The sequence below is a fragment of the Nerophis lumbriciformis genome, linkage group LG10 (assembly GCF_033978685.3).
Source record: "Nerophis lumbriciformis linkage group LG10, RoL_Nlum_v2.1, whole genome shotgun sequence".
Lineage (NCBI taxonomy): Eukaryota > Metazoa > Chordata > Actinopteri > Syngnathiformes > Syngnathidae > Nerophis > Nerophis lumbriciformis.
In genome coordinates, this window is record NC_084557.2 from 51,648,201 (window position 1) to 51,710,691 (window position 62,491).

Genomic DNA, 62,491 nt, shown 5'->3' on the forward strand with positions numbered 1-62,491 from the left:
CAAGGGTCTTTGAATGCACCACATTTATGACGTTTTTATAACGTCCATATTTAAATGGCGGACAAAAAAGTGACACTCAAAGATTATATTCAGGAGTTTATTAAATCACCATTTCAATATACAGTACATACAAGTAAACCGACCATTGAGGAACGTTTTTGTTTAAAACTGGTAAGACTGATATTTATATTTACACCATAAATACATCAACTGTATCATGAACAAATAGTTGCGAAGCTTATCGACTATAGTTGTTCACGGACTACAAAGGCGGACGCGCACAATTTTTCAGGACTTATGCAGATCCCAAATACAGATCAGCAGGTACCAGAAGGTAAGAAAAGTTGCTTTTGCATAATATTGTGAAACAAAACACCAGATAATATCTCACCTTATACACACAGCATAATAATACTCCTATGTTGAAGCACAGTACAACCCATCAAGCGGTGTGGCTTCATAGCTTACCAAAGTCCTACTAAAACATTTGATGGATTTTTGAGCGCCGTGTGTAAAGTTCTATATTTTCAATGGAATATATAAAATGTTGGTGTTGACTACTTGAGTCATATTGCAGTCTACACATATCTCTTATGTGTGACTGCCATCTACTGGTCACACTTATCATTTCACCACGTACCAAAATAAAATAGCTTCGAGGTCGTTGAAGAAAATCAAAATGATTCCGTACATTAGGCGCACCGGGTTATAAGGCGCACTGTCGAGTTTTGAGAAAATCAAAGAATTTTAAGTGCGCCTTATAGTCCGAAAAATACGGTAATTATGGTTTTGGCTTTTTAAAGACATCTAGAACATATCTAGATAACACAGTAAATAATTTGTTTTGTAAGATGAGTTATAATAACACATTATCATGATTACGGTATATTATTATTAGTGAATCTCCAAGGGGTTAAGTTTCTCCGTCCTTAACACATTGTGACACCTTTTTCTAACTTTGAACAAGGGTCTTTGAATGCACCACATTTATGACGTTTTTATAACGTCCATATTTAAATGGCGGACAAAAAAGTGACACTCAAAGATTATATTCAGGAGTTTATTAAATCACCATTTCAATATACAGTACATACAAGTAAACCGACCATTGAGGAACGTTTTTGTTTAAAACTGGTAAGACTGATATTTATATTTACACCATAAATACATCAACTGTATCATGAACAAATAGTTGCATTAAAAACGTGCACTTTAAATATGTATAGATGTTGTTTATACAGGAGGATGGTCATTTATTGTTTTATTGAAATACTTGGATATTTACTATACATGACACAGACAAAAAGACAGTATATGGTAATCATAACTTATTTTACTGCCTCATAATGAAGCACTCAAGGTCCATTTTGAACTATTGTTTATAAAGTAACCAAATATGGTTCCTTGCTCCAAAAAGAGCCAGCTTAATAGAAAAAGCAGTCTTTGTGTTAACACTCGACAGCTGAAGGATTTTTAAGACTGCATAATATTAGAGGAAGTCGTCTACATTCTCCAAGACGTCAATAATAATAATCCTACTATGGCAGAAAAGTCAACAAGCTGTCATTTAAAAATGCTAAGTAACATGGCGGCAGATTATGTGGCGGAGGCTCGCACGGACAAATGAAGCATTCCAGACTGTTGGCATGGATAGGTTTATATAGGGTGACAGCTGCAAGTGTGTGTGTGTAGAAGTGTGTGTGTGTCACAACAGACAGGCTTTTAAGAGCTTTCAGGAAGTGCTGCTTCTCTTTCTGGTCCTCGGCCGCCTCTTTAGGATTTCTTCTTCTTGGTCGCTTTCACAATCCCTCTGACATAAAGAAAGGCTGCAGTTAAAACACATTTCTACTCAAAAACAACATCATTTGACTGTCGGAGTGACATCAATTCATGGAGGTCAAGCAAAAAAAAGCTCATCTTTTGGAACAACTGACCCTGGATGTTTGGTAACCGAGGTCGTGGATCGGCTAAGAGCATATTTGTTTTGATTTGAGTTTGGTCCAGAGGTGGGACCAAGTCATTGTTTTGCAAGTCACAAGTAAGTCTCAAGTCTTTGCCCTCAAGTCCGAGTCAAGTCCCGAGTCAAGACAGGCAAGCCCCGAGTCAAGTCCAAAGTCAACACTGGAAAGTCTCAAGTCAAGTCCTAAGTCCTGCATTTTGAGTTTCGAGTCCTTTCAAGTCCTTTTAACCACAGACTAATATATTAACACAGATTGTGTATGCTTTTCAAACGCTGTATTTATTTATTAAAACAAGTGCATTTTAAATTGCAGGAAAGAAAATTGTGCTGACATTGCACTTTATAATAGCACTATTAACCAGTCATTTTAAACATTAACTCATTCCTTTACAGAACAAACACATTGAAAAATAAAGTGCAAATGTACTTATTTGTACAAAAGTGTTAACATTGAAAAAACATGACATATACGTGAACATAACAAAAAAAGTTGTACTTTTTATATGTCAGGGCCCTATGCTGCATTGCATTTGCAAAAGACCAAATTAGCCAAGAGTCTGTCAGTCATTTGTGCACGATGGGGGCGTAGTATGATGCCACCATGGCTGAAAACTCGCTCCACTGGAGCACTGGAGGCAGGCACTGCCAAGACTCTCATGGCCACTCGGAACAGTGAAGGAAGAGTCTTCATGTTCAATGCCCAGAACAAAAGGGGGGAGAGAGTTGTTTTGGGTTGGTGCACTACTTGTAAGTGTATCTTGTGTTTTTTATGTTGATTTAATTAAAAAAAGAAAAAATATATATATATTTCTTGTGCGGCCCGATACCAATCGATCCACGGACCAGTACCGCTGCGTTGACCCTGGATCTCAGGAAACAGAGTGGACCGACACCAGCTGGACTGCTGCTGAGTGGTCCAAAGTCATGTTTTCTGACGAAAACAAATTTTGCATTTCCTTTGGAAATCGAGGTCCCAGAGTCTGGAGGAAGACAGGAGAGGCACAGGATCCACGTTGCCTGAAGTCTAGTGTAAAGTTTCCACCATCAGTGATGGTTTGGGGTGCCATGTCATCTGCTGGTGTCGGTCCACTCTGTTTCCTGAGATCCAGGGTCAACGCAGCCGTCTACCAGCAAGTTTTAGAGCACTTCATGCTTCCTGCTGCTGACCTGCTCTATGGAGATGGAGATTTCAAGTTCCAACAGGACTTGGCGCCTGCACACAGCGCAAAATCTACCCGTGCCTGGTTTACGGACCATGGTATTTCTGTTCTAAATTGGCCCGCCAACTCCCCTGACCTTAGCCCCATAGAAAATCTGTGGGGTATTGTGAAAAGGAAGATGCAGAATGCCAGACCCAAAAACGCAGAAGAGTTGAAGGCCACTATCAGAGCAACCTGGGCTCTCATAACACCTGAGCAGTGCCAGAAACTCATCGACTCCATGCCACGCCGCATTAACGCAGTAATTGAGGCAAAAGGAGCTCCAACCAAGTATTGAGTATTGTACATGCTCATATTTTTCATTTTCATACTTTTCAGTTGGCCAACATTTCTAAAAATCCCTTTTTTGTATTAGCCTTAAGTAATATTCTAATTTTGTGACACACGGAATTTTGGATTTTCATTTGTTGCCACTTCAAATCATCAAAATTAAATGAAATAAACATTTAAATGCATCAGTCTGTGTGCAATGAATAAATATAATGTACAAGTTACACCTTTTGAATGCAATTACTGAAATAAATCAAGTTTTTCAAAATATTCTAATTTACTGGCTTTTACCTGTACATGAAAATATTTGAGCATGCTGTATAGAACTACTATGACCATACACGGCAATTCTTGTAAAAAAAAAAAAATGTCACTCATTTCTTGCTCTTGATTATATTTTAATAGAATCAAAATAGTTTTTTATCAGTAGTTGGGAAGGAGTAGGACAAACCGATAGTAAAATTATATAATTTTAACCAACTATTGGATCATGGAGCGCTAAATTGCGCAACCCAACAGTTGGGTTGGGAATAACCCAACATTGTAGTGGGCATAACTCAGCTTTTGTGTTAAATAAATTAAACCCAATAGTTGGGTTATGAATCAACCAACATTGAGATAGCATAACTCCATTTTGGGTTAAATAATTCAACCCAATAGTTTGGTTGGGAATAAGCCAACATTGAGTTATAATAACTCAACTTTTTGGTTAAATAATTCAACGCAAATGTTGGGTTGAAAAAATTAACCCAAAATGTTGAGTTAAAATAACTCCAACAAGGGGTTTGTCCTTTTCTGAACCAGCAATTGGGTTAAAATTCTGTTATTTTTTAACCCAACATTTTTTAGTGTGTACCATTAATTTTGGGTCATTACAGCAGGGGTGTTCAAACTTTTTGACTTGGGCTAAACAAATAATAAATATTATATAGCCTATACACATTTGTGTAAATATTATATTGATATCATGCATAATAATAATAGAATTGGATATTAAGAGTATGTGAAAAGTTTAAATACTATCTTGTTTATTCCATGACAACCTCCTTAAAGTTTTGTAATCAGTCAAAATGATCAGGCAGCTAAAATGTGCCCAACATGGATAAGTGTAGAGAGTGTTTTGCATTTTTCCCCATCATGCTTTGTAATGGATTTAAATGGGTGTAATTTTCAAATGTTTATGGTGCATGGACATTTGTATAATAACCTCAATGTTCAGTGAGCAGGTTGTGTTGTGTGTATCCATGTGTGTTGACATTTTGTGTTGGTTGGATTTTTTTTTGTTGCACCATGACTGGGGAAGGTTGTCTGCATTGGATCGTAAAAGTAAATGCTGCGCTTTACTCTATTCAGAGTTTAAATAAAGGTCATTGGCCTAAATCAGTGGTTCTCAAACTTTTTTTGTCATCCCCCACTTTGGACAAGGGGGAGTTTTCAAGCCCCACCTGCCCCCATCGCCCCAACAGAGCGCTAATGCCAAGCTTTAACATTTTCAAATTTATTGAACATCAAGTTGTATACATTCGAACTCAATAACATAAAATAACATTAAGTTCAATAATAAATAAAATAACTGTGCAGCTGTGGTATAACTTGCATCAAGTTCAATAATAAATAAAATAACTTCCATCAAGTTCAATAATAAATAAAACAAAAGTGTTATAACTTGCATCAAGTTCAATAATAAATCAAAAACAGTGTTATAACTTGCATCAAGTTCAATAATAAATCAAAAAAACTGTTATAACTTGCATCAAGTTCAATAATAAATCAAAAAAGTGTTATAACTTGCATCACGTTCAATAATAAATCAAAAAAAGTGTTATAACTTGCATCAAGTTCAATAATAAATCAAATGACTTGCATCAAGTTCAATAATAAATCAAAAAAAGTGTTATAACTTGCATCAAGTTCAATAATAAATAAAACAAAAGTGTTATAACTTGCATCAAGTTCAATAATTAAAAAAAGTGTTATAACTTGCATCAAGTTCAATAATAAATAAAACAAAAGTGTTATAACTTGCATCAAGTTCAATAATAAAAAAAAGTGTTATAACTTGCATCAAGTTCAATAATAAATCAAATAAAAGTGTTATAACTTGCATCAAGTTAAATAATAAATCAAATAACTTGCATCAAGTTAAATAATAAATTTAAAAAAGTGTTATAATTTGCATCAAGTTCAATAATAAATCAAATAACTTGCATCAAGTTCAATAATAAATCAAAAAAAGTGTTATAACTTGCATCAAGTTCAATAATAAATAAAACAAAAGTGTTATAACTTGCATCAAGTTCAATAATTAAAAAAAGTGTTATAACTTGCATCAAGTTCAATAATAAATAAAACAAAAGTGTTATAACTTGCATCAAGTTCAATAATAAAAAAAAGTGTTATAACTTGCATCAAGTTCAATAATAAATCAAATAAAAGTGTTATAACTTGCATCAAGTTAAATAATAAATCAAATAACTTGCATCAAGTTAAATAATAAATTAAAAAAAGTGTTATAATTTGCATCAAGTTCAATAATAAATCAAATAACTTGCATCAAGTTCAATAATAAATCAAAAAAAGTGTTATAACTTGCATCAAGTTCAATAATAAATAAAACAAAAGTGTTATAACTTGCATCAAGTTCAATAATAAATCAAAAAAAGTGTTATAACTTGCATCAAGTTCAATAATAAATAAAAAAAAGTGTTATAACTTGCATCAAGTTCAATAATAAATCAAATAACTTGCATCAAGTTCAATAATAAATACAATAAAAGTGCCACTTTGCAATCTTTGCACAAAAAAAAGGAGGAGCTATGCATTTGGCAAGACAGGGCAAGTGACAGCACTTTCCCCCAGGAGAGCCACCTTGCTTCACTATGAAACAGCACGGCTGTATGATCAGCTCCCATTTCCTCACACAGTGCAGAGAACAGTCGCGCTTTCAGTGGTCGTGTTTTGATCAAATTTACCGCGCTCACAACATGTTAAAACCTCATTGAGTTCGGGGCTGAGCTGCCTTGACGCGAGTGCTTCCCGGTGAATGACACAGTGTGTGCCCGTCAGATTTATGTTTCTCTGCAGGCGCTGGCTCTGGCTCGACGACCTTTGAGGTGCGAGTCACAAATGTATATATTTGTCTAATTGTGATCCACACATTAGCCTGCTACCCATCTGCGCGAAATTTTGTTCCGCTTAGCCCCGCCCCCATTAGTTACTGTTGCTATGTCTGTCAAACTTTCGCTCGTACCGAGAAATATAAAGCCTACAGTAAAAATAAGTACCGGTAATTTCCATTTATTTATATAGCGGATTTTACAGACAGAATCACAAAGTGATTTACAGTGTGTATAGAAAATGAAAGCATAGTAAAAAAAATAATCTAAGAATATAATAATTTAAAAAAAAAATTTAAAGTGAAATTTCCTCCCGTTCCTCGTGCCCCACCTGTCATGTCTCTATTCCCCACCAGTGGGGCGCGCCCCACACTTTGAGAAACGCTGGCCTAAATGAATAACATTAGCCACATGTACATAAGCAAAATTGATCATTAATGATAAATCAATGTTCCTGCGTACATGGACCCTGAAAAAAAGATATGATTACGATGTGAGTCTTCATGCATCGCTCCTTAAATCTGAATATTTTATTTTGACATGCGCACCATATACCAGTAATTGGAATGGCGTCTTATTGTTTGTGCTGTGGCGCCATCTTTTGGACAAGTTTGCTCACTGCATGTGCTAAAAAAAAAAGCAGTGACTTCCACTGTAAACAAACACACATTTGTGCAATTCTATCTTGTCTGACGACGTCATTGTTTTCATTTATCAATTGTTTTCTTCTGTTCACTACTTTTGTTTTAGCTTTCTTTTTTGAAATTAAGCTGTTCTGTGCTTTTTATGTTGCAGTATGAATAGTTTGGCGTCTTCTTGTTACGACATTCTGTGTACGTCCCTGAGGCTAGCAGTTAGCACTTGTGAGTGAATAAAACAGCTCGTTCAGACAACACCTGGATGAATCCTTTCATTGTTACATCGACACATGACACTCCATACCATACTTTTGTTTTTGCTAGTCTCGGTTTTAGAGCAACAAAGTCAACAGTATACAACGCAACTTCTGTACATGTTAACTTACACTTACAGATGTAGCGACAAAACTGTAGTTACTGACAGTGGGTTTCTGAAGTGTTCCTGAGCCCATGTGGTGATATTCTTTACACACTGATGTTGCTTTTTGATGCAGTACAGCCTGAGGGATCCAAGGTCACGGGCATTGCTGCTTACATGCAGTGATTTCTCCAGATTCTCTGAAACTTTTGAAGATATTACGGAGCGTAGATGGTGAAATCCCTAAATTCCTTGCAATAGCTGCTTGAGAAATGTTGTTCATAAACTGTTTGACGATTTGTTCACACATTTGTTGACAAAGTGGTGACCCTCGCCCCATCCTTGTTTGTGAATGACTGAGCATTTCATTGAATCTGCTTTTACGCCCGTGTTTGATGAACATTCCTCAACTTTCTCAGTCTTTTTTGCCACTTGTGCCAGCTTTTTTGAAACATGTTGCAGGCATCAAATTCCAAATGAGCTAATATTTGCAAAAAAATAACAAAGTTTACCAGTTCGAACGTTAAGTATCTCGTCTTTGCAGTCTATTCAATTGAATATAAGTTGAAAAGGATTTGTTGTATTCTCTTTTTATTTATCATTTACACAACGTGACAACTTCACTGCTTTTGATGTTTGTATACAGAATGTGAAGTACTGTATGAAGTGCTCCAGAGAGCACTTGAAAATAAAAAATAAATATAAAATCTTTACGGGATTAAAAAACAAAATGTAATGTCATCATGTCTCAATGTAAGAATATATTGATTTTGAAGGACACATGTCAAGTATTAAATCTGTACATATGGAAGTTACAGTTACTACCTAGTTCCAATTTGAAAGAGTCCTGTTGATTCTACTGTACATGTTTTATAACCAATCAGCAGAGGTGTGGACTCGAGTCACATGACTTGGACTCGAGTCAGACTCGAGTCATGAATTTGATGACTTTAGACTCGACTTGACAAAATGTAAAAAGACTTGCAACTCGACTTAGACTTTAACATCAATGACTTGTGACTTCACTTGGACTTGAGCCTTTTGAATTGACATGACTTGACATGACTTGCTACTTTCCCCAAAACCCAAAGATGAAAAAGTTATTCGGGAGCGCTCCGTATTTTTCATTGTGTACTTGTCTATCAGCGTTGCGTGTGTCAGCTGGTGTGCTCTCAGTACAACAGCCAATCAAATTAGATCTACTTTGTTTTCATCACACAGCATTCATCCAATCAAATTGCAGGACAACCAAGGAAGAAGACATGTCCAAACCACACGCCAGTGAACAAAAAATGATACCTAAAATAATTTTGTTTGGGTATAAAAATTACGAGGTGGTCAACACAAAACGGTTTGCAGTATGCAACACATGCGGTTCGAAAATTACTGATGGAGAGGCAACAACTTCCAACTTCGTCCGGCATTTGAAGTTGCACAAAGAACGGTAAGTTTTGAATGTAAGATAACGTTTATTGGCTAAGTAACGTGACTTTTATTTGCTGTGTAGTTAAATCAGTGAGGCTGTAAACTCACTGCTAACGTTATAACGTTATTGCAAACACGGGAATCTGTTGCAGTTCACTACCTTATTCATACTTTTTGTTCAGTGATTTTTTTCAAGCAGGGTTACGTTAGTCAATATATCACACGTAACGTTAGACGGCGGTCAGCAGCACCGCGTATTTTAGCCACCTAAAAAAAGACAAAAATAGTAAAATAAAGGTCAGTTAAAATGTATACTATATTATGAATATGTGTACCGTTTTAGCTAGCTTTCTGACATACTGTTGGTTGTTTACCTCAGTGGTCCCCAACCACCGGGCCGCGGCCCGGTACTGGTCCGTGGATCGATTGGTATCGGGCCGCACAAGAAATATATATATATTTTTTCTTTTTTTAATTAAATCAACATAAAAAACACAAGATACACTTACAAGTAGTGCACCAACCCAAAAAAACTCTCCCCCCCCTTTTGTTCTGGGCATTGAACATGAAGACTCTTCCTTCACTGTTCCGAGTGGCCATGAGAGTCTTGGCAGTGCCTGCCTCCAGTGCTCCAGTGGAGCGAGTTTTCAGCCATGGTGGCATCATACTACGCCCCCATCGTGCACAAATGACTGACAGACTCTTGGCTAATTTGGTCTTTTGCAAATGCAATGCAGCATAGGGCCCTGACATATAAAAAGTACAACTTTTTTGTTATGTTCACGTATATGTCATGTTTTTTCAATGTTAACACTTTTGTACAAATAAGTACATTTGCACTTTATTTTTCAATGTGTTTGTTCTGTAAAGGAATGAGTTAATGTTTAAAATGACTGGTTAATAGTGCTATTATAAAGTGCAATGTCAGCACAATTTTCTTTCCTGCAATTTAAAATGCACTTGTTTTAATAAATAAATACAGCGTTTGAAAAGCATACACAATCTGTGTTAATATATTAGTCTGTGGTTAAAAGGACTTGAAAGGACTCGAAACTCAAAATGCAGGACTTAGGACTTGACTTGAGACTTTCCAGTCTTGACTTTGGACTTGACTCGGGGCTTGCCTGTCTTGACTCGGGACTTGACTCGGACTTGAGGGCAAAGACTTGAGACTTACTTGTGACTTGCAAAACAATGACTTGGTCCCACCTCTGCCAATAAGTTAGTCTCAAAAGTAATCAGGTGCTTGCTGGCAACAACTAAAGTCTGCTCCTACCGTGCTCTGCTCCGGCAGCTTGTGACCCTTCTTCATGATCCGAGTTAGGTGGTTGCACAGAGCCACAATCCTGAATGAGAGCTATACAAATGACCCATTGAAAGGCAAAAAATCAATAATACGCAACATTGATTACTCAATTGTGCTCGGAGACTTTACCTTCCACCTACGCCTGGCATACTGCCTCTTGAAGTTCTCTAAGTTGACCACCGACAACCTCTTGACCATCGCTTGTTTGGAATTGTGAGGCTGTGGAGACACAAGGGAAGGAAGAAGTAATAATGATAATTAAAGCTGCAAGCAGCGTTGTTCGGGCCCGCGTATTTGGCAGGTGCTAGTCCTAAGTGTCCCAATACTTTTGTCTACTTTTAGTCTGAAGTGTCCCAAGACTTTTGTCTAGTGTACCTACCTTGTCTGCATTGTGTGGGCACGTTGGTGCTTCCTGCTTTTAAGCAGCCATCTTAAAAAAACAGCATTGCAGCAGCATCAGCGCAGCGGGTCTTTGAAGGGTCATAAAATAAAAACCGGAGCAGTTAATTAAAAAGCGCTTCTGTTGTTGTAATCACGTTTGAAGGCGAAACGACAAACGCGCTCAGAGGAGTTCGTTTTTGAAGGAAGGTGACTGGTTTTTACAAAAAATTTGTTTTGAAGGGGGAATAGCAAACTTCCTGTTGATTTTTGCTGGGGGTAGTCAATTTATGAAATGTAGGTCTAAGTGAGACCTACGGAGAGGTTTTTGTTTCATGTCTCTCCGACCTTCCCAGTGGGAGTTACAGGCAGTTTTGTAATTTTTTTCTTCCGAGGGGCAGTTTTTTATCAGTTTTATTCAAAAATTGCTGTATAGGGCAATTTTTAAATTTGGGGTTAGGTTTCTTTACTAGATCGCAATTTTTGCCAGTCCTGATGTGTGCGTTGAGTTCGGTGAGTTTTGAAGCGTGTTAAGGGGGTCAAATTACAGCTGAAAGAAGGAAAACGGACTGTTTTTAGTACTTATTTGTCTTGAAGGGGGAATTGCCAACTTCCTGTTGATTTTAGCCCGAAGATGTACAATTGAAAAATGTAGGTCTAAGTCAGACCTACATAAAGGTTTTTGTTTCATGTCTCTCCGACCTTCCTAGTGGGAGTTACAGGCAGCGTAGTTTTTTCTTCCTCCTAGGGGGCGCTAGAGCGCAAATTTGAGTTTTGGGGTTTGGTTTTTTTTTATTAAAAGGCAATTTTCGCAGGTCCTGATGTGTGGGTCAAATATGGTGAGTTTTGAAGCATGTTAAGTGGGTCAAATTAGTGCTCGAAGAGGCGGCGGAAGAAGAAAGAAAGAAAGAAAGAAAGAATAATAATAAAACCTTACAATAACAATAGGTCCTTATGTCCCATTGCATAAGGACTCCCTGTGGGAGTCCTTTTGCAATGGGCCATGGCGGGCCCTAATAAAACCTTACAATAACAATAGGTCCTTATGTCCCATTGCATAAGGACTCCCTGTGGGAGTCCTTTTGCAATGGGCCATTGCGGGCCCTAATAATTGCCCAAGTGGACACATTTTAAGCATAAAAAAACTCAATTCAAAGTTGTATGAAAAGAGTGAATGATTTAATAAAGAAAGGTGCACATTGTGTGGATGTGCTTGCTGTTGATGTTGCAAGCATCATTCAATCTTTCTGAGAAAAAATAACCAAGAAAATGTGAAATTCAAGTAAATACAAAAATAATTAAATAAATATATTGTCAATAAAAGTGTTCTTGAAGAGTAAAGCAACAAATTAAAGTAACATAATAAAATGGAATGAAAAATAAATTTAAAAAATGTGTCGTTCCAATACATTCCATTAAAAAGCTTCCTTTATGGCCTCATTTTCACAACACAGTGAAGGCAAATAAGTTATTGCCTCCATTTGCCAAAAGCTATCAAATTCCAGCCAACATTAATCGAGCTCGCTTGAACATCAAGTTCCAAGAAGTATTTATGACAATCCAATATTTATCCGCCGGGGCTGGACTCCTATAATCCCTTCATTAATCAATGTTCCTGTTGTGTGGGAAGTTAGGGGAAGGGTGTGTTTCTGTGCCCTAGTACACAAAGATCCATGGAGGCATGTTTGGATGTGGTTGGAGAAGAAGAAGCTGTGACCTCTCACTCCAACATATTGCTCAACGTCCTCCCAGAAGTTTGTGTTACAGCTGCAAAGCAGATTTGCTTTCATTTTCACTTAGGTGTGGTCAGCATGTAGACACATACTGAATATTGCCATCATTCAAGGGACGTGCTTCCAAAATATTCATATTAAGTTGACTTTGTGAGGGTCTGCAGCTCCTCCAGTGTTGCTGCTCCTTGCACATGCAGAGTCCGTCACCTCCTGCAGCCACTGCAGCTCCGAGGTCAGCTCCTGCCTGAGCGTGTCCAGGTGACTCTGCCTCTGCTGGTACTTCCCGCTGATGCTGTCCAGGGTGGTGCCCACGCCCGTCAAGTCTTCCTGCAGCAGCCTCCTGGTGATCTCCATTTTGTGAAACTCACAGCGGATTTGGGAGAGTTGCTCTCTGGCGCTTTCCTTCTCCTTTTCGAACCAGGCTTCTTTGTCATTGAAGATGGCCAGCAATGCCTCCAGCTCCCCCTGCAAGGTGTGCTGGGCCCCCGCCACCTGCGCCACCCCCATCTCCATGGACCCAATGTCCTCCAGCGCCTGGGAGAAACGCTGAAAGTTGGCGTAGGTGTTGTTCTGGCACATGCTGGAGTGGGACTCCATGGTGTACTCCTTCAGACGCTTGGTCTTAAGCTGCTCAGCTTCCAGGATGGCCATGTCTGGCGGGCGGCCACAGGTCTTCTGACACAAGGATGGAGGAACACTGAGTCAGAGGCTGCAGAAGTGGCTCTGTAGGGTTAGTGTTTGTGACCCTATGGCAGGGGTAAGAGCATCCACAGGACATTACCGCTGCGTGAGATGCTTCCTGGTGTCATGCTGGTGTCCACACGGTGCACATCAAAAACAACAATCGCATGCAAACATTAAACATCACCACTGGAGCTTGGCATCAAGATCACAGCTGGTGATGTTCAGCCACTAACTGTGGCAATGTGTCGGGGTCACCGCTTGTCAGAGGTGGGTAGAGTAGCCAGAAATTGTACTCAAGTAAGAGTACTGTTACTTTAGAGATTTATTACTCAAGTAAAAGTAAGGAGTAGTCACCCAAATATTTACTTGAGTAAAAGTAAAAAGTATGTTGTGAAAAAACTACTCAAGTACCGTATTTTCCGCACTATAAGGCGCACCTAAAAACCACAAATTTTCTCAAAAGCTGACAGTGCGCCTTATAACCCGGTGCGCTTTATATATGGATAAATATTAAGATTCATTTTCATAAAGTTTAGGTCTCGCAACTACGGTAAACAGCCGCCATCTTTTTTCCCCGTAGAAGAAGCGCGCGGTGCATGCTGGGATATGTGACGTTTCATTTCCATTTGTGTGTTTATGTAAAGACCCCAAAATGGCTCCTATTAAGTGTGTTGTCTGTCTAATTATAAATAATGCAGACGAGGCGTGTTAACGGAGTTCTCAACGTTTACTCACAGCGTGCTAACTGCCAGCATACAACGCTTCTCAGGGCTACCGCGCATGCTCGTAACTATCGTTGCATGCTGGGTAGTGTAGTTGTTATATTTGCTAGCTCATAACATCACATTAAGAGACACGCTTACGCGCTTAATTCAATACTCGCCGTCATTCCGGGTGGATTGACAAAAGACCTCCAGCCGCTAGATATTGGTGTCAACAGGGCATTCGAAGCTAGACTGCTAACTGCGTGGGAACAATGGATGACAGAAGGCGAACACACCTTCACTAAGACGAGGAGGCAGCGCCAGACGACGCCAACATCTGCCAGTGGATCGTAAATTTGCCCAACTTTTCACTTCGGACACCGAAGACGAAGGATTTACGAATGAAGAATAACTTCAGAAAGTGAGCGCTATGTTTATTTTGTGTGTTGTGACATTAACGTCCGAGCAACATTATGTTGCTATTGCTCTGCACTATTTTGAATTTTACTATGTTTGTGATTGCACATTTGCGTACATTTTGGGAGTGAACAGAGTTGTTAGAACGCTGGTTTTTAATATATTATTAAAGTTTGACTGACCTATCTGACTGTTTTTTTGACATTCCCTTTAGCGCAGCGTAGGCGCGGCTTATAGTCCGGGGCGGCTTATTGGTGGACAAAGTTATGAAATATGCCATTCATTGAAGGTGCGGCTAATAATCCGGTGCGCCTTATAGTGCGGAAAATACGGTACTGAGTAACTGATGAGTAACATACACACACATATCATATATATATATATATATATATATATATATATATATACATATATACACATACATTGATATATACAGTATATCATTTATATTTATTTATTTTGCCGTTTTTGTTTACATGTTAAAGGTGTTTTAATGAATATACATGCATGTTTAACACATATAGATTCCTTTCTTTCATGAAGACAAGAATATAAGTTGGTGTATTACCTGATTCTGATGACTTGCATTGATTGTAATCAGACAGTAGTGATGATAGCGTCCACGTTTTCAAATGCAGGAGAAAAAAAGTTCCTCCTTTCTGTCTAATACCACATGAAAGTGGTTGGTTTTTGGCATCTTATTTGTCCAGCTTCCATATTCGTTTTCACACACTTTACAAGAAATACATTGGCGGCAAACTCCGTAGCTTGCTAGCTTGTTTGCGCTGGCTTTCGGAGACTCTTGTTTTGAAAGCGCAGGCGCGATGGAGCGGCACTTTTATTGTGAAGACAGGAACTGTGCAGTCAGTCTTTAGGCTTGTGACGGGATGTACGTTTGAAATAAAAAAGTGTCTTTTTTCCTTCACACTTTTGATTGATTGATTGAAACTTGTATTAGTAGATTGCACAGTACAGTATATATTCCGTACAATTGACCACTAAATGGTAACACCCCAATAAGTTTTTCAACTTGTTTAAGTCAGGTCATGTGACCGCCTGGCTCTGTTTGATTGGTCCAACGTCACCAGTGACTGCATCTGATTGGTGGAACGGAGTCAAACGTCACTAGTGACTGCATTTTATTGGTGGAACGGAGTGAAACGTCACCAGTAAGGCAGGCACTTTGAAGGTCTGTCTGACAGACCAAAACAAACAAAGCGTGCATTATCAGATGGATAAAAATCAGTAGCGAGTAGCGAGCTGAATGTAGATAAAAGTAGCGGAGTAAAAGTAGCGTTTCTTCTCTATAAATATACTCAAGTAAAAGTAAAAGTAAGTTGCATTAAAACTACTCTTAGAAGTACAATTTATCCCAAAAGTTACTCAAGTAGATGTAACGGAGTAAATGTAGCGCGTTACTACCCACCTCTGCCGCTTGTTATCTTTAATTATCTAGTCCCAGAGGTGGGTAGTAACGCGCTACATTTACATCTACTTGAGCAACTTTTGGGATAAATTATACTTCTAAGAGTAGTTTTAATGCAACATACTTTTACTTTTACTTGAGTATATTTATAGAGAAGAAACGCTACTTTTACTCCGCTCCATTTATCTACATTCAGCTCGCTACTCGCTACTGATTTTTATCCATCTGTTAATGCACGCTTTGTTTGTTTTGGTCTGTCAGACAGACCTTCAAAGTAGGATCCATCGCATGCCTGCGTTTCACCAATCAAATACACTCACTGGTGACGTTTCACCAATCATACAGAGCCAGGCGGTCACATGATTAACAAGCTTAAGCTTACATGAACTCAACGTCAAATTTGAGGAAGCACATGGCGGTAAGTAACCTTAGTAGATATTTTGGCTGTCACCGTAGGCTGATGTTAGCTTCCCTGCTATGAATCACTGTCAAATGTACATCGTGTGGCGACATTTATTAATGTACTGCAGCTTCATAGACACACACACACACACACACACACACACACACACACACACACACACACACACACACACTCCCACACATACACACACGCATGCATAGAAACACCAGTCAGTGTGTTCCCAGGTGCAGCCCACACCTATCAGTTTATGGTTTGCGTAAAGGCTAACTTGTTATTTTCCTTTGTAATCTCTGCCTACTGAGCCTATGGTGCTGTTAAGTTATTGTGGCTCAATTTGCCTTCATTTTTTTTATGTTAATGTATTATTATTTAATATATATTATTGTTTTAGTTGCTTAAGAGATATTCCTGGCTCTGAATTTGCTCATGGCTATTTTTATGTTTTTGTGCATTATTTGTTGCCGTCATCATTAAACGAACAGGTTACTCATCAGTTACTCAGTACTTGAGTAGTTTTTTCACAACATACTTTTTACTTTTACTCAAGTAAATATTTGGGTGACTACTCCTTACTTTTACTTGAGTAATAAATCTCTAAAGTAACAGTACTCTTACTTGAGTACCATTTCTGGCTACTCTACCCACCTCTGTCCTCATGTTCCTTCTAAAATCAAGTCTGACACTTGTCTGTATGCCATACCTTTTCTATGAGTTGCAAAGGAAACTGTATCGTAATTTATTTATTTTTGCAGAGCTGGATTAAAGTGAGCTGGGGCTACAATGTATAGAGCCAGTACTAATTTGTACTACTCTGATGCTGACAATTTTGGAACGTATTTCATAGTTCTGGACCTAAAAATGATGTCTATAGGTAAAATAGACACAGTAGTTATGTTTGTTTTCAAGTGAGTTTCGGCACATTTTGGAACGCCCACTTTTAGCTCCAAAATGTGGGCGGGGCCTGCATAAGAGACGCATCCTCGCTCATCCATGCAGAATGGACACTGGCCGAGAGTTAGTGGGCGGCCGAGGGTGGAGTCGCCTCTCTTATTTGCTTTGTTGGGTCTGCTCCTGTCACTGGCCATGCTCCCCCCACCCCAGCAGATGATGGCGTGCAACAATGCAGAGGGCACCACAGTGTGTATGTTTTTTGTCTTTGTTGTTGTTGTTTTACTTTTGTAGCTGTATGTAGAAGTGGCTCTGCTCTTTTAATGTCTTTAATGTCCTTTGTGTTCTTTCATGTTTGATGTTTCCCTCTTACACACATGATCATGTGTGCTATTGATATGAGGTTTTTTTTTCCTTGGCCTCAGTCTGGACCCCCTCTCCAGGGGCCCAGGCTTAGGTTGAATATTTTTTTTCTCTTTTGTCTGCTCTTTAATGGGATTGTGCTGAAAATCTTGATTTCCCCTCCAGGATTAATAAAGTATTTCTGATTCTGATCATCTTGCTGACGTCACCTACAGAAGAGTGGAGGCAATTTCATCTTACGTAGTATGTGTTTTGGTAGCATCTTCATCCCGAATCATGACATTTTCATGCTGCATTTGAAGGAATGATCAAATATGTCTGCAAGACGCATTGTTGCAGGTTGTAGCAATACAAGTAAGGAAGGGGTCAGCCTGCATACATTTCCAACTGATGGGAATATGAGGAAAGTATGGACCTCTCCATTCAAATTGACCCGTGCAAAATGGGACAAAATAAGTGAGGGGAGTGTAATTTTTCAACAATCATTTTAGTAATTTCAAGAAAAAGGGTTTTGGATGGGGTTTAAGAGACTCGAGCCAAATGCAAATCTGAAAATCAGGAGCACCATTGAGGTGAGAAAGACTAAACCAGAACCTGTTGAAAACTGAGAAAGAAGATTAGGCCTGGCGCTCAAAGATGGAAGAAAAGGAAGATGAGCTGCTGGTATTCTATTTTGCATCCTCTTCTACTGATGTTTTCCTCAAGATGCTTAAAGAAATGATGAGAGAGCATGAGGAAACACTAGGCCCTGGCAATAAACCAATATCAATGTATATCGCGATAGACATTAAAGTTAAAGTCCCAACGATCGTCGCACACACACTAGGTGTGATGCCTTGAATATTTTTTTTTATTTATTCAAACAATTAATTCAATTTAAGGAAATCATTTCAAACAGAATGCCAAGAAGAGCGCTTTCTTTGGGATCTCATTCGATTGTGTTGGCGAGCATAAATGTCCCATTCAATCTGTTGTTTCTGATGCGTCATCTATGTTGCTGCTTCTTGATCTTAGCGCTGCTTTCGATACCGTCGATCATAATATTTTATTAGAGCGTATCAAAACACGTATTGGTATGTCAGACTTAGCCTTGTCGTGGTTTAACTCTTATCTTACTGACAGGATGCAATGCGTCTCCCATAACAATGTGACCTCGGACTATGTTAAGGTAACGTGCGGAGTCCCCCAAGGTTCGGTTCTTGGCCCTGCACTCTTTAGTACTTACATGCTGCCGCTAGGCGACATCATACGCAAATACGGTGTTAGCTTTCATTGCTATGCTGATGACAGCCAACTCTACATGCCCCTAAAGTTGACCAACACGCCGGATTGTAGTCAGCTGGAGGCGTGTCTTAATGAAATTAAACAATGGATGTCCGCTAACTTCTTGCAACTCAACACTAAGAAAACGGAAATGCTGATTATCGGTCCTGCTAAACACCGACATTTATTTGATAATACCACCTTAACATTTGACAACCAAACAATTACACAAAGCGACTCAGTAAAGAATCTGGGTATTATCTTCCACCCAACTCTCTCCTTTGAGTCACACATTAAGAGTGTTACTAAAACGGCCTTCTTTCATCTCCGTAATATCGCTAAAATTCGTTCCATTTTATCCACTAGCGACGCTGAGATCATTATTCATGCGTTCGTTACGTCTCGTCTCGACTACTGTAACGTATTATTTTGGGGTCTCCCTATGTCTAGCATTAAAAGATTACAGTTGGTACAAAATGCGGCTGCTAGACTTTTGACAAGAACAAGAAAGTTTGATCATATTACGCCTATACTGGCTCACCTGCACTGGCTTCCTGTGCACTTAAGATGTGACTTTAAGGTTTTACTACTTACGTATAAAATACTACACGGTCTAGCTCCAGCCTATCTTACCGATTGTATTGTACCATATGTCCCGGCAAGAAATCTGCGTTCAAAGAACTCCGGCTTATTAGTGATTCCCAGAGCCCAAAAAAAGTCTGCGGGCTGTAGAGCGTTTTCTATTCGGGCTCCAGCACTATGGAATGCCCTCCCGGTAACAATTAGAGATGCTACCTCAGTAGAAACATTTAAGTCCCATCTCAAAACTCATTTGTATACTCTAGCCTTTGAATAGCCCCCCTTTTTTTAGACCAGTTGATCTGCCGTTTCTTTTCTTTTCTCCTCTGCTCCCCCCTATCCCTTGTGGAGGGGAAGACACACAGATCCGGTGGCCATGGATGGGGTGCTGGCTGTCCGGGGTCGGGACCCGGGGTGGACCGCTCGCCTGTATATTGGTTGGGAACATCTCTGCGCTGCTGACCCGTCTCCGCTCGGGATGGTTTCCTGCTGACCCCACTGTGGACTGGACTCTTACTGTTATGCTGGATCCACTATGGACTGGACTCTCACAATATTATGTTAGACCCACTCGACATCCATTGCATTCGGTCTCCCTAGAGGGGGGGGGGGGGGGGGGGGGGTTACCCACATATGCGGTCCTCTCCAAGGTTTCTCATAGTCATTCACATCGACGTCCCACTGGGGTGAGTTTTTCCTTGCCCTTATGTGGGCTATACCGAGGATGTCGTTGTGGCTTGTGCAGCCCTTTGAGACACTTGTGATTTAGGGCTATATAAATAAACATTGATTGATTGATTGATTGATTGTTATTAACAGATCAACACGCTCTCAAATGGTAAGATACAACTGCACTTCTTACAGTGTAAAAGACACACACACACACACACACGCACACACAGTACCTTAATCCAAGGATGGTTGAGGGCGTCTTGTATGCTCATGCGTTTCCTAAAGTGAAAAATGCAGCTGAGTAAACAGAGAGTGATGCAAACCCCCTCAGGATCGCATCGAGCTTAATGTCGACAGTTTAGCTTTCAATCCCTGGAGGTGCAACACAATGGGAAACACATGTGAAAGGCAACAGCAAGAACAAGATCAAATCAACTTTATTTATAGAGCACGTTTAAAATTTACCACAGGGGTAGCCAAAGTGCTGTACAATGAGCAGGTTAAAAGATAAAACGAGTACCGAGCAAACACAACACAACACAAACAGAACACGATAAAAAATAAATAATTAAAATAGAATTAATAAAAACAGGATCACAGCAGGTGTATTATGGGGCGCCATTGCAGGATGGATATCACTCAGTGTTAAAAGCCATGGAATAAAAGTATGTTTTTAAGAGAGATTTAAAAACAGGAAGAGAGGAGGCTTGTCTAACACTCAGGGGTAGGTCGTTCCAGAGCTTGGGAGCAGCAACGGCGAAAGCTCTGTCACCTCTAAGCTTCAGCCTTGTGTCAGGGACCGTCAACAGCAGCTGATCGGCTGATCTTAAGGATCGGGTGGGGCAGTAAGGCTGAAGGAGGTCGGAGAGATAGGTTGGCGCGAGGTTGTTTAGACATTTAAAAACAAATAAAAGGAGTTTAAAATGTATTCGGTAACGCACAGGGAGCCAGTGAAGGGACGCTAAAATAGGGGTGATGTGCTCACGTCTGCGGGTCTGTGTTAGCAGACGAGCAGCAGAGTTCTGCACGAGCTGCAGGCGGTCGAGGGAGGCCTGGCTAATGCCTACATACAGGGCATTACAATAATCAAGACGAGTCGAGATAAAAGCGTGGATTAATTTCTCAAGATCATGTCTTGATAGAAGCGGTTTCACTTTCGCTATTTGGCGTAATTGATAAAAGCTTTTTTGAACGACGCTGCTGATTTGTTTTTCGAATTTAAAATCTGAGTCAAACTTTACCCCCAGGTTTGTGACAGAGTCGCTGAGATACGGGGTCAGAGTGCCCAGGTCAACGTTGGGGGAGGGAGAGCGACTTGGACCGAACAACATAACTTCTGTTTTATCTTCATTTAGGCTCAGGAAGTTAGCTGAAAGCCAGACTTTGATGTCGTGCAGGCAGTCAATAAGACGTTGAACCGTGTTATTTTGTGCCATGGGAAAATAAATCTGGCAATCATCGGCATAAAAATGAAATGCAATACTGTACTTCCTAAAAATAGAACCAAGGGGGAGAAGGTAAAGCGCAAATAAAATTGGGGCAAGGATTGAGCCCTGGGGGACCCCATGTGGTAAAGGAGCTGTGGACGACATAAAACTGTCTACTTTTACACAAAAACTCCTGTCGGTTAGGTACGACCGGAACCAGTTGAGGGCGGCGCCCTTAATGCCCACACAGTTCTCAAGACGAGTGATTAAGGTGGCGTGGTCGACGGTGTGGAACGCAGCAGACAGATCTAAAAGCACCAGGACAACATATTTACCAGAATCAGTGGACAGGAGGATATCGTTAAAAACTTTTAGAAGCGCTGACTCTGTGCTGTGGAGGGCTTTAAAACCGGACTGGAACAGCTCAGTGATACCATTATCCTCTAAGAAGGGCAACAAGATGCGTCATTGTGCATTGTGACGTTTTGTGAGAGGGCCATTGTTGTAAACGTCGTACCTCGTGTCCTTCACCAGCAGCTGCCTGATGAAGCTCTTGGCCAGCTCGCTCGTGTTGCTGAAGAACTCCTCGTCGAACTGGTAGCTCATGGCGGAGACGTTGCCTAACGTCTCTTGCTTCGTGTCGCCGAGGAAAGGCGACGCGCCGCTCAAGCTGAAACAAAAACGCGTTGACTTGACTATTGTTGATGGGTTTTTTTTGTCTACATTTCAGTTTAGGATTGAACTTACAGTATATACGTGATGACCCCAATGCTCCTAGAAGAAGATTAAAGCATGTTTGTAATATTCACAAAGTGTCCACTATGATATAAAACTCATATACTCATACCACATGTCTGCTTCCAACCCCAAGGTCTCATAGTTAACTATCTCTGGAGCTGGAAAATACACACACACACACACACACACACACACACACACACACACACACACACACACACACACACACACACACATCACAAACTGGTCTTACTTCTCAAAGCAGACATTTAAAAATAATTTAAAAAAAAACTTACCAACAAACTCAGGGGTTCCAAAAATGTCTTTAAAATCTGATCCGTCCTCCATTTTGTGTGCCAGTCCGAAGTCGATGATTTTAATGCGGGGTGAATGAACATTTCTGTCCAGCAGCATTATGTTTTCAGGCTGAAGTCAACAAAGTCAACAATTATTTTCCACCTAAACCCCAGTTTTGCTAATACACATATTATCATCGTAAAATAATATAACAAAATACCTTTTTGAAGGGGCCTTAAGTGTCAGCATTACAAAAAAAAACATTTCAATGTCCGTTATTGTCATATTTATGTAGTAAAGGCTGCACAGTATTTTCAACATTCTTGTGACTGAATTATATTACCTCTTATTGTGACAAATGGAAAATAAAAAATATATATAATGGAGTAAATACAAATATTTTTGTAATTTAAAAAATATTACATTTACTGATCTAATTAATCAAAGTCACTCCAAAAACATTCAATATTCAGGAATCAATACATTGAATAAAATGATAATAAAGACATCTATGACAAATGTTTGTTTATGTCAACTATTTGCCCTAAAATATGCAGTGAGACTATAGAGTGGGTTTTATCCGATTACTTTAACTAATTGATAGATGAGTCAATTACTAAAATAATCGATATCTGCCTGAAGCCCTAGGGTTTATACAAACAACATTTGATGAAATGATCAGTAGGTTTATTTTTGTGATTATATGTGAATTAAATTATATATGATATGTATCCTGTTATTATGCTTAATATTGTCATGGATCAGGTGATCCTGTATTATATTGATGAATAAGAATCCGATGATCTGAGCAATGGGGCAGGTCATTATAAGCTCTTGCTCCTTTTCGGAAACACATGTTTCTTTGTTTTTAATTTTCTTTTATTATTACTGTTAGAATAATTGTTTCTAAATTATCACAAAAACTTTGTGTTACATTGAGGATCAGGTGAGAAGACAAAAGCTGTCTTTGAAACCTACCAAGAGTAAGGCTCATAAAACTCCACTGTGTGTGTGTGTGGGGGGGAGGGGGGGGGTTCCTGTGTTCTTTCATGTATGGTAATCAACAGAAAGATATTGTTCTAACCCAAGGACTTCAAAGAGGAGAGATGGCAGGATCTGCCCAATTTCCAGACAAACTCTTTTTGAACTATTTTTATGGACCTCTTTTTGAACTATTTTACAAACTCTTTTTGAACTGACCTTTTCTGTGAATTGTTTACGACCTTTTCTATGAACTTTTTGCGACATTGTGGTGGCCATGTGGTCGGAGAGGGTCCAAAATAAAAGAAGGAGGCGTGCAATCTTTTGGCAGAGCATGCTGAGATACTGTACAAGGGTACAGTCTACAGACAACACTCCTCAATATTGAGTCCAAATTGAATTCTGTCTTTGTTTAATTCTTTGCCTCTTGTCTTGTTTAATAGCTGTCATCAGTGTTTGAACCTGACAATTACTGTTGTTTTAACCACATGATAAAATTGCATTGAGATGAATTTTTTTGTTTCAATTGTGTAGATGGGTTGTTGTGTTCGAAATAAGTTGGTGAAATATTATTATTTAAATATTTGTTAGTGTTTTAATTTAAAACACAGATAAATCATCAAAATAAGAATTATTTATCATTATTTATCAAATGTATTGTATTTTAGTTGTGGTCATATTATTTGTTCATTACTTTGCTGACTATGCAGGGTTTTAATTACAAAATATGTTTATTCAAAAAAAGGGATAAAATAAATACTATGCACCAAAAAACAATCAATAGGGGGTGGGGGGGGGGGGGGGGGGGGGTGTTCCTGTGTTCTTTCATGTATGGTAATCAACAGAAAGATATTGTTCTAACCCAAGGACTTCAAAGAGGAGAGATGGCAGGATCTGCCCAATTTCCAGACGAACTCTTTTTGAACTATTTTTATGGACCTCTTTTTGAACTATTTTACAAACTCTTTTTGAACTGACCTTTTCTGTGAATTGTTTACGACCTTTTCTATGAACTTTTTGCGACATTGTGGTGGCCATGTGGTCGGAGAGGGTCCAAAATAAAAGAAGGAGGCGTGCAATCTATTTGGCAGAGCATGCTGAGATACTGTGCAAGGGTACAGTCTACAGACAACTCTCCTCAATATTGAGTCCAAATTGAATTCTGTCTTTCTTTAATTCTTTGCCTCTTGTCTTGTTTAATAGATGTCATCAGTGTTTGAACCTGACAATTACTGTTGTTTTAACCACATGATAAAATTGTATTGAGATGAATTCTTTTGTTTCAATTGTGTAGATGGGTTGTTGTGTTCGAAATAAGTTGGTGAAATATTATTATTTAAATATTTGTTAGTGTTTTAATTTAAAACACAGATAAATCATCAAAATAAGAATTATTTATCATTATTTATCAAATGTATTGTATTTTAGTTGTGGTCATATTATTTGTTCATTACTTTGCTGACTATGCAGGGTTTTAATTACAAAATATGTTTATTCAAAAAAGGGATTGTTCCTGTGTTCTTTCATGTATGGTAATCAACAGAAAGATATTGTTCTAACCCAAGGACTTCAAAGAGGAGAGATGGCAGGATCTGCCCAATTTCCAGACGAACTCTTTTTGAACTATTTTTATGGACCTCTTTTTGAACTATTTTACAAACTCTTTTTGAACTGACCTTTTCTGTGAATTGTTTACGACCTTTTCTATGAACTTTTTGCGACATTGTGGTGGCCATGTGGTCGGAGAGGGTCCAAAATAAAAGAAGGAGGCGTGCAATCTTTTGGCAGAGCATGCTGAGATACTGTACAAGGGTACAGTCTACAGACAACACTCCTCAATATTGAGTCCAAATTGAATTTTGTCTTTGTTTAATTCTTTGCCTCTTGTCTTGTTTAATAGATGCACCAAAAAACAATCAATAAGGGTGCATTTAAGTTGAAATGTCTTGCTAAACAAGGAGAAGTGCGAGGCCACAGCCGCAGACTGACAGGACAGTGACTGTGAGAGTGCAACGTTGGTGACATTGCTCCACCAAAGTGATGAGATAACCTTGTGGTGTTTGTAGCTGAGAGATTGGACCTCACAAAACAGGAAGGAAGTGTGGTTCACAATAGCCTCACATTTCTTACATCAGATATATTTCACATGAGTTCCTAATAGACATACAGCATCTTAGCACGTATGTCAATGATTGTTATGTACCTTTAAGTCAAAATGTGCAATCCTTTTGGAGTGAAGGTACTGGACTCCATCCAGGATTTGCTTAATAAACTGAGCGGCCTCCTCTTCACAAAGCGACTCCTTGCGAGCCAGGAAATCGAACAGCTCTCCACCAGAAACGCTGTAACACACACACACACACACTGAGTAACTCATCCTGGAGGCTCTCAAACTTTATCAGTGTGTGTTCTGAAGATTAGGATGCGCTGAAATAGGATGGCAGGGATACTTCTAGCCGTGGTTGGTGTTTGTTTCCAGTCAGTCCAACATTCCTACAGCACCATTCGATGCTCTGCCCGTCATTTTGTGGTGAAAAGCTCCACATACAAAGTGTTCTTTGAGCAGCTGGCGCTCACATTGAAAACATGATTGACTGAAATGACGCACTGGGTGAGGTCACGCTGTTAAGACAAAAGACGTCAAGACGCTTCATTCTTGCTTTGATGAACTGAACTTTTCAGTCCCAGGAAGCCGCTGGACCTGGAGAGGGCCCCACTTTACTGAGGGCTCTATTCCAAATCAGTATTATCGATTCTGGCAGAGATATTTGGGCACAGTTAGGAGGGCAAACAGCAAGCGAGGACACAGGAACTCACTGACAGGACATTTAGGGCTGAAACTGTCAAAGTACAAAACCCAAAAGCAGATAGGTTGGCCATTGTGTAATTGGTAAATAAAAAGAAAATACGATGATTTGCAAATCCTTTTCAACTTATATTCAATTGAATAGACTGCAAAGACAAGATATTTCATGTTCCCACTGAGAAACTTCATTTTTTTTGGGGAAATAATCATTAACTTAGAATTGAATGGCAGCAACACATTGCAAAAAAGTTGTCACAGGGGCATTTTTACCACTGTGTTACATGGCCTTTCCTTTTAACAACACTCAGTAAAGGTTTGGGAACTGAGGAGACACATTTTTGAAGCTTCTCAAGTGGAATTCTTTCCCATTCTTGCTTGATGTACAGCTTAAGTTGTTCAACAGTCCGGGGGTCTCCGTTGTGCTATTTTAGGCTTCATAATGTGCCACATATTTTCAATGGGAGACAGGTCTGGACTACAGGCAGGCCAGTCTAGTACCCACACTCTTTTACTATGAAGCCACGCTGTTGTAACACGTGGCTTGGCATTGTCTTGCTGAAATAAGCAGGGGCGTCCATGAAAAAGACCTAGCTTGGATGGCAACATATGTTGCTCCAAAAGCTGTATGTACCTTTCAGCATTAATGGTGCCTTCACAGATGTCATGGAAGCTGCTTTCTTACCCAATCATGGCACCCACCTGTTCCCAATTAGCCTGTTCACCTGTGGGATGTTCCAAATAAGTCTTTGATGAGCATTCCTCAACTTTATCACTCTTCTTTGCCACTTGTGCCAGCTTTTTTGAAACATGTTGCACTCTTTTACTATGAAGCCTTGTTGATGTCACACGTGGCTTGGCATTGTCTTGCTGAAATAAGCAGGGGCGTCCATGGTAACGTTGCTTGGATGGCAACATATGTTGCTCCAAAACCTCTATGTACCTTTCAGCATTAATGGTGCCTTCACAGATGTGTAAGTTACCCATGTCTTGGCCACTAATACACCCACATGCTGGCTTTTACACTTTGCGCCTAGAACAATCCAGATGGTTCTTTTCCTCTGTGGTCCGGAGGACACGACGTCCACAGTTTCCAAAAACAATTTGAAATGTGGACTCGTCAGACCACAGAACACTTTTCCACTTTGTATCAGTCCATCTTAGATGAGCTCAGGCCCAGCGAAGCCGACGGCGTTTCCGGGTGTTGTTGATAAACGGTTTTCGCCTTGCATAGGAGAGTTTTAACTTGCACTTACAGGATGTAGTGACAACAGGTCTGGGTACCGGTACTTGTTTGTGACGCATTTGCTACCGGGCTGCACACAAAAATTCGATAATTCATAAACGACTACATTTTCTCCGACTTAACTTTTGCCAGTCCCACCAAAAAGCTCGTTCATAGACGGATAATAAAACTCCTGATACAAAATTGCCATTTGTTATATCTTTGTTACATGGGACAATGCACATTAATGAACATCTATCCATCCATCCATTTTCTACCGCTTGTCCCTCTCGCGGGGTGCTGGAGCCTATCCCAGCTGCATTCGGGCGGAACGCAGGGCACACCCCGGACAGTCGGAATTTGGTGTGAAACTTGGCAAAGTGTTAGTTTGAATGTCCAGGATAAGAGGAATGTGTTGATGTTGGAATGCTTGAAAAATGTCCCATTCATTTGTCACACCGCGGTGAGGGATGTCTTGTCTTGGTTTTTTCTGTCTTGTGATGTGCATGTTTTAGTTTGAAAAGTAACTCTCCTCTCGTTTCAGGTCACTTGCCCTTCCTTTTGTGTCATCAGTCTGACGTCATCCCGATTCCCTAATTGTTTCCACCTGTTCCCTATTACCCTCATGTGTCTTATAAGCCCACTCCTTCCTTTGTTCTGTGCCAGATTGTTTCGTTTATTCGTGCTCTCTAGCGTCCATGCCCATGTCCATGCCTTGTCTTGCCTTGCCTCGTCTTGTGCTTATGTTCTTTGATTCTGAATCCCTTCGTTGCTATTTTGAGTTTTCCTTTCTTCCTCCTCAGCAGAGTGATTTTTTGTTATTTAGTTTATTCAGCCGAAGTGGTAAGTTTCAGTTATTTTTCATTCTTTCCTCACATTTTTGAGTGACAATTTTTGTTAATACTTTATTAGATTAGATAGTATAGAATTTTTCATAGTTGTTGTTTCTTCCTCCTGTTGGAGTGTTTTTTGTTTATACATTTTATAGCATATATTAATTATAGTTCGTCTTTGCTTTTGTGTTTTCCTCCGTTCGGAGCGAATTTTGGTTGTTCCTATTTTTTGGAACCTTTTTTGCCGGTTAGTTTTTGGATAAATAGATATTGTAATCCTTGACTTTGGAGGTGAAAAGGAAGCTGTCAAAATAAAAGCCTGTCTAAGTTCCCTACTCTGCATCTGAGTCCTATCCTTTTACCAAGCCGTGACATTATTTCTATGAGAATTTCATGGAAATTTGGGAATCTCGGGAAAAGAGGGAATTTTTTTGAAAATGCTAAAACATTTGAATGTTCTGAATGGGTTTGAATGGTTGGTGTTGGAATTTTTCAAATCGGTCGGGAAATGTGGAAGGAGTAACATTTTTAATTGAGAAATGGTATTTTGGAATTCCTGAAATTTCTGGAGAGCCGGGAATTTTTCAAGTTCAAAAACAACTTTGTTTTTTGTCCTGATTAAGAGGAATGTTTGGACGGAGCTATGAAAAATGTGGAAGGAGTAGTCAACAGAAAAAAAGGGTGAAAAAAAATGGGAATTCCTGGAATCTTTTTGAACTTGGGTGATAGTTTGAATGTCCAGGATGAGTTGAATGTGTTGAAGGATTGTTTGAATCGGTTGAAAAATGTGCCATCTTATGGCATCTTTGCCAAATTACTGCCTTTTTCTATCCATCATCTCTTCTTTGATCTCACTGTGGAACAAATCCAGACAATCAACACTGAGAAGGAAATGAATACAACTCAGTTTTCTCACACATTTCCTTCTTTGATTCAGTACAAATGGATTAAATGGCTGCACGATAACAATTAGTGTTGGTGTGGACTGGTGCATGTAGTGTGGGTGTGGACTGGTGCATGTAGTGTGGGTGTGGACTGGTGCATGTAGTGTGGGTGTGGACTGGTGCATGTAGTGTGGGTGTGGACTGGTGCATGTAGTGTGGGTGTGGACTGCTGCATGTAGTGTTGGTGTGGACTGATGCATGTAGTGTGGGTGTGGACTGGTGCATGTAGTGTGGGTGTGGACTGGTGCATGTAGTGTGGGTGTGGACTGGTGCATGTAGTGTGGGTGTGGACTGGTGCATGTAGTGTGGGTGTGGACTGGTGCATGTAGTGTTGGTGTGGACTGGTGCATGTAGTGTGGGTGTGGACTGGTGCATGTAGTGTGGGTGTGGACTGGTGCATGTAGTGTTGGTGTGGACTGGTGCATGTAGTGTTGGTGTGGACTGGTGCATGTAGTGTTGGGTGTTGGTGTGGACAGGTGCATGTAGTGTTGGTGTGGACTGGTGCATGTAGTGTTGGTGTGGACTGGTGCATGTAGTGTGGGTGTGGACAGGTGCATGTAGTGTGGGTGTGGACTGGTGCATGTAGTGTGGGTGTGGACTGGTGCATGTAGTGTGGGTGTGGACTGGTGCATGTAGTGTGTGTGTGGACTGGTGCATGTAGTGTGTGTGTGGACTGGTGCATGTAGTGTGTGTGTGGACTGGTGCATGTAGTGTTGGGTGTTGGTGTGGACAGGTGCATGTAGTGTTGGTGTGGACTGGTGCATGTAGTGTTGGTGTGGACTGGTGCATGTAGTGTGGGTGTGGACAGGTGCATGTAGTGTGGGTGTGGACTGGTGCATGTAGTGTGGGTGTGGACTGGTGCATGTAGTGTGGGTGTGGACTGGTGCATGTAGTGTTGGTGTGGACTGGTGCATGTAGTGTTGGTGTGGACTGGTGCATGTAGTGTTGGTGTGGACTGGTGCATGTAGTGTTGGTGTGGACTGGTGCATGTAGTGTGGGTGTGGACTGGTGCATGTAGTGTTGGTGTGGACTGGTGCATGTAGTGTTGGTGTGGACTGGTGCATGTAGTGTGGGTGTGGACTGGTGCATGTAGTGTTGGTGTGGACTGGTGCATGTAGTGTGGGTGTGGACTGGTGCATGTAGTGTGGGTGTGGACTGGTGCATGTAGTGTTGGTGTGGACTGGTGCATGTAGTGTTGGTGTGGACTGGTGCATGTAGTGTTGGTGTGGACTGGTGCATGTAGTGTTGGTGTGGACTGGTGCATGTAGTGTGGGTGTGGACTGGTGCATGTAGTGTTGGTGTGGACTGGTGCATGTAGTGTTGGTGTGGACTGGTGCATGTAGTGTGGGTGTGGACTGGTGCATGTAGTGTGGGTGTGGACTGGTGCATGTAGTGTGGGTGTGGACTGGTGCATGTAGTGTGGGTGTGGACAGGTGCATGTAGTGTGGGTGTGGACTGGTGCATGTAGTGTTGGTGTGGACTGGTGCATGTAGTGTTGGTGTGGACTGGTGCATGTAGTGTGGGTGTGGACTGGTGCATGTAGTGTGGGTGTGGACTGGTGCATGTAGTGTTGGTGTGGACTGGTGCATGTAGTGTGGGTGTGGACTGGTGCATGTAGTGTGGGTGTGGACTGGTGCATGTAGTGTTGGTGTGGACTGGTGCATGTAGTGTGGGTGTGGACTGGTGCATGTAGTGTTGGTGTGGACTGGTGCATGTAGTGTGGGTGTGGACTGGTGCATGTAGTGTGGGTGTGGACTGGTGCATGTAGTGTGGGTGTGGACTGGTGCATGTAGTGTTGGTGTGGACTGGTGCATGTAGTGTTGGTGTGGACTGGTGCATGTAGTGTTGGTGTGGACTGGTGCATGTAGTGTTGGTGTGGACTGGTGCATGTAGTGTTGGTGTGGACTGGTGCATGTAGTGTGGGTGTGGACTGGTGCATGTAGTGTTGGTGTGGACTGGTGCATGTAGTGTTGGTGTGGACTGGTGCATGTAGTGTGGGTGTGGACTGGTGCATGTAGTGTTGGTGTGGACTGGTGCATGTAGTGTGGGTGTGGACTGGTGCATGTAGTGTGGGTGTGGACTGGTGCATGTAGTGTTGGTGTGGACTGGTGCATGTAGTGTTGGTGTGGACTGGTGCATGTAGTGTTGGTGTGGACTGGTGCATGTAGTGTTGGTGTGGACTGGTGCATGTAGTGTGGGTGTGGACTGGTGCATGTAGTGTTGGTGTGGACTGGTGCATGTAGTGTTGGTGTGGACTGGTGCATGTAGTGTGGGTGTGGACTGGTGCATGTAGTGTGGGTGTGGACTGGTGCATGTAGTGTGGGTGTGGACTGGTGCATGTAGTGTGGGTGTGGACAGGTGCATGTAGTGTGGGTGTGGACTGGTGCATGTAGTGTTGGTGTGGACTGGTGCATGTAGTGTTGGTGTGGACTGGTGCATGTAGTGTGGGTGTGGACTGGTGCATGTAGTGTGGGTGTGGACTGGTGCATGTAGTGTTGGTGTGGACTGGTGCATGTAGTGTGGGTGTGGACTGGTGCATGTAGTGTGGGTGTGGACTGGTGCATGTAGTGTTGGTGTGGACTGGTGCATGTAGTGTGGGTGTGGACTGGTGCATGTAGTGTTGGTGTGGACTGGTGCATGTAGTGTGGGTGTGGACTGGTGCATGTAGTGTGGGTGTGGACTGGTGCATGTAGTGTGGGTGTGGACTGGTGCATGTAGTGTTGGTGTGGACTGGTGCATGTAGTGTGGGTGTGGACTGGTGCATGTAGTGTTGGTGTGGACTGGTGCATGTAGTGTGGGTGTGGACTGGTGCATGTAGTGTTGGTGTGGACTGGTGCATGTAGTGTGGGTGTGGACTGGTGCATGTAGTGTTGGTGTGGACAGGTGCATGTAGTGTTGGTGTGGACTGGTGCATGTAGTGTGGGTGTGGACTGGTGCATGTAGTGTTGGTGTGGACTGGTGCATGTAGTGTGGGTGTGGACTGGTGCATGTAGTGTTGGTGTGGACTGGTGCATGTAGTGTGTGTGTGGACTGGTGCATGTAGTGTGTGTGTGGACTGGTGCATGTACTGTTGGTGTGGACAGGTGCATGTAGTGTTGGTGTGGACTGGTGCATGTAGTGTGGGTGTGGACTGATGCATGTAGTGTGGGTGTGGACTGGTGCATGTAGTGTGGGTGTGGACTGGTGCATGTAGTGTGGGTGTGGACTGGTGCATGTAGTGTGGGTGTGGACTGGTGCAGGACTCACAGCTCCAGGATGAGCACCACGTCCGTGCGGTTCTCGTAGACGTCGTGAAGCGCTACAACGTTGGCGTGCTGGACCTGCTTCAGGATGTCCACCTCCCTCTCGATCTGCTCCCGCTTCACGCCACGTCTGCTGCCGCGGCTTTGGCGCTTCTTAACGTACTTGGCGGCATATTCCAGGCCCGTGCTCTTCTCTGTGCAACGCTTGACCACTGCAAACTGACCGCTGCAGACAGAACATACAAAAAATGTCGTTGTTTTTTTGTAACACACATGTTTTTATCTGAATGGTGTGATGATGAAACACTTAAGCGTCAACAGGATGAAGCAGACACAAACATCGGGGGGGGAAGTTGTGGGTGAAATATTGCAGTATGATCCATCACTTCCTCTTTGAGAACAATAAGCAGCCTGCGAGGTTCAAGCTGCTGCTCTGCAAACTTCCTGCCGTTTATCAAATAATTCCATTAAGTGGACTGACCATATTGTGAAATGTGAAAAAGAGGACACATATATGCGTGCCAAGGCCAGGACTAGCTTGAAAGTAAGCCAATGATACTCCAACTTGTTTTATAAATAATGTATTTATTTCAATAAAGCATTTTTCTCCTCTGTTGACAGCAGTGTTGGCGCTAGGTTTCAAAACGGGCTCCCAGGGACCCATCAAGTCATACAAATGGGGTCCCACAGTACATTTTTGGGGTCCCACCTTTTTGTAAGCGTTTTGAAAAAAAAAGATAAAACGTATGCATTATCCTGTTATACCTCACATTCTATTTTGTGTTTTACATTATCCTGTTATACCTCACATTCTATTTTGTGTTTTGGAAAAAGGTTGTCATAAACGTTACTTCATTCATTAAAAGAAATAATAAAAAAAAGAAAACACATATGTAAATGTCCATCCATCCATCCATCTTCAACCGCTTATCCGGAATGGGGTGGCGGGGACAAACAGCTCCAGCAGACTTCCCTCTCCAGAGCAACATTAGCGACTTCCTCCTGGGGAATCCCGAAGCGTTCCCAGGCCAGAGAGGAGATGTAATCCTCCCATCTGGTCCTTGGCCTGCCGCGGGGTCTCCTCCCAGTGGGACGTGCAAGGAGGACCTGGTGAGGCATCCGCACCAGATGCCCCAACCACCTAAGCTGGCTCCTTTCCAAGCGAAGGAGCAGTGGCTCTACTCCGAGTCTCTCTTGGGTGACTGAACTTCTCACCCTATCTCTAAGAGAGATGCCAGCCACCCTTCTGAGGAAAATCTTGTATCCGCGATCTTATTCTTTCGGTCATGACCCACACTTCATGACCATAGGACCATGGCTCAGCTCTCGTTTGGTCCCAACAGAGCGGCAGAGAGACTGCAATGCTGCCCCAGCTGCTCCCATTCGCCGGCTGATTTCCTTCTCCATCTTTCCCTCACTCGTGAACAAGACCCCAAGATACTTAAACTCCTCCACCTGGGACAGAGTCTCATCCTCTACCTGGACTGTAAAATCCATCGGTTTCCTGCTAAGAACCATGGCCTCAGATTTGGAGATGCTGATCCCCATCCCAGCCGCTGAACACTCGGCTGCGAACCGATCCAGTGAGAGCTGAAGGTCACGAAGCGAAGGTGCCATCAGGACCACATCATCTGCAAACAGTAGTGACGCAACCTTTAGCCCCCAGAGACGTATACCCTCTCCGCCATGGCCACGACTCTGCCTAGAAATCCTGTCCATGAAAATGACAAACAGGATAGGTGACAGAGCGCAGCCCTGGCGGAGACCAACCCCCACTGGAAACGGATCCGACTTACATCCAAGCACCCGGACACAACTCTGGCTTTGGTTGTACAGAGTTTGGATGGCCCTCAGCAGGGTTCCCCTCACTCCGTACTCCCTCAGCACCTCCCACAAGATCTCCCAGGGGACCCGGTCATACGCCTTCTCCAAATCCACAAAGCACATGCAGACTGGATAGGCATACTCTCAGGCCTTCTCCAGGATTCCCACAAGAGTAAAGAGCTGGTCAGTTGTTCCACGACCAGGACGGAATCCACATTGCTCCTCTTGATTCTGAGGTTGGACTATCGGCTATTTACTATATGTAAATGTATTCAGTTATAAACATTCATTCACTTTCTTCTTTCCTTCATGGATCTAAACTTTACCGCTGCTGCTAGTTTTTTCTATGTTTTTATTGACTAAGTTGTAGGTGTATTTATTTCAGTAAAAAAGGGGAAAAAATGTTTTGTTTGGGTCATGAAATGATGATAATGGTGTGCCAGGGCATACATACATTTTATATTTAAATCTCTGGCCACAGATCTATTCCTCATTTCAAAATGTTTTAATTTTTTTTATGTTGTTTTTTTGTTTGTTGGTTTTCTGTCGTTTTTTGTCAAACAAAACTATGTTTTTTATGGCAAACACACAAAATATGCAAAATCTTCCACCAAAAATATTTTTCTTAGTGTAATATTTGATGTGAAGTAATGGGAACCTTGGATAGGTCAATAATTCATAATAACATTGATTTTGATTCAATATTATGTTTTGAGCAATGACAGTTTGAAAGAAAAAAGAAAAAACAGCAGAGGAGCTCTCGCCTTGCACAGCTGTTTTGTGCTTTGTAGATCTTTATTTGCCACAGATATATACCTTCCTGCTTTGCACACAGTGCATTCTGATTCTGATTGGACCATTAAAACCTTGGATGTTAAATACTGAGGGTCTGATTCGACCAATAAAACCTTGGATGTTAAATTCTGAGGGGTCTGATTGGACCATTAAAACCTTGGATGTTAAATTCTGAGGGGTCTGATTGGACCAATAAAACCTTGGATGTTAAATTCTGAGGGGTCTGATTGGACCATTAAAACCTTGGATGTTAAATTCTGAGGGTCTGATTCGACCAATAAAACCTTGGATGTTAAATTCTGAGGGGTCTGATTGGACCATTAAAACCTTGGATGTTAAATTCTGAGGGTCTGATTGGACCATTAAAACCTTGGATGTTAAATACTGAGGGTCTGATTCGACCAATAAAACCTTGGATGTTAAATTCTGAGGGGTCTGATTGGACCATTAAAACCTTGGATGTTAAATTCTGAGGGTCTGATTCGACCAATAAAACCTTGGATGTTAAATACTGAGGGTCTGATTCGACCAATAAAACCTTGGATGTTAAATTCTGAGGGGTCTGATTGGACCATTAAAACCTTGGATGTTAAATTCTGAGGGTCTGATTCGACCAATAAAACCTTGGATGTTAAATTCTGAGGGTCTGATTGGACCATTAAAACCTTGGATGTTAAATACTGAGGGTCTGATTCGACCAATAAAACCTTGGATGTTAAATTCTGAGGGGTCTGATTGGACCATTAAAACCTTGGATGTTAAATTCTGAGGGTCTGATTCGACCAATAAAACCTTGGATGTTAAATTCTGAGGGGTCTGATTGGACCATTAAAACCTTGGATGTTAAATTCTGAGGGTCTGATTGGACCATTAAAACCTTGGATGTTAAATTCTGAGGGGTCTGATTGGACCATTAAAACCTTGGATGTTAAATTCTGAGGGTCTGATTGGACCAATAAAACCTTGGATGTTAAATTCTGAGGGGTCTGATTGGACCATTAAAACCTTGGATGTTAAATTCTGAGGGGTCTGATTGGACCATTAAAACCTTGGATGTTAAATTCTGAGGGTCTGATTCGACCAATAAAACCTTGGATGTTAAATTCTGAGGGTCTGATTGGACCATTAAAACCTTGGATGTTAAATACTGAGGGTCTGATTCGACCAATAAAACCTTGGATGTTAAATTCTGAGGGTCTGATTGGACCATTAAAACCTTGGATGTTAAATTCTGAGGGTCTGATTCGACCAATAAAACCTTGGATGTTAAATTCTGAGGGGTCTGATTGGACCATTAAAACCTTGGATGTTAAATTCTGAGGGTCTGATTGGACCATTAAAACCTTGGATGTTAAATACTGAGGGTCTGATTCGACCAATAAAACCTTGGATGTTAAATTCTGAGGGGTCTGATTGGACCATTAAAACCTTGGATGTTAAATTCTGAGGGTCTGATTCGACCAATAAAACCTTGGATGTTAAATACTGAGGGTCTGATTCGACCAATAAAACCTTGGATGTTAAATTCTGAGGGGTCTGATTGGACCATTAAAACCTTGGATGTTAAATTCTGAGGGTCTGATTCGACCAATAAAACCTTGGATGTTAAATTCTGAGGGTCTGATTGGACCATTAAAACCTTGGATGTTAAATACTGAGGGTCTGATTCGACCAATAAAACCTTGGATGTTAAATTCTGAGGGGTCTGATTGGACCATTAAAACCTTGGATGTTAAATTCTGAGGGTCTGATTCGACCAATAAAACCTTGGATGTTAAATTCTGAGGGGTCTGATTGGACCATTAAAACCTTGGATGTTAAATTCTGAGGGTCTGATTGGACCATTAAAACCTTGGATGTTAAATTCTGAGGGGTCTGATTGGACCATTAAAACCTTGGATGTTAAATTCTGAGGGTCTGATTGGACCAATAAAACCTTGGATGTTAAATTCTGAGGGGTCTGATTGGACCATTAAAACCTTGGATGTTAAATTCTGAGGGGTCTGATTGGACCATTAAAACCTTGGATGTTAAATTCTGAGGGTCTGATTCGACCAATAAAACCTTGGATGTTAAATTCTGAGGGTCTGATTGGACCATTAAAACCTTGGATGTTAAATACTGAGGGTCTGATTCGACCAATAAAACCTTGGATGTTAAATTCTGAGGGTCTGATTGGACCATTAAAACCTTGGATGTTAAATTCTGAGGGGTCTGATTGGACCATTAAAACCTTGGATGTTAAATTCTGAGGGTCTGATTCGACCAATAAAACCTTGGATGTTAAATTCTGAGGGGTCTGATTGGACCATTAAAACCTTGGATGTTAAATTCTGAGGGTTCTGATTGGACCATTAAAACCTTGGATGTTAAATTCTGAGGGTCTGATTCGACCAATAAAACCTTGGATGTTAAATTCTGAGGGTCTGATTCGACCATTAAAACCTTGGATGTTAAATTCTGCCTCCCTCATTGAGTTCAGTATCTGCTGGGGTCCTGCATGTGTGCTGGCATGAGAAATTGACTGTTTTTCTTGAACTATTACAATAGTATTCTTGTGCGCAGACAAATAGTTTTTAGAGAGTAAGACATTTTGGCTGCCACTTCCGGCTTCTTTAGGGCAGCGGTCGTCGCTTCCTGGTGTGACGTCACATGTCCAAAAACATCCGGCCATGTTCTGACCTCCCACATCTTTTATTACATAAAACTATTTGTCTGCACACAAGAATATTTGACGAGTTGTGTTGGGAGGATTTTTCTACGTGATTGAGGCTCTTTGGGACGCTCTGTGTAGCTTTCCTTTTTTAAAGGAAATGATACTTCCAGAGAGTATGGGGTTTCGGACTGTCTGATTGTGGCGGTCCGCTCCCTGTATGATCAGTGTCAGAGCTTGGTTCGCATTGCCGGCAGTAAGTCGGACACGTTTCCGGTGAGGGTTGGACTCCGCCAAGGCTGCCCTTTGTCACCGATTCTGTTCATAACTTTTATGGACAGAATTTCTAGGCGCAGTCAAGGCGTTGAGGGGATCCGGTTTGGTGGCTGCAGGATTAGGTCTCTGCTTTTTGCAGATGATTTGGTCCTGATGGCTTCATCTGGCCAGGATCTTCAGCTCTCACTGGATCGGTTCGCAGCAGAGTGTGAAGCGACTGGGATGAGAATCAGCACCTCCAAGTCCGAGTCCATGGTTCTCGCCCGGAAAAGGGTGGAGTGCCATCTCCGGGTTGGGGAGGAGATCTTGCCCCAAGTGGAGGAGTTCAAGTACCTCGGAGTCTTGTTCACGAGTGAGGGAAGAGTGGATCGTGAGATCGACAGGCGGATCGGTGCGGCGTCTTCAGTAATGCGGACGCTGTATCGATCCGTTGTGGTGAAGAAGGAGCTGAGCCGGAAGGCAAAGCTCTCAATTTACCGGTCGATCTACGTTCCCATCCTCACCTATGGTCATGAGCTTTGGGTTATGACTGAAAGGACAAGATCACGGGTACAAGCGGCCCAAATGAGTTTCCTCCGCCGGGTGGCGGGGCTCTCCCTTAGAGATAGGGTGAGAAGCTCTGTCATCCGGGGGGAGCTCAAAGTAAAGCTGCTGCTCCTCCACATCGAGAGGAGCCAGATGAGGTGGTTCGGGCATCTGGTCAGGATGCCACCCGAACGCCTCCCTAGGAAGGTGTTTCAGGCACGTCCGACCGGTAGGAGGCCACGGGGAAGACCCAGGACACGTTGGGAAGACTATCTCTCCCGTCTGGCCTGGGAACGCCTCGGGATTCCCCGGGAGGAGCTGGACAAAGTGGCTGGGGAGAGGGAAGTCTGGGCTTCCCTGCTTAGGCTGCTGCCCCCGCGACCCGACCTCGGATAAGCGGAAGAAGATGGATGGATGGATGGATGGATCTGCTTATTTTCCGTTTCAACATGTTCTATCTACACTTCTGTTCAAATGTAATAATCACTTATTCTTCTCTTCTTTGATACTTGACATTAGTTTTGGATGATACCACACATTTAGGTATGGATGTGATACCAAGTAGTTACAGGATCATACATTGGTCATATTCAAAGTCCTCATGTGTCCAGGGACATATTTACTGACTTTATAAACATAATATGCATTTTCTTAAAAACGAAAAAAGATTTAGTGATGCTAAAAAATATCGATGTAATCATAGTAGTATCGACTAGATACGCTCCTGTACTTGGTATCATTACAGTGGATGTCAGGTGTAGATCCACCCATGGTGTTTGTTTACATTGTGACGGGGGTGAGCTATGGTGTGTAGTGAAGCATGTTTAGCTATTCCTCGTCCTGCAGGGATGATACTTGTAAGAAACTTACTTTTTTTGTCACCATGGAGGCGAGAATTAGTGATTTAGAAGTAGCTAAAACACTGTGGATGGATGTTAGCTGCTAGCTAGCTAGCCATGTCTTAAAGCACCTCTTCCTGAGGGTGTTTCAATGTTATAACTTCACCTTTATCCTTACTTTTTACACCAAAATGTATCCATTCTCCCTTTTCTGTCTACACACTGTGTCTGCTTGTAAGTACTCTGTGATTGTGCGCTGCCCAACATGCTCCTCTGCTCGTAAACCAGCAATGACACAACGTGACAACGTGCCGACATACCCGGGAGCCGGTACTTTTTAAACAGAGTATAGTACGGTTTTTGGTTCATTAGTACCGCGATACTATACCAGCACCGGTATAGCGTACAACCCTAATATTCAGTAATATGCAATGAAAACTTCTTCATTCTGCAAGTATCTACATGTCGACTGGTAAGAAAACACAATGGAAGAAATATAATGAAAAATGATGACTTATTTGTAGTGCGAGTAACAAACGTTACAAGAGATAAGTCTACACAAAGTACCGTATTTTCCGCACTATAAGGCGCACCTAAAAAACACAAATTTTCTCAAAAGCTGACAGTGCGCCTTATAACCCGGTGCGCTTTATATATGGATAAATATTAAGATTCATTTTCATAAAGTTTCGGTCTCGCAACTTCGGTAAACAGCCGCCATCTTTTTTCCCGGTAGAACAGGAAGCGCTTCTTCTTCTACGCAAGCAACCGCCAAGGTAAGCACCCGCCCCCATAGAACAGGAAGCGCTTCTTCTTCTACTGTAAGCAACCACCCGCCCGCGTAGAAGAAGAAAAAGCGCGCGGATATCACCGTACGTTTCATTTCCTTTGTGTGTTTACATCTGTAAAGACCACAAAATGGCTCCTACTAAGCGACCGGGATCCGGTTCATGAAAAGACGCAATCTCTCCATCCGCACACGGATTACTATTTCACAGCAACTGATATTCCTGTGAACCGCACTGTGGATACAACGGGAGCACGTACGGTGAATATTCGCACCACATGGAATGAGAAGTCATCCTTCACTGTGGTTCTAGCTTGCCATGCTAATGGCCAGAAACTTCCACCCATGGTGATATTCAAAAGGAAGACCTTGCCAAAAGAGACCTTTCCAGCCGGCGTCATCATAAAAGCTAACTCGAAGGGATGGATGAAGAAAAGATGAGCGAGTGGTTAAGGTAAGTTTAAGTTTACGCGAAGAGGCCGGGTGGCTTTTTTCACGCAGCTCTGTCCATGTTGATATACGTATGTTTGTGATTGCACATTTGCGTACATTTTGGGAGTGAACAGAGTTGTTAGAACGCTGGTTTTTAATATATTATTAAAGTTTGACTGACCTATCTGACTGTTTTTTTGACATTCCTTTAGCGCAGTTAGATGCGGCTTACAACACGGGGCGGCTTATAGGTGGACAAAGTTTTGAAATATGCCGTTCATTGAAGGCGCGGCTTATAACCCAGGGCGCCTTATGGTGCGGAAAATACGGTAGTTCATTTAGGATTTTTTAAGGGATCTTTTACTATTTGGAGATAGAACTCTAAGCTTTCCGAGTGCTTTTCTAGTTTCTAATATTTTCACCTTCTATTGTGTCCTGAGTGGGAGACAAACTATCAAATGTCCAAAATATTCTAACATGATTATTTTTGTCTACCCAAGATTAAAAAGTGTTTTTAAAAAAAAATAAAAAAAATAAATGGCTTCAAAGTGTCACTCATCCTACTTTTGCTTGATCTTTAGAGCAGTGCTGGTCGCCACATGTTAGACTTAGTCATAAAACCAACATAACACACCTGGCAAACATACAATGAGCCCTTGACTGGGTTAATACAAGCCAGCTATTATAACATGCCCACAATATCAGGCTTGTTGAAGTGGAAACAATGAACAGATTCCAGACAGACAACATTGGATGAAAAAAGAAGAATGCTCAATAGACAGGAAAAAAAATCTTCTTCAAAAGTGTGGGAGGGCAGACTTGAACTTTTGTTAATCATGCATTGCTCATTATTATCATTATTAGTAGTAGTATTTTAGGGTTGTCAAAAATAACAAGTTAACTCATGATTAATTCTACCATGAATTGATTTAAGTGGACCCCGACTTAAACAAGTGGACAAACTTATTGGGGTGTTACCATTTAGTGGTCAATTGTACGGAATATGTACTGTACTGTGCAATCTACTAATACAAGTCTTAATCAATCAATCAATCAAAATGACCAAAATTCTAACATTAATCATGTATGTACGCATATTAAATCATCAATACCTTTCTGCATATAAACTGTTTACAGCAGGCCTGGGCAACTATCTTGACTCGGGGGGCCAAATTTAGAGAAACAAATGTGTCTGGGGGCCGGTATATCTATCTATCTATATGTATGTATATATATATATATATATATATATATATATATATATACACGGACTGGCAGTGTGCCGCGCCTCGCCAAGGAGCAGCGAGAATACCAAGAAGCGCATATGCCAAATTTTCAAAGAGAACAGCCTACGGATCACGATTGAAGCCAACAAGCAAACCGTCAACTGCCTCGACGTCACTTTCAACCTGAGAAATAACAGCTACCAACCATTCACGGAATCCAACACAACACTCCAATACGTGCACCATGACAGCAACCACCCACCCACCACCACGAAAAGAATACCTACCGGAATTAATAAAAGGCTATCGATGCTGTCATCTAGCAAAGCTGAATTTGACCAAGCAACCCCCCCCGTACCAAAAAGCCCTTGATGAAAGCGGATACAATTTCACCCTCACCTATGAACCCACGCCAGTAAACCAACCAAAAAAGAACAGAAAACGAAACAACATCATCTGGTACAACCCCCCATACAGCAAAAACGTCTCAACTAACATTGGCCACAAATTCCTCACTATGATTGACAAACACTTTCCCAAAGGCAACACCCTAAGAAAAGTATTCAACAAGAACAACATTAAATTGAGCTACAGCTGTATGAACAATATACGACAAATGATCTCAAACCACAACAAAACAATTGCAAATGAGCCGTCAGCCCCCGGACAGAGCGACCCCAAAACCAGCAAAGGCTGCAACTGCCGCAAGAAACCTGACTGCCCTCTCAACGGTGGGTGCTTACAAACATCAGTTGTTTACCAATCTAAGGTAACACGCAAGGACATTAACACATCCGACACATATGTAGGATTAACCGAGGGAGAGTTTAAAACCAGATGGAACAATCACAAGGCTTCTTTCAGGAACCAAAACCTGCGGAATACCACAGAACTCAGCAAACACATTTGGGACCTCAAAGACAATAATGTTGAATATTCAATAACATGGCAAACTCTTGCATCCAGCACACCTTACAATAGTGGTAATAAAAGATGCAACCTATGCTTGAAAGAGAAACTGTTTATTATATACCGTCCAGACCTGTCATCCCTCAACAAGCGCAGCGAAATTGTATCAGCATGCCGCCACAGACGGAAACACCTCCTAGGCAACGCATGAGCCAATCACCACGCCCCTACGCCAGCCTGTACCCGCCCACTCTGTGCCCTATATAAACCATGGTATGCGAATGCTCCCATTAAAATCTCCTGATGATTGAGGGAACCCCTCATGAAACAGGCCTGTAGAGATGAAGTAGTCTTGTGATTTTTTTTCCCACACATACATATATATATATATATATATATATATATATATATATATATATATATATATATATATATATATATATATATATATATATATATATGTAAACTGTGAATATGTGTTGTACACTAATACAAAATCTCACAATAATGTCTGATTGAATGCTAAAAACGTTATGACAGACCGCCTTAAAAATGGAATGGAATTTTAAATTGTTTTACTGAATGAGGTGCCCAGAATGTACGTGAAAATAAAGAATGTTACAATATTAACTATGATTGATAAAACACTGAATATTGACAACATATGAACGTCACACCCCCTCTCCATACACATATTTTATAATCAAGCCAAACACAACAAAAATGCAACAAACAGCGAAATATGAACACGAAGGGTAAAAAAAAAAACCACCTACAATGTGATATATGTCATATATCACTAAGCTTTACAACTTTGTTGTCAAAATCTCCTTCCACGTCTGTCCCTGACACACACATTTCACACTCTGTGGAAACACTCTGTGGAAACACTCCCACTGCAAAACATGCAAGTGGCCACAGGGAGGTCATGTGACCATACTGAGCACTCTATTGTCCTGTTTACTATAGGGAAGTCACTCTTACAGTAGAGTGTACAGTAAGAGTAGAGTGTGTAGTAAGAGTAGAGTGTACAGTAAGAGTGGTGGGATGACGTCAAGCGTGCCAGCAGTCTTAGCCTTCTAAGCGGGGCCAGTGGGAGTGAGAGTGACATCTCTCAGCAATGTTTTCTACATCCAACAGCTGAAGGTCATTATCCACAGTCAAGGTCGGAGGAATGCATAGACGAGTGGCGCCGCACACATAGATAAACACATAGATAAACACATAGATAAACACATAGATACACACATAGATAAACACATGGATAAACACATGGATACACACATAGATAAACACATAGATAAACACATGGATACACACATAGATAAACACATAGATAAACACATAGATAAACACATAGATAAACATATAGATACACACATAGATAAACACATAGATAAACACATGGATACACACATAGATAAACACATAGATAAACACATGGATACACACATAGATAAACACATAGATAAACACATGGATACACACATAGATAAACACATAGATAAACACATGGATACACACATAGATAAACACATAGATAAACACATGGATACACACATAGATAAACACATAGATAAACACATGGATACACACATAGATACACACATAGTTAAACACATAGATACACACATGGATAAACACATAGATAAACACATAGATAAACACATAGATACACACATAGATAAACACATAGATAAACACATAGATACACACATAGATAAACACATAGATAAACACATGGATACACACATAGATAAACACATAGATAAACACATGGATACACACATAGATAAACACATAGATAAACACATGGATACACACATAGATAAACACATAGATAAACACATGGATACACACATAGATAAACACATAGATAAACACATGGATACACACATAGATAAACACATAGATAAACACATGGATACACACATAGATAAACACATAGATAAACACATAGATACACACATAGATAAACCCACAGATACACACATAGATAAACACATAGATAAACACATGGATACACACATAGATAAACACATAGATAAACACATGGATACACACATAGATAAACACATAGATAAACACATAGATACACACATAGATAAACCCACAGATACACACATAGATAAACACAAAGATAAACACATGGATACACACATAGATAAACACATAGATAAACACATAGATAAACACATAGATAAACACATAGATACACACATAGATAAACCCACAGATACACACATAGATAAACACAAAGATAAACACATGGATACACACATAGATAAACACATAGATAAACACATAGATAAACACATAGATAAACACATTTATGCAACCTCCATGGTCATGTGACACAGGGCAACAAAGTCACAAGTGATCTTGCTCAGTTCCTAACCACATTTGTCAAATATGGATAGCTGCTGTGTGTGTGTGTGTGTGCGTGGGTGTGTGTGAGTGTGTGTGTGTGCGTGGGTGTGTGTGTGTGTGTGTGTGTGTGTGTGTGTGTGTGTGTGTGTGTGTGTGTGTGCGTGTGTGAGGGTGTGTGTGAGTGTGTGTGTGTGTGAGTGTGAGTGTGTGTGTGTGCGTGCGTGTGTGTGAGTGTGAGTGTGTGCGTGTGTGAGTGAGGGTGTGTGTGTGTGTGTGTGTGTGTGTGTGTGTGTGAGTGAGGGTGTGTGAGTGAGGGTGTGTGTGAGTGTGTGTGTGTGTGTGTGTGTGTGTGTGTGTGTGTGTGTGTGTGTGTGTGTGTGTGTGTGTGTGTGTGTGAGTGTGTGTGTGTGTGTGTGTGAGTGTGAGTGTGTGTGTGTGTGTGTGTGTGTGTGTGTGTGTGTGTGTGTGTGTGTGTGTGTGTGAGTGTGATGCTAGCAGCTGCACAGCAACAAAGACAGACAAGAGTGTTCACTCTGCTATAGATTGCTTCAAAAGTTATAGGCGGATTTTCATGAAGGAAAAAGGTAAATTTTGGGGCTGATCCGGATCACTGTCTCAATTCAGGGCCTTTTTTTTTTCTTTCTATTGGGAGATAGAGTCTGGCAGAGGTGCTTTTCTAGTGTATTTATTTTCTTACTATGTCTTTATTTGTGTAATAATTGTGTCTCATTTGTAATAATATTTGTATTTCTTCTTTATAGAAAGCAATTCAAAACAATTCATGCTCATTGTTGTCATGGTAATTATTAGTGATGCAGCTATCGATTATTCAGTAATCGAGTAAACCAAGGTAGAGATTAATCCAAAATCCAGCCCGCGGGGAGTGCCAAGTTAAAAAAAATTAAATAAAAATGTTAGATTTTTTTTTTTTAATCTGTCCTTTCTAATTCATTTTCTACTACTGTTTATTCTCGAGGTCTCCTAGCCGCTCAGGCAATTCTTGTCTAAAAATGCATTTTCCCATCAATAACGTGACATCATCGCGCCACAGTGTCGGGCGAGCTACGGGAAGTGTGTGCTCTTTCAGTCTATATATATATACATATATATATATACAGGTAAAAGCCAGTAAATTAGAATATTTTGAAAAACTTGATTTATTTCAGTAATTGCATTCAAAAGGTGTAACTTGTACATTATATTTATTCATTGCACACAGACTGATGCATTCAAATGTTTATTTCATTTAATTTTGATGATTTGAAGTGGCAACAAATGAAAATCCAATATTCCGTGTGTCACAAAATTAGAATATTACTTAAGGCTAATACAAAAAAGGGATTTTTAGAAATGTTGGCCAACTGAAAAGTATGAAAATGAAAAATATGAGCATGTACAATACTCAATACTTGGTTGGAGCTCCTTTTGCCTCAATTACTGCGTTAATGCGGCGTGGCATGGAGTCGATGAGTTTCTGGCACTGCTCAGGTGTTATGAGAGCCCAGGTTGCTCTGATAGTGGCCTTCAACTCTTCTGCGTTTTTGGGTCTGGCATTCTGCATCTTCCTTTTCACAATACCCCACAGATTTTCTATGGGGCTAAGGTCAGGGGAGTTGGCGGGCCAATTTAGAACAGAAATACCATGGTCCGTAAACCAGGCACGGGTAGATTTTGCGCTGTGTGCAGGTGCCAAGTCCTGTTGGAACTTGAAATCTCCATCTCCATAGAGCAGGTCAGCAGCAGGAAGCATGAAGTGCTCTAAAACTTGCTGGTAGACGGCTGCGTTGACCCTGGATCTCAGGAAACAGAGTGGACCGACACCAGCAGATGACATGGCACCCCAAACCATCACTGATGGTGGAAACTTTACACTAGACTTCAGGCAACGTGGATCCTGTGCCTCTCCTGTCTTCCTCCAGACTCTGGGACCTCGATTTCCAAAGGAAATGCAAAATTTGCTTTCGTCAGAAAACATGACAGGACGGTCCACTCTGTTTCCTGAGATCCAGGGTCAACGCAGCCGTCTACCAGCAAGTTTTAGAGCACTTCATGCTTCCTGCTGCTGACCTGCTCTATGGAGATGGAGATTTCAAGTTCCAACAGGACTTGGCGCCTGCACACAGCGCAAAATCTACCCGTGCCTGGTTTACGGACCATGGTATTTCTGTTCTAAATTGGCCCGCCAACTCCCCTGACCTTAGCCCCATAGAAAATCTGTGGGGTATTGTGAAAAGGAAGATGCAGAATGCCAGCCCCAAAAACGCAGAAGAGTTGAAGGCCACTATCAGAGCAACCTGGGCTCTCATAACACCTGAGCAGTGCCAGAAACTCATCGACTCCATGCCACGGCGCATTAACGCAGTAATTGAGGCAAAAGGAGCTCCAACCAAGTATTGAGTATTGTACATGCTCATATTTTTCATTTTCATACTTTTCAGTTGGCCAACATTTCTAAAAATCCCTTTTTTGTATTAGCCTTAAGTAATATTCTAATTTTGTGACACACGGAATTTTGGATTTTCATTTGTTGCCACTTCAAATCATCAAAATTAAATGAAATAAACATTTGAATGCATCAGTCTGTGTGCAATGAATAAATATAATGTACAAGTTACACCTTTTGAATGCAATTACTGAAATAAATCAAGTTTTTCAAAATATTCTAATTTACTGGCTTTTACCTGTATATGGTCATGGATTGACCACTTTGAAGCAAGTGTTCATCATTTTTGTCAATATCTCTTTGACAAATGTTGTGTAACAGCATCATGGACACATTGTTCATGAGTCACAGTCAACACTGGGACATTAAACACGTACAGCAGTCAGTCCATAGGCTTGCTTTACCACAAGTTCTTTTTTTGCATCATAATAACATTTGGCAACAAGAAGTCATTTGCATGGAGGACAGGATAAGAAATACTACATCAGCTTCCTTTTCATGGAGGACAGGATAAGAAATACTACATCAGGTTCCTTTTCATGGAGGACAGGATAAGAAATACTACATCAGCTTCTCATAGGCTACTTCCTTTCAGACCAGTGGAGAGTTCTTCAACCGTCAAAAGCACAAGATGAACACGACTAAGTCACATGCCAATGCAAACGTTCTCGAGACTGCTACTTAAATACTACTTCATTAAGGTGCATTACAACACATGTCTGCTCCAATTAGGATAAAATTGTCGGTCTTTGAAATGAGTCTGGATGATAAGAGATTAGTACTCGTATTTTCTGTTTGCTGTCACGAGTCTCAGTTAGTTTTGGCAAGCAAGCTGCAGTTTAGTGTAAACACTAAGATTTAGATCCAAACAAGATACTACCATGTACATTTGAAGGCAGGGGAGCACTTCACTTGTAAGAAATATTAGGTCCAAAATATATATTTTGTCATGACTTGGTCTTGGGTGTTTGCTTTTCCGGGATGCAACGGAAAGTTGGCTCGGGCGAGACGGGAATGAAGGTACATGATTTATTTATTATTATCAAAAAAAAAGGAATAAATGAAAGCGCGCACAGTGGCGGAGAATAAACTATGAAACCAAAAGACTATAGCAAAAAAGTACAAATGAAAAGCACGCACAGTGGCGGAGAACAAACTATGAAAAACAAAAAGACTATAAACATGGAACAAAAACTTACTTTGACAAGGGACATGAAGCAGGATCTTAGAGGATGAAGAGAGTACATAAGCATAAATGTGGAGAGGTCGTCAGAACGACAAACTGAAAAGAATGAACTTAAATACTATGGACATGATTAGTGAAAGCAGGTGCGTGACTCAAAACGTGAAACAGGTGCGTGACGTGACAGGTGAAAACTAATGGTTGCTATGGTGACAAAACAAAAGTGCACAAAAAGTCCAAAACCCAAAACGAACATGACCAAAACAAAAACATGATCACACAGACATGACATATTTTACACTGGAATTTTGCAAATTCTTTCATAACTTTTTTCTAACTAGAGATGTCCAATAATATCGGCCTGCAGATATTATCGGCCGATAAATGCTTTAAAATGTAATATCGAAAATTATCAGTATCGGTTTCAAAAAGTCAAATGAATGACTTTTTAAAAGGCCGCTCCGGTAAAACACGGACGAGTCTAGTATACTCTGGACTGAAGATGTGTGCCTTCATTGTTTTTGTAGTTGTTGTTTTGAGGCATGTTGGAAAACTAAAAAATAATGCACTTTGTGAAAGTCAAAGTATAGTATTTGCCATAGTTGTCGTCAGAGGTGGGTAGAGTAGCCAGAAATTGTACTCAAGTAAGAGTACTGTTACTTTAGAGATTTATTACTCAAGTAAAAGTAAGGAGTAGTCACCCAAATATTTACTTGAGTAAAAGTAAAAAGTATGTTGTAAAAAAACTACTCAAGTACTGAGTAACTGATGAGTAACATACACACACATATCATATATATATATATATATATATATATATATATATATATATATATATATATATATATATATACACACACACACATATATACATATATATATACACACATATATATATATATGTATATATATATATATATATATATATATATATATATATATATATATATATACATACATACATTGATATATACAGTATATAATTTATATATATTTTTTTTGCCGTTTTTGTTTCCATGTTAATAGTGTTTTAATGAATATACATGCATGTTTAACACATATAGATGCCTTTCTTTCATGAAGACAAGAATATAAGTTGGTGTATTACCTGATTCTGATGACTTGCATTGATTGTAATCAGACAGTAGTGATGACAAACGTCCACGTTTTCAAATGGAGGATAAAAAAAGTTCCTCCTTTCTGTCTTAATACCACATGAAAGTGGTTGGTTTTTGGCATCTTATATGTCCAGCTTCCATATTCGTTTTTATACACTTTACAAGAAATACATTGGTGGCAAACTCCGTAGCTTGCTAGCTTGTTTGCGCAGGCTTTCGGAGACTCTTATTTTGAAAGCGCATGCGCGATGGAGCGGCACTTTTATTGTGAAGACAGGAACTGTGCAGTCAGTCTTTAGGCTTTTGACGGGATGTACGGTTGAAATAAAAAATGGTCTTTTTTCCTTCACACTTTTGATTGATTGATTGGAACTTGTATTAGTAGATTGCACAGTACAGTACATATTCCGTACAATTGACCACTAAATGGTAACACCCCAATAAGTTTTTCAACTTGTTTAAGTCAGGTCATGTGACCCCTGGCTCTGTTTGATTGGTCCAACGTCACCAGTGACTGCATCTGATTGGTGGAACGGAGTGAACGTCACCAGTGACTGTATTTGTTGAAACGCAGGCACTATGAAGGTCTGTCTGACAGACCAAAACAAACAAAGCGTGCATTAACAGATCGATCAAAATTAGTAGCGAGTAGCGAGCTGAATGTAGATAAAAGTAGCGGAGTAAAAGTAGCGTTTCTTCTCTATAAATATACTCAAGTAAAAGTAAAAGTATGTTGCATTAAAACTACTCTTAGAAGTACAATTTATCCCAAAAGTTACTCAAGTAGATGTAACGGAGTAAATGTAGCGCGTTACTACCCACCTCTGGTTGTCGTGGGTATCAGGATTATCTTAGGGAGAGCATGTCCCACATTCCAAGCTGCTGTTTTGAGGCATGTTAAAAAAAATAATGCACTTTGTGACTTCAATAATAAATATGGCAGTGCCATGTTGGCACTTTTTTACCATAACTTGAGTTGAAGTTGTTCTCTTATTTTGGAAAACCTTGTTTTTGATTGATTGATTGAAACTTGTATTAGTAGGTTGCACAGTGAAGTACATATTCCGTACAATTGACCACTAAATGGTAACACCCCAATAAGTTTTTACACTTGTTGAAGTCGGGGTCCACGTTAATCGATTCATGGTAAAGTTACATAGTTTAATGCATCCAGCGGGGCATCACAACACAATTAGGCATAATAATGTGTTCATTCCACCACTGTATATATCCGTATCGCTTGATATCGGAATCGGTTATTAAGAGTTATCAACAACATCATTCATTCACACCAGGTGTGAATGAATGATGGGTTCTACATGTAAAGCGACTTTGGGTACTTAGAAAAGCGCTATATAAATCCCAGGTATTATTATTATTATTATTAAGAGTTGGAAAATATCGGAATATCGGATATCGGCAAAAAAGCCATTATCGGACATCTCTAATTATAATTCTATATTACAAAATACAAAGTTATTCTCATAATATTGCATTTTGTCTCATATTATTAGGTTTTCCTCCCCATATTTGAAATGACTTACTTTTTACTTTTAAACTTGCTCAAACCAAAAACTGAAGACTATCTTTGTGATTAATCTTGAAAAATAATGACATGAATCATGTACAGGTAAAAGCCAGTAAATTAGAATATTTTGAAAAACTTGATTTATTTCAGTAATTGCATTCAAAAGGTGTAACTTGTACATTATATTTATTCATTGCACACAGACTGATGCATTCAAATGTTTATTTCATTTAATTTTGATGATTTGAAGTGGCAACAAATGAAAATCCAAAATTCCGTGTGTCACAAAATTAGAATATTACTTAAGGCTAATACAAAAAAGGGATTTTTAGAAATGTTGGCCAACTGAAAAGTATGAAAATGAAAAATATGAGCATGTACAATACTCAATACTTGGTTGGAGCTCCTTTTGCCTCAATTACTGCGTTAATGCGGCGTGGCATGGAGTCGATGAGTTTCTGGCACTGCTCAGGTGTTATGAGAGCCCAGGTTGCTCTGATAGTGGCCTTCAACTCTTCTGCGTTTTTGGGTCTGGCATTCTGCATCTTCCTTTTCACAATACCCCACAGATTTTCTATGGGGCTAAGGTCAGGGGAGTTGGCGGGCCAATTTAGAACAGAAATACCATGGTCCGTAAACCAGGCACGGGTAGATTTTGCGCTGTGTGCAGGCGCCAAGTCCTGTTGGAACTTGAAATCTCCATCTCCATAGAGCAGGTCAGCAGCAGGAAGCATGAAGTGCTCTAAAACTTGCTGGTAGACGGCTGCGTTGACCCTGGATCTCAGGAAACAGAGTGGACCGACACCAGCAGATGACAAGGCACCCCAAACCATCACCCAACCATGCAAGTTTTGCATTTCCTTTGGAAATCGAGGTCCCAGAGTCTGGAGGAAGACAGGAGAGGCACAGGATCCACGTTGCCTGAAGTCTAGTGTAAGGTTTCCACCATCAGTGATGGTTTGGGGTGCCATGTCATCTGCTGGTGTCGGTCCACTCTGTTTCCTGAGATCCAGGGTCAACGCAGCCGTCTACCAGCAAGTTTTAGAGCACTTCATGCTGGGAAAACCGGAGTAGTTGGCAGGTATGAGATCACTAACAACTATGAAGGCTTTGTCCCTGCAGCCGTGTACTGTAAGTCAGCAGTCACGCCTCCGTCCACAGACACAAAGATTGGACATGACTGACAGGAGGGTTCACTCTGTTCATTTCATTTTGCTTGGAATAAACACACTCAACTAACAATTTGCAGTCATGTTAGAATACAAAACCCAAGTTGTCAGGTTGTGTAAATGGTAAATAAAAAGAGAATACAACAAATCCTTTTCAACTTATATTCAATTGAATAGACTGCAAAGACAAGATATTTCATGTTGGAAAAGATAATTTTTTTCTTTGCATTGACTTAGAATTTCATGGCTGCAACACGTGCCAAAGTAGTTGGGAAAGGGCATGTTCACCACTGTGTTACATGGCCTTTCCTTTTAACAACACTCAATAAACGTTTGGGAACTGAGGAGACACATTTTTTAAGCTTCTCAGGTGGAATTATTTCTTAATTTCTTGCTTGATGTACATTTTAAGTTGTTCAACAGTCTGGGGGTCTCCGTAGTTGTATTTTAGGCTTCATAATTTGAAATGTGGACTCGTCAGACCACAAAACACTTTTCCACTTTGCATCAGTCCATCTTAGATGAGCTCGAGCCCAGCAAAGCCAGCAGAGTTTCTGGGTGTTGTTGATAAATGGCTTTGGCTTTGCATAGTAGAGTTTTAACTTGCACTTACAGATGTAGCGACCAAATGTAGCTACTGACAGTGGTTTTCTGAAGTGTTCCTGAGCCCATGTGGTGATATCCTTTACACACTGATGTCGCTTTTTGATGCAGTACAACCTGAGGGGTCGCTTACGTGCAGTGATTTCTCCAGATTCTCTGAACCTTTTGATGATATTACAGAGCGTAGATGGGGAAATCCCTAAATTATTTGCAATAGCTGGTTGAGAAATGTTGTTCTTAAACTGGTCGACAATTTGCTCACGCATTTGTAGACAAAGAGCTGCTTTTATACCCAATCATGGCACCCACCTGTTCCCAATTAGCCTGTTCACCTGTGGGATGTTCCAAATAAGTGTTTGATGAGCATTCCTCAACGTTCTCAGTCTTTTTTGCCACTTGTGCCAGCTTTTTTGAAACATGTTGCTGGCATCGAGTTCCAAATAAGCTAATATTTGCGAAAAATAAAGTTTGAACGTTAAGTATCTTGTCTTTGCAGTCTATTCAATTGAATATAAGTTGAAAAGGATTTGTTGTATTCTCTTTTTATTGACCATTTACACAACCTGACAACTTCACTGCTTTTGGCTTTTGTAGAATATGCATTTAATGACAGCTAATGTCAAAAACTAAGGCGTGTGAGTTACAGTACATAGTTTATATGCTCAAAGCTGGAAGAGGGCGGGATATAATGCTTACAACACTTTGGAAAGTTAGCACCCTCAAGGCAGTCGTGTACAGGTTGCAAACAGCAACTTATCTGTGGTGCTAAACTTTCTAAGTCCTCAAACAAAACAAGCGCAAGCAAACTACCGTATTTTCCGCACTATAAGGCGCACCTAAAAACCACAAATTTACTCAAAAGCTGACAGTGCGCCTTATAACCCGGTGCGCTTTATATATGGATTAATATTAAGATTCATTTTCATAAAGTTTCGGTCTCGTAACTACGGTAAACAGCCGCCATCTTTTTTCCCGGTAGAACAGGAAGCGCTTCTTCTTCTACGCAAGCAACCGCCAAGGTAAGCACCCGCCCCCATAGAACAGGAAGCGCTTCTTCTTCTACTGTAAGCAACCACCCGCCCGCGTAGAAGAAGAAAAAGCACGCGGATATTACCGTACATTTCCTTTGTGTGTTTACATCTGTAAAGACCACAAAATGGCTCCTACTAAGCGTCAGGGATCCGGTTCATGAAAAGACGCAATCTCTCCATCCGCACACGGATTACTATTTCACAGCAACTGATATTCCTGTGAACCGCACTGTGGATACAACGGGAGCACGTACGGTGAATATTCGCACCACAGGGAATGAGAAGTCATCCTTCACTGTGGTTCTAGCTTGCCATGCTAATGGCCAGAAACTTCCACCCATGGTGATATTCAAAAGGAAGACCTTGCCAAAAGAGACCTTTCCAGCCGGCGTCATCATAAAAGCTAACTCGAAGGGATGGATGAAGAAAAGATGAGCGAGTGGTTAAGGTAAGTTTAAGTTTACGCGAAGAGGCCGGGTGGCTTTTTTCACGCAGCTCCGTCCATGTTGATATACGACTCCATGCGCGCCCACATCACGCTGGTTTTAATATATTATTAAAGTTTGACTGACCTATTTGATTGTTTTTTTGACATTCCTTTAGCGCAGTTAGATGCGGCTTACAACACGGGGCGGCTTATAGGTGGACAAAGTTTTGAAATATGCCGTTCATTGAAGGCGCGGCTTATAACCCAGGGCGCCTTATGGTGCGGAAAATACGGTAAGTCAAAGTAGAACCTGGTGGAAGAAAGTAAAGAAAGAAAGGGAAACATACATACATTCAGCATGGGAGGATGTCCATGCCTTCTATGACAACAACACAATGTGTGTCAGTTAGTGAGGTGTGTCAGGGTGTGGCCTTAAAAGGCAAACTGTGGGTCAGAGTGAATATTGTGACTGGCTGGCTGGTGAAACATTCAGAGGGTTTCCTTTCCTTCCTAAGGTGTGAACATGTCTGTCAGGGCAGAATGGACTTACTGCTTCCTCGCCAAGGAACGCCGACTTCCCTGTTTGCGTTTGTCATTATCAGCTCAAGTCTCATTCAGCACGTTCAACCCCCGCCCTGAGGTGGAGACTGGTGAGGACAGCTCATCGCACCTTTTTTTTACGAGCCCTGGTTGGTGTTGCCCTTCTCGACCTGACACTTCATCACAAGGACACTCCCTGTCTCAGCAGCCACACACACACACACACACACACTATAGGGCCATAAACTTGGTGTTTGCAAAGTTACAAGGTTTTTAATCTGGCATTAAAATATGTACGTTATAAAAAAGATGTCATAATTGTTAATATGAAACGAATATAGGTGTGAAAGTTGTATAATAATGTTGATAGACTCCCACTAAGAATGTCTTAGACGACTGAGACAACCTATGAAAAATAGCAAATGGTTCATTCTGCACTTTTACATCTCACTGCCCGTAAGTGTGATGCCTTCAAGGAACCTTGATTAAAGTTGGAAACAGAGGCGTCACTAGTTTTGAACTCCCAGGAGATGCAGCAATAACAATATAACCATAACATTACTGATGACAGTTGTTGATTGATTGGCATGATAACCCTACGTCTCTACTTTAATCTCTACTTTACACGCTGAAGTCGAAAGAAACTTGAGAGATTCATATTTAATTGATTATATGCTGGCCTTTTCACTTTGAAATGTTCAAACAAAGCCAATTTATTTAGGGGGGTGATGTGGATAATCCCACTGCTGGACTCTAGAAAGAGGTTCCGTAGCCTCCATAGCAGAACCTCCGGGTTCTGATACCAAGTAGGGCTGCCAATCTTTGGGTGTCCCACGATTCGATTCAATATCGATTCTTGGGGTCACGATTCGATTATAAATCGATTTTTTTCTATTCAACGCGATTCTCGATTCAAAAAGGATATTTTCTCGATTGAAAAGGATTGTCTATTCATTCAATACATCGGACTTCAGCAGGGTCTACCCCAGTCTGCTGACATGCAAGCAGAGTAGAAAGCTTTTATAATTGTAAAGGACAATGTTTTATCAACTGATTGCAATAATGTACATTTGTTTGAACTATTAAATGAAGCAAAAATATGACTTATTTTATCTTTGTGAAAATATTGGACACAGTGTGTTGTCAAGCTTATGAGATGCGATGCAAGTGCATACCTGCCAACTTTTGAAATCAGAAAAACCTAGTAGCCAGGGTCCAGGGGCCACAGGCCCCGGTAGGTCCAGGACAAAGTCCTGGTGGGGGGTTCAGGCTTCGCCCCCCGACGCAAAATGATTGATTGCATTCAGACAGGTTAAAATGTTGCTAAAACCATCACTTTTCTATCAGTCACAGTGACTTTTCAAAACAAAAATATTACAGCAAAAATCATATGGGTTGATTGACATGTTTATTCTGTAAGCTAACTTCAATAGTTTGAAATTATTTTGACAGTTAATGCCAGTTATCCTGTCAACCTTTCACAAGACTTCAATTTGTTCATTGAAAGTATAAACACTTTTTACAGTAAACAAATGGTAAAACAGTACTAAACAATTCCATAAAAAAAAAATTGGTGTCATTATTAACTTTCTGTCCAAGCTTGTATAATCTACTGCCTTTTTCAATTGTAAAAAATATTCTGTGCCTAAATTTCACATTTCTATCACAATTATCATACTGTAAACATGGTAAGCTAACTTCATTAAAATTAATAGTCCTGTCAATAGCATGGAATTACAATTCAAATGTCGTTTTTTTGTAAGCCTTTCAAAAGAATTCAAAATATGAAAAATTAATGAAAATTAATTGAAGCCATCAGACACTTGAAAAGTGGCACATCACATCTCTAATGTAATCATTTTAACTTTTCAACAGAAATAGCACTGCAAAAATATTAAGGACATACTTCTGTATTTTGGTAGTTATGCTGTCAACATTTAACAAGATTTCTTCAACTTGGACTTGAAAGCATAAATAGTATAAACACTTTTTAACAGTATGTCGTGCTGTGAAATACAGCCGACAGGATTGCGCACCAAACACGAAGCAAGGCCAAAGTGCATGCATGGTGCAGGAGAACAAAGGACTTCTTTCATTTAAGGTTTGTGATAAACCATCAAACTCATTCGTTAAAAGGACTCTATAGTAATATAAAGCGAATTTTTCTGGACATTATCATGCAAGAAAAGTTTATTTTTGGGACCGCGATCACCGCGTAATGATTTTTAAAGGTTGCATTACAAACATTTAAATGTCCCATGTGATCAGCCAGTGCGATTGGAAGTCCATGCTCAATTATTGCCTCCGTAAATAAAACTTCGGCATTCATCACATCCAAAGAATCTGTTTGGGCGACGAAAAACGTTGAAAGTTTTCCACTTGTATCGCTAGCAACGGCATTAGACTTGTGTTCTTTTGTCCCAACGTGGTCTTTTACATCGCTAATTCCTCCGTGTCCGATCGAAAAAATCTTGTCTGCACAAGGTGCAATTCGCGTAGTTTTCCCCCTTTTTGGAACGGATAATTATTCCCGGATAGGCTTTTGAATATTCTTCACGGAATGACTGCAGTTTTCTTTTCGGTTTAAGACTAATTTGCGATTTTTCTCCGGCTGATTCCATGATCGTTCGCTCGTTTGGAAACAATGACAACGTGCTTGGCAGCGGTGCTATAAATAGCCTCGCGCGTGGCATTCGGAATGGCTCGATAGGAAGTTACGGGAAGCAGTGTCGATTGTCATTGTTGTTACGCGATTTCGTGAATAAAACTTTTTTTTAAAATTGTTTTTTTAATTAATGAAAAACCGTATTTTTTATCACTGCAACCGTAACCCGGAATAGGATGATGAAAACCGTACTAATTACAGGAAAACCGGAGTAGTTGGCAGGTATGCAAGTGTAAGCCACTGTGACACTATTGTTCTTTTTTTATACATGTCTAATGATAATGTCAATGATTAAATTGAAATTTTATTTTTTTATTTTTATTTTTTTTTTTGTGTAAAAGTAGACAGTTTTATGTCGTCCACAGCTCCTTTACCACATGGGGTCCCCCAGGGCTCAATCCTTGCCCCAATTTTATTTGCGCTTTACCTTCTCCCCCTTGGTTCTATTTTTAGGAAGTACAGTATTGCATTTCATTTTTATGCCGATGATTGCCAGATTTATTTTCCCATGGCACAAAATAACACGGTTCAACGTCTTATTGACTGCCTGCACGACATCAAAGTCTGGCTTTCAGCTAACTTCCTGAGCCTAAATGAAGATAAAACAGAAGTTATGTTGTTCGGTCCAAGTCGCTCTCCCTCCCCCAACGTTGACCTCGGCACTCTGACCCCGTATCTCAGCGACTCTGTCACAAACCTGGGGGTAAAGTTTGACTCAGATTTTAAATTCGAAAAACAAATCAGCAGCGTCGTTCAAAAAAGCTTTTATCAATTACGCCAAATAGCGAAAGTGAAACCGCTTCTATCAAGACATGATCTTGAGAAATTAATCCACGCTTTTATCTCGACTCGTCTTGATTACTGCAATGCCCTGTATGTTGGCATTAGCCAGGCCTCCCTCGCCCGCCTGCAGCTCGTGCAGAACTCTGCTGCTCGTCTGCTAACACAGACCCGCAGACGTGAGCACATCACCCCTATTTTAGCGTCCCTTCACTGGCTCCCTGTGCGTTACCGAATACATTTTAAACTCCTTTTATTTGTTTTTAAATGTCTAAACAACCTCGCGCCAACCTATCTCTCCGACCTCCTTCAGCCTTACTGCCCCACCCGATCCTTAAGATCAGCCGATCCGCTGCTGTTGACGGTCCCTGACACAAGGCTGAAGCTTAGAGGTGACAGAGCTTTCGCCGTTGCTGCTCCCAAGCTCTGGAACGACCTACCCCTGAGTGTTAGACAAGCCTCCTCTCTTCCTGTTTTTAAATCTCTCTTAAAGACATACTTTTATTCCATGGCTTTTAACACTGAGTGATATCCATCCTGCAATGGCGCCCCATAATACACCTGCTGTGATCCTGTTTTTATGTTTTTATTAATTCTATTTTAATTATTTATTTTTTATCGTGTTCTGTTTGTGTTGTGTTGTGTTTGCTCGGTACTCGTTTTATCTTTTAACCTGCTCATTGTACAGCACTTTGGCTACCCCTGTGGTCAATTTTAAATGTGCTCTATAAATAAAGTTGATTTGATTTGATTTGATGAATGAGGGATTTTTAATCACAAATTGTAACTAATATTGATACTGTTGTTGATAATATTCATTTTTGTTTCACTACTTTTGCTTTGTTCTGTGTGTTGTTTGTGTCTCCTCTCAATTGCTCGGTTTATTGCACTTCTGAGTGTCGGCTTTGCTTTTGGAATTGGATTGCATTGTTATGGCATTGCTGTGTATTGTTTTGTTGGATTGATTCATTTACGTACAACGTGAGAAAGGCCATTTCAATTCGAATCCATTGTTTCCCACACCCCTAATACCAAGTGTGTGTGTATGGGCTTGGGTTTAGGGTGGGATGGGGGGCCCACAATCTGGTGCTACACCCCTGCACGGCACACACACACACACACACACACACACACACACATATGTATATATAGGACGAGTGCACATCAGGAAGAGCCACTCACCTTCCCAGCTCCTCTCCAATGTCATAGAAGTCCTCCACAAGCAGCTGTTTAAAAAGCGCCATGCCAGGTGTCCTCATTGATATGGATGCTCTCACACCGTGTACAACTTTCAATCCCGCTCCTCTTCTCGCCCTGCATATACAAGAAAAGAAGTCACTCCTGTGGCGTGCATGTCCCAGCTTGCCGTGCGAAGCATTCCATCTCAGAGCTGGACCGACTTTCACATAAAGCGCCTCTCTCTCTCTCTCTCTCTCTCTCTCTGAGCTCCAATGCATGCAAGTGGTGTTCCAGTGCCAAGCTGGGCAGTGCAACATTGTTCAAGCACTGGCAATGCACCAGGATTACCAGGAATAACTAGGGCAGATTAGTCAATATTAGTAAATAAAGGAGAGAGGCAGAGTGTTAGTATTGGATGCAGAGAAGAAGAAGAAGAAGAAGAAGAAAGAGGCCATGCTGCTCTACCTTATGTGGGATGTTGCTCCTCAGCAAGCTGCTGTGTGTGTTTGCCAGAGTCAGCATCACACTTTTGTGTCCGCTCAAGTCCCCCCCACGGATGTCTATTATGAAACTGCCCATAAGAAGAAGCAGCTATCAATACCCAGGACATGACAGGCGCTTACGCCACAACACTTTTGACTTCTTAGCATTCACAGGGAGGGAAGTGGTTTCTCTAAAACAAAACGTGCCGTGAATTCAATAACAGTCTCACCAGATTAAAATTATTGCATTGAAAAGGTGAAGTGGAAATACTGAAGCTGTATGTACAGCTTCATCTACAGTATGTGTTTGTATGTACATCTTCGTCTATGTGTTTGTATGTACATCTTCATCTACAGTATGTGTTTGTATGTACATCTTCATCTATGTGTTTGTATGTACAGCTTCATCTATGTGTTTGTATGTACATCTTCATCTATGTGTTTGTATGTACAGCTTCATCTATGTGTTTGTATGTACAGCTTCATCTATGTGTTTGTATGTACAGCTTCATCTATGTGTTTGTATGTACAGCTTCATCTATGTGTTTGTATGTACAGCTTCATCTATGTGTTTGTATGTACAGCTTCATCTATGTGTTTGTATGTACAGCTTCATCTATGTGTTTGTATGTACAGCTTCATCTATGTGTTTGTATGTACAGCTTCATCTATGTGTTTGTATGTACAGCTTCATCTATGTGTTTGTATGTACAGCTTCATCTATGTGTTTGTATGTACAGCTTCATCTATGTGTTTGTATGTACATCTTCATCTATGTGTTTGTATGTACATCTTCATCTATGTGTTTGTATGTACATCTTCATCTATGTGTTTGTATGTACAGCTTCATCTATGTGTTTGTATGTACAGCTTCATCTATGTGTTTGTATGTACAGCTTCATCTATGTGTTTGTATGTACAGCTTCATCTATGACAGCATTGCATGCATTCTAGGTAAGCAAACTCTTACAAGGACTAATTTGACAATTTTAAGAAACCTGCTTTCAATAACAACACCCAATTCATGTCTCAAGTCCATATTCATTCATATATATAAACATATACTGTACATATATACAGTATGAATATATATATATATATATATATCCATATGTTTATTTATAAATATTTATTTATTTTATATATATATATATATATATTATTTATATATTTTTATTTATTTATATATGCACCTTATTGCTTTTTTATCCTGCACTACCATGAGCTTATGTAACGAAATTTCGTTCTTATCTGTGCTGTAAAGTTCACATTTGAATGACAATAAAAAGGAAGTCTAAGTCTAAGTCTATATACTGTATATATGTATGTAAATATACATATATACACAGACATATCCATCCATTTTTGACCGGGGTACACCCTGGACAAGTCGCCACCTCATCGCAGAGCCAACACAGATAGACAGACTTTACGCTTCAGTAGGAGCTTAAACTGCTTGGGTGGCAGTTTAAGCAGTCAAAGGAGGAGGAGAAATCTGGACTGGCAGAACTCGGCATGCACAATATACATACATGTATATATATATATATGTATGTATGCGTGTTCGCTCCCTGTATAATCGGTGTCAGAGCTTGGTCCGCATTGCCGGCAGTAAGTCGGACACGTTTCCAGTGAGGGTTGGACTCCGCCAAGGCTGCCCTTTGTCACCGATTCTGTTCATAACTTTTATGGACAGAATTTCTAGGCGCAGTCAAGGCGTTGAGGGGATCTGGTTTGGTGGCTGCAGGATTAGGTCTCTGCTTTTTGCAGATGATGTGGTCCTGATGGCTTCATCTGGCCAAGATCTTCAGCTCTCACTGGATCGGTTCGCAGCCGAGTGTGAAGCGACTGGGATGGGAATCAGCACCTCCAAGTCCGAGTCCATGGTTCTCGCCCGGAAAAGGGTGGAGTGCCATCTCCGGGTTGGGGAGGAGATCTTGCCCCAAGTGGAGGAGTTCAAGTACCTCGGAGTCTTGTTCACGAGTGAGGGAAGAGTGGATCGTGAGATCGACAGGCGGATCGGTGCGGCATCTTCAGTAATGCGGACGCTGTATCGATCCGTTGTGGTGAAGAAGGAGCTGAGCCGGAAGGCAAAGCTCTCGATTTACCGGTCGATCTACGTTCCCATCCTCACCTATGGTCATGAGCTTTGGGTCATGACCGAAAGGACAAGATCACGGGTACAAGCGGCCGAAATGAGTTTCCTCCGCCGGGTGGCGGGGCTCTCCCTTAGAGATAGGGTGAGAAGCTCTGTCATCCGGGGGGAGCTCAAAGTAAAGCCGCTGCTCCTCCATATCGAGAGGAGCCAGATGAGGTGGTTCGGGCATCTGGTCAGGATGCCACCCGAACGCCTCCCTCGGGAGGTGTTTCGGGCACGTCCGACCGGTAGGAGG

At 40.8% G+C, this 62,491-nt stretch overlaps 1 protein-coding gene across 3 annotated transcripts; it reads right to left on the reverse strand.

Moving 5' to 3' along the window:
* Positions 1–1,094: 1,094 nt before the first annotated feature.
* Positions 1,095–60,172, reverse strand: dapk2b (death-associated protein kinase 2b). Of its 3 annotated transcripts, XM_061969445.2 has the most exons (11): positions 59,620–60,015; positions 32,319–32,540; positions 25,471–25,609; positions 22,286–22,415; positions 22,099–22,147; positions 21,999–22,025; positions 21,769–21,921; positions 20,058–20,103; positions 10,423–10,512; positions 10,264–10,344; positions 1,095–1,810 (listed from the first exon to the last, which is right to left on the reverse strand). In XM_061969445.2, the coding sequence occupies exons 1-11, from the start codon at positions 59,931–59,933 to the stop codon at positions 1,733–1,735; spliced, it is 1,329 nt and encodes a 442-aa protein (XP_061825429.2). In that variant the 5' UTR covers positions 59,934–60,015; the 3' UTR covers positions 1,095–1,732. The 3 variants fall into 3 exon arrangements, 2 of the variants coding, with proteins under 2 accessions (XP_061825429.2, XP_061825427.2); XR_012050655.1 differs by lacking the exons at positions 1,095–1,810; positions 10,264–10,344; positions 10,423–10,512 and adding exons at positions 11,372–11,603; positions 11,695–13,079 and having other exon boundaries at positions 59,620–60,031; XM_061969443.2 differs by lacking the exons at positions 1,095–1,810; positions 10,264–10,344; positions 10,423–10,512 and adding exons at positions 11,813–13,079; positions 60,082–60,172 and having other exon boundaries at positions 59,620–59,751.
* Positions 60,173–62,491: the final 2,319 nt, after the last annotated feature.

Bases quoted from the DNA above. Each gene is read 5' to 3' on its own strand.
- dapk2b (XM_061969443.2), bottom strand. From the start codon at position 59,696: ATGAGGACACCTGGCATGGCGCTTTTTAAACAGCTGCTTGTGGAGGAC. The intron at 32,541-59,619 runs GTGAGTGGCTCT...TTCTGTCTGCAG, and splicing joins ATTGGAGAGGAGCTGGGAAG to CGGTCAGTTTGCAGTGGTCA. The intron at 22,026-22,098 runs GTATGAGTATAT...ATCTTCTTCTAG, and splicing joins GGGTTGGAAGCAGACATGTG to GAGCATTGGGGTCATCACGT.